A 72,089-nucleotide genomic window follows, 5' to 3' on the forward strand; every position below is an offset into this window, starting at 1 on the left:
TAAATATAAAGAAGTAAATGGTTTGCATGATCAGCAACTGCACGGGTTTACTACAGGAAGATCCTGTCAAACTAACTTCATTTATTTTTTTTGCCTGGGTAACCAAGATAGACCAGGGAGGAGCTGTTGATATCGTCTATCTAGATTTTAGTAAGGCATTCGACACTGTCCTTCATAGAAAACCTATAAATAAATTGCAGTCTTTGGATGCCAGAATAGTTGAATGGAAAAGGCAATGGTTGAGTGATAGGAGGGAAAAGGTTGTATTTAATGTTATATATTCTGAGGAAGGACTTGTTACTAGTGGTGTACCTCAGGGATCAGTATTGGGACTTGTGCTTTATAATATTTTTATTATTGATATTACAGTAGGTCATAATGGTATGGTATCTATTTTTGCAGGGTAGACCTTCAAGGTGGAACAACTCAAATGGCAAATTACTTAAGTAATTTAGAAGAATGGTCGAGGGTGTGGCAGCTGCAGTTTCATACTGCTAACTGTAACATAATGCACTTGGGGTATAAAAATCCCAAGGCACAATACAGCATTGTTGGCACTGTTCTGTCAGTGACAACGGAAGAAAGAGACTTTGGAGTAATTATTTCTGGTGACTTAAAGGTAAGCAGGCAATGCCATAAAGTATCTAAAAAAGCAAACAGGATGCTGGGTTGCATAGGGAGAGGCATTAGTAGCAGAAATAGGGAGAATAGGGCGTATAGTTCTGGAGACCCCATCTCCAGAAGGATATTTTGTTTCCACACAAATTGTATTTTACGTATAAATGTAGAGCTCCTGACATATGTCACTTCAAAACAACACCCCAATATGTGTTCAGCCACATCTCCTGAGTACGGTGATATCACCCATGCATGTGGGGTTATTTGGGGGCTAAAAGTCCACATTTGGGGCATGCACAATTCAGTTTTTTGGTACTTCTGCCCTCATGTCCTATTTGGAACATCTTTGATGGCAGCCGATTCAATTTACCCCAATCAAACCATATATTTTGAAAACTTGACACCCCATTGTATTTCAAATAGTGGTATTTTAACATTTCCTGTGCGCTAATTCTACCCCCATCCTTTCTCAAGGTTTGTAGTATTCTTTTTCTGTGTTTTTTTTATTTAACTCACATTGTACTTCAGGTATGAATTTATAGCTCTTGGTATATGTCACTGTCAAACAATACCCCAATATGTGTTCAGCTAAATCCCCTGAGTACCGTGATACCAACAATGCATGACTTTGTCAGGTTGTTTGAGGGCTGAAAGGCCACATTTGGGAGGTGTGCATTTCTCAGTTTAGAACTTTCAATTTGGTCATCCTGCCCCCGTAGCCTGTTTGGGACATCTTTGAACCATACATTTTTTTTTTTAAAGAAATCACCCCGTGAATTTATGAAAAAAAGAAAAAGCCTGAATATAAGACGACGGGAACTCTGACAGCCGGAGAAGGTCTGCGCGATGGACGCAGACAACCCCAGAAGTTGTGTACGCGAATCGCGTAGAGCTCTACACGCTGCCCGGACTAAGCACCGGGGACTCAGAAGTACCGGTAAGTGTGTGTGGGGGTTGCTTAGTCCGGGCAGAATCGAAGGTCTGCGCGATGGACGCAGACAACCCCCGCTGCTAGCCGCACCTCCACCCGGCTGCAGCGGATGTTGTGTACGAGAACCGCGCAGAGCTCTACACGCTGCCTGGACTAAGCACCAGGGACTCAGAAGTACCGGTAAGTGTGCGTGGGGGGGTTACTTAGTCCGGGCAGAATCGAAGGTCTGCGCGATGGATGCAGACAACCCCCGGCTGCAGCGGAAGTTGTGTACGAGAATCGCGCAGAGCTCTACACGCTGCCTGGACTAAGCACCGGGGACTCAGAAGTACCGGTAAGTGTGTGTGTGGGGGGGAGACAGCAGAATCCAGGTCCCCTGCATCGCTGCTGGGGATCTCGATCTTAGTCTCATAGTCAGACCTAGTTGAGGTCTGATTATAAGACGACCCCGATTTATAAGACGAGGGGTACTTTTCAGAGCATTTGCTCTGGAAAAAACCTTGTCTTATAATCGAGCAAATACGGTATATTTATTTGTGACCATTTTTATTTTTTCTATTTTTTTTACTAATCCATTGACTTGCATGGTTAAATTCTTTCAGCCCTTATTTGACATGCAGGGAGAGTCCAGTGTTCTCAGAAGGGTCTGGAGAGATTTATTATTATTATTATATTTAAAGAGCACTGCTATCTTGCAAGAGGCAAAATCTATTGCAGTGGTGCTTGTGACCACTCTCCGGAACAATCACTGTGGGTGGGTGCTTGTCACTGAATGCCTCACTATCTAAGCTTATTTAATACTCTCACGTGCCAGGCGCGTCAGTGGTCATTAACTGACCGTGTTTTCGTAACATGTCTGGAACCTCTACTGTGTCTCAAATGAGACATGGTCCAGTAAAGTGTCAAATTTGAAAAAAGAAATGTGCATGATCCAATTTTGACCCCACAACATCTGAGAAATATAACTTACCCATGCATGTGGGGTATTTCTGTACCAACAGGGTATTTCTGAATACAAATCAAGATTTTTTAGTTTTTTCCACATGTGAAAAAGTCTGTCTTTTTATGTAACCAACTTTGAAAGGTGCTGGTGGGGAGTCAGCTCCATAGGACATGATAATATGCCTCAAACTGGATTCCCTGAGCTTTGAAAATATATAAATTGAAATATGGTTGTATTTTTTTTATACTAAATGATGATTTATGAATATAATTATTATTTCTAAGACAATATAATTTTACCTTCAGTGAGCTGTGAATCTGGTGTCGATTAGCTATTTACCTGCTTCAGAAAAGGGAGTAGCATGTTGGAAGTATGTATTTTTAAGCGGTGTCTGTGGGAAACAATGATTAGTGTATTTCCAGTATAATGCACCTGTTTTGTTTTTCAGTTTTGTGTTTCAGAACATTAATTTTGACATACTTCAGTGATCTGTCAGCTTTTTGATGTAATGTGTCAAGGTAAATGTGAAAACCAGTGCTTGTTTGGTCGTGAAAGGTATAGAAAAAAAGGTACTTCCCTTCTTGCCAGATATACAGCTGCAACCCTGTACAACACTCTCCAGGTGTTGAAATTTTATAAACCGGTCAAAAAATATATATAAAATAAAACACAAAGAAAAACTTGATAGTGTAAAAGTCAATTTAACACCTTGTATCTGATCAAAAAAGCTCACGTGTCTGTGATGTTCTGAACCTTCAACAGAATTCTTGGGGTCTGTATGTAACTTGCATTTAAAAAGCACAAACACAGAAAATGAACACCATGGGATGGTTACTTCACAAAAAGGAAAAAGAGGAGGTGAGATGCAATACAATTAAGTGGACATACTGAACAAGTATGTAAATCGAATGGGTGTTCAGGTGTGGTTGCTGTTCGCTATATCTCTGCAGCCCCACGGTCTTATTCTCCTGGGTCCTTTGGCTGGTTCCTCTGATGTTTTCCAATGTGTCCAGATGGGATGTAGCATTTATAGGTAAGTGTAAAGTGCAGGTGCAGTGGGGGGTTTTGGTGGAAGTCTTATTAAACCACTGAAACCCTCTCCTCAAAGAGTTAATCCGTGACACAATTTATTGTGGGACCAAGCCCGATATATAAATAACTTAGTATGTTTATAAGGGGCAATCTATGTACATGATTATAAATAAATATTCCGAACAAATAAATATTTCAAAATATGTATCCCAGTCCCAAAATTATTAAAAAATAGATAAAATGTAGTTACTTAAAAAGATAAATAAATACTGATAAAAAAGTTCCTCAATTCCTCAACGCGTTTCGCCACCGTGGCTTCCTCAGGAGTGTGTCATTCTGATGATTCGCTCGTCTTTTATGTGTAGGGCTCCATCTTCCGTCTTTCCATGTGGGGGTTCTAATGTCTGCTTCTTTTTTGTGTGTATTCTTCTTTATGTGTATATGTCTCCTGGCATTTGGAGGTAAGTAAAGGGCTGATGTAGATATTAATGGATTTTAGGTCACCTAAGGGCTACACTTATGGATAGGACTTACAACTAGGACGGAAAAACGTTTTGATGTAAGAAAGGTCCTCATTTACACATAGGAATGAAAAGGCATTGTGTTGCATACATAAAGGATGAAAGTAATAAAGATATATAAAGTATCGAAGTGTGAAATAAGGTTAACTCTATCAACACTGACAAGGTTCTCCAGCAATAAGAGGTAATATGGCTGTGTACAGTCATGTGAAAGAAAGTGCACCCTCTTAGAATTCTAAGACTGTAGGCGGCGGACGCCCGTTTTAAAAGAGTTTAAACTTCAATGGTCACGAGGCATTTAGTGACACTGAACACTCACCCTAGGATGCACTGTGACCGTTCCGGAGAGCGGTCACAACCATGTCCTGTGAAAAAAAACAAAGTTGGAAAAGTTCGCTAGAGGGTCTCCAGACCCTCAAGAGAACTCTAGCTCCACTTGCAGGTTGAATACAGGTACTGCATTCAACCAAGCAAGTCAATGGAGCCCAGCTTTCTAATCACAATGTGATTAGTAAAATATTTAAAAATTAATGGGGAAAACAATCTTTAAAAAAGTGGTAACATTTAAACATAATTATGCATCAGAGGAACCATCCAGTTCCAGCAAAATGTAAAAAAAGTCCAAAAATTATAAAAGTATAAAATTAATAAAAAAAATTTAAAAAGTTTATTATTTTGAGCAAGTGCTAAAATTAGCGCTGTATCTTCCCAAAAATCAAAAAAGCCAAATACCCAAGGGGTGTCTAATTTAAAAAAAAAAATGAATGGTTTGATGGTGTAAATTGGAGTGGCCGGGCTCAAAAATAGGGCATAGACACAAACTGACCAAAATGGGGGAAAGAAGCACACTTCCCAAATGTGGCCTTTTAACCCTCAAACACCAAACTCATGCATGTATCACTGTACTCGGGAGATGTTGCTGAACGTACATTGGGGTGTTGTTTGATTGGCCCCGCCCATTTCCTATACCGTCAACATGGCTCAAGAACTCATCTAACTGGTGAGTATAAAATTAATATTTGGGCTGCTGAAAGTTAGGGGCAGTTATAGTTAATGAGGTGTTTAGGGTTAATTTAGGGGCAGTTATAGTTAGTGGGGTGTTTAGGGTTAATTTAGGGGCAGTTATAGTAAGTGGGGTGATTAGGGTTAATTTAGGGGCAGTTATAGTTAGTGGGGTGTTTAGGGTTAATTTAGGGGCAGTTATAGTTAGTGGGGTGTTTAGGGTTAATTTAGGGGCAGTTATAGTTAGTGCGGTGTTTAGGGTTAATTGTGGTTGATGGGGTCTTCAGGGTTAATTTAGGGGCAGTTGTGGTTGATGGGGTGTTTAGGGTTAATTTAGGGGCAGTTGTGGTTGGTGGGGTGTTCTGGGTTAATTTAGGGGCAGTTGTGATTGGTGGGGTCTTCAGGATTAATTTAGGGGCAGTTATGGTTAATGGGGTCTTCTCTTCAGGGTTCATTTAATGCTGAGGACTGAGGGTTAATTGAATTAATTTAATAAGGTTAAGTTAAGGTGCAGTTAGAGGTAAAGGGGGGCAAACTGAGGGGAATCTAAATCCTGGGGGCAATGAAGATTAACCCTGTATTTATTTATAAAAGTATTGTGTATGTGAACAAGTCTGCAAACCTATGAGTGCACTATGGCATATCAGGGGGGTATACGGCATACCTGGGGAGGACGGAGTGACATATCAGGGGGTATAAGGCATATAGGGTTATAAGGCATATGTGGGGAGGGCAGCGTGGCATGTCTGGGAGGCAGCGTGGCAAGCCTGGGCTCAAATGTGCATAACTGGCGGGGTGGCAGGTAGGGAAATAAAAACAAGAAATGCATTTTTATCAAAGTTTTTTTATTCTGCTGTTTGTTTTTTACATCCTACGTTACTTTATTAAATTATTTTAAATAAATGAAAAATTTACATTTTTTATCCGATTAATCGATTAGTCGAAAAAATAATCGACCAACTAATCGATTATGAAAATAATCGTTAGTTGCAGCCCTAGTGATGTATACCTGGAGCTATAAATTTATACCCGAAGTACAATTTGTGTGAAAAAAATACAAAATTACTACCACACACTTTGGCAAACGCTGGTGGTAGAATCTCATGCATGGAAAGGGTTAAAATACTACCTTTTGAAATACCTTGGGGTGTCTAGTTTTCAAAAATATATGGTTTGATGGGGTAAATTGCATTTGCCGGCTTCAAAGATACCCGAAATAGCCCATGGGGGTAAGAATTACCAGATTTGGAAAAAATGGGGTTGAAATAGCAAAACGCTACTTGTACTTATCGCCCAATAACTTGCAGAAAAACAAAAGCAAAAATACATAAAAACATTTAGGTATTTCTAAACTCAGGACAAATAGTAGAATCTATTTAGCAGGTTTTTTCATTACTTTTTTTGGATGAGTAAAAGATTTTTCCGGTAAAAGTCAGAAAACCTGTTTTTTCATCATATTTTTATGGGAAATTAGATAATATGATCAAAACAAATGGTATCTGAAGAAAGCCCTTCTTGTCCTGAGAAAAATCAATATATAACTTGTGTGGGTACCCTAAATGAGTGAGGAGAAAATTACATCTAAACAGCCTCAGTCCCAAAGGGTACAAAAGGTAAAAAAACCATCATGGTCCGTAAGGGGTTAAGGTCCACAGCAATTCAATCTGGTTGAGGTCTTCAGTGTGATTGGGCCATTGATTCTTTTTGTTCACTCATTCTCTTGTAGATTTGCTGGTGTGCTTGGCATCAGTTTCATCCAAGCTTTAGCTGTCGGATAGATGGCCTCACATTTCACTCTAGAATACTTTGGAATACAAATAAGTTCATGGTCAACTCAATGACTGCAAAGTTGTTAGGTCATGTGGCTGCAAGACAAGCCCAAATCATCACCCCTCCACCACCGCGCTTGACAGTTGGTATGAGGTGTTTGTGTTGATATATTGTGTTTGGTTTAAGCCAAACGTATTGCAGTGCATTATGGGCCAACATCTCCACTTTCGTCTCATCTGTCCAAAGGACATTATTCTTGAAGTTTTGTGGTTTGTTCATATGCAAGTTTGCAAACCTAAGCCCTGCTGTAATGTTCTTTGTAGAGAGAAGAGGCTTTCTCCTGGCAACCCTTCAAACAAACCATACGTGTTCAGTCTTTTTCTAATTGCACTGTAAAGTCTGAGATGCAACTCTTGTTTTTTTATTTGCAATTTCTCTGTGCATTGCACAATCTGACCTTGGGGTGAATTTGCTGGGATGTCTACCCATGGAAAGATTGACACCTTTCTTGAATGTTTTCCACTTTTGAATAATCTTTCTCACAGTAGAATGATGGACTTTAAAGTGTTTGGAAATGGCCTTATAACCCTTCCCAGATTGATGGACATCAACAATTGCTTCTCTAAGATCATTGCTGATGTCTTTCCTCCTTGGCATTGTTTTAACATGCACCTGAATGTTCCAGACCAGCATTTTGCTAAAACGTTGGCTTTTATAGAGGTGGTCACACTTGCTGATGATCATTTAATCAAGGGCCTTTGATTAGCAGCATCTGTCTGCTACTTAACATCTTAATTCCTATGAAAGCTGTAAGGGTATACTTAGTTTTTCACACATGGCTTCTCCATTTTTATTTTTGTTGAATAAATAAGTTATTAAACGCACCCTTTTGCTAGTGCTGAATTCATCTCTATTTGTTTGTCCGATTTTGTTATATATGATTCTCGTTTTCTAAATTATTTAAAATATAGTCCCTAAATCTCTCCATTATCTAATTTACTGCTGATTTTCATTGTTTTTTTTCTTCTAATAAATAAAGCCCCATGTTAAAAGTCTACTACATGTCGGTACAATACATAAACTGCTGTAGAGCCACTGAGTGATGCCATGGCAGGGTTGTGGTGATCTGAGATGAAGTCACCATAAAGTATGCAACAGCCTTGTGCTGACATCATCACACATTTCCTGCTGGTTGCTGCTGCTGGACCCATTAGCTACAAAATGGGCCCAAAGTATATATGAACATAGCTCCATGCAAAGCCAGGTATCATTTTTCCATATCTTGGTTCAAACATTAGCCCCAGAATTGTTCTAATTTTGCTTGTAGTGTGCCCATTTCTTGATGCTTACTGTGGCACCAGTTCTTTTTCTATTCTGCATTAATTAACCTACTACAGACACCAGGATATTAGAACATTTGTTATAACTTTTTATTAGGAGGACCCATGCTAAGAGAGCCATGATTCACAGGGAATGATATAGCTCTGGAAAAAATAATGCCATTATAGAGTCCATGGGTGATAGTCTTTTGAATGAAATTGCTGGCGTTAATCTCCATTCCTCCTGTTACTTAATTTATATTCTCTTCCGCTTCCTTCTATCTGCTAATGCAGTTCAGGCATTCCACAATATTACTTCCTTCATATGGGTTCCAGATGCATCATGGTAGAACAGCATGTGTACATGTTTTTGACTAAAACATATTTTCTTCTTTCTTCCCTGATATAGATATGTCTCTGATATAGATATGTCTAATATGCTATAAATTAATGAAAGCAAGCTTTATATTTCCTTTGTAACATTGTAAATGACAGAAATGCTTAGACAATGTGGAAATTTTTCAGTAAGTAGATTTCAGTGTGTATGGGTATAATATATCGAAAGATAAGATTGTTGTGGTATTGTTTTTAACTAGTTAATCATTGTATCTTTCCTCTATATGACTCAGAATTTTTGTAATTTTTATATTTGGATTGACTAGGCAAGTGTGTGCACTGTATATATATATATATATATATATATATATATATATATATATATATACTTGATATGTGAATTGTACATACTGTCATATTCTCACTTGTAAGAGTCAAAAAAAGGCCATTACAACTCTTAGCTGATTTTAAAAAGCTGGTCTGGCTGCCCTAACAGTATGGTATTGAATAAATCAACCCTTGTAATAACAGTTCTCAGTTTGCAAAATGCACAGTATTAATGTACATGAGAGGAGCCCAAGATATAGATAATTTTCATATGAATTTCTCCTAAAGGTCATGTGTGGATAAGAAATATTATCAGGTATTCCATCTCAGTAAGCACCCTTTATACTGTAGTGCAAAGCAAATATTTAAATACATTCCCATACCCGGATACCAAAGCTCCCTAGCGGGATGCGGGTAGGGGATCCCACTGACGTTGGTGGACAGTCCTGCTACCCGGAGTTTCCCTGCAGTGACCAGGAGAAGCGGGGCTCCATTCGGAGTCTCTGGATGAAACCCTGAGAGTTCCCAGGTATCGTTATTGCATTTGTTGTGAGGACCTCATTTAAACCTTAGAGCACAGACATGTCTGTTTTCCGAAATAGCCATCGGACCATTGAGAATGTAACTGTACTCCTCACTCCAGGAAGAAAAAAGAGGAAATAATATACAGATGGAAATAGTTTCTGCCTGATGGTTTGGCATGATAATCTAATGTAAAAGGAGGTGGTGGACAGGCCTGGACTGGTCATGTGGCAGATTGGGCAAATACGTATCCAACCAGTGGCCGCATGTATGTGATTTAACAGCCACTGGCCCTAAAGTGCCAGGGTTGCTTTTCATTCCCACTCCTGCCCTGGTGGTGGGTAATGGTTTCCTCATCCGTATCATCCCATTATGGTGCAAATAATAAGGTGTTGGGGACCAGTTTTTTAAGGTAAAGACTTAAGGTACTGACTATTTTTGCCTGGTGCATGGATTAATTAGTGCTTAGTGCATATATACAGACTACTTACAAGAGAGATTTATGAACGCTACAATTTTTTTTACCCATGGGCTTCATAAAAGTTCTGTGCATCTAGGTCAGACTTGAATATCAAGATATGTGTCCTCATTTTATAAATAATAGACACTGACAGAAATGATGCCAGCACGCCACCCAAGTGTTCCTTGTGAGGAACCACCTGTATTCAAATGTTAATTGTTAACATGTCTCAGGCATGACTGGTGCAAAGTAAATAATATATTAAAATAAAGAAAGAGACACATAGGCATTGAGATACAAGCCACAGTGTATTGAACATTATGGCATTTTTTTAAGACTGTAATAAAACATAGAAATTTACCAGCACTGATCCTAACCTGAAATACAGAAGAAGGAGGGAAACAAATGCTTGCGGCAGATTTTTCCAAAGAGGTCTGAACACCGTGAAACTCTACCTTTTATCCACCTCTCATGACCCTCCCCTTTTCTAAGTTTAATTTCTTCTACCCAATTCACAATGACCTGAACCATGGGCACTATATACATGAATGATATTGCATGCCCAATAAAGCAGGCCCTTAATTCTGAATCATGAGCTGTAATCCAAACTCTAGATCCCAACATCCCTATGCTGAACCTGGGAACCTTTGTTACTGTTCAACAGAATACCCAGCAAGTTCTAGCTACCCTGGAATGTTACATTTACCAGGAAATTACTAAAATAGAGTGGGCAGCCAATTTAATGCTGCTTGCAGGCCCGTTCTAAGCTCAGACTACCTAGCTGTTCGCTACACTGTCTATCCTGCTGCGCTCCAAATACCTTTTTCTTGAAGCCAACCTAAAACGCTACACTGTAATGTCTATTGCCCCAAAACTATAACCAGCTACATATATTTAATACAAATAATATATTTAATACACCATCATAAATTCTTAATTCCAGGGCTGTTCTTCATCAAAATACCAAACATTAAGGAGAAAATTTGCACATTCAGCCTCAGGAATATCTACTTGAATTCTGCAGGAATAAGACTACCGTTGTTTTGTTTGTTACATATATTTGTTTTGCATTATCATTTACTTTTAAAAATTATTACAGTTTTACATATAACCAATAATAATCAAAACGTTCAATGTAAAAACCCACAACAATACTTAATATAGGCACCTATGCAATGTGATTGTGTAATGTAAAATACTATAGACCCTTTTACTATGATATTTAGTATTACATATTTCTTAAAACAAAGTTAAAATGTGAATCTGGAATTAGTTTTTTGGGGTAGTATCAACTTAGAACACACTACTGTTTCACAGTTCATCATATTAATCCCCCAAAGCGCCACTCATTCTTCCCCTCACCCATCTGATGGCTACCCTGACTATGAATAGCATGTACATTTGTGCATCTAATCAGTATGTGATCATTCAGAGTTCCATTATGAGTAAATGCTCATATGACTGTTCTTGACAACAACCCAACTATATTTGTATGTGCCTTTAAACCTCTGACTGCCAAGTACTAATACATAGTTTCCTTCTGGTACTCGCAGACTTTACCTGCCATTACATACACGTTTTATATCATCCAGCTATAGGGGTATACTCACTAAACTGGGAGTTTGCATGAATATTGGATAGTTCAAATCCCTGATACTAGAATTCTTCATAAATGATTAACCTTGGTGAACAAGATACTGTAGGCCACGTGGCACTTCATTATGATTAGGTTCTGTAATCAGGTATAATACCAAAAGTCTTGGGGGGCAACTTGGATATTTCCCAGGTATGATGACAAGTCAGGGAGCTGACATGTTGAGCTCCCGATTTGGTGAATATACAGGTAGATGCTCTTCTCAGCTAATCTTTCAAGAAAATACATTTCATGCATGTTTTTTTTTTTTTAAATAGATTTTCACATGGACTTGCTCCTACTTCATAAGGTCTGTATAAAACATTTGTATTTCTTTATAAATATGTTCACCACAGCTTCACTACTTTGGTTGTGCCCATACAAAGGGTTTATTCCTGCATTGAACATAAAAAATGCTTTTCAGTAAAGACCTGATATTTTAAAAAATATTTTTTAATACTTCTGAGTGCATAAATTAAAACAATAGAGATCACTACAATACAATGCATATTTAAAACAAGCAGAGACAGTGCAAAGCAAAAAATAGACTATCAGGTCTATTAATAATATTAACTCTTCTAAAATCTAAATATATCTTGATTTCCAAAAAATAAACCCCAGCTCATATTATAACATAAATGCGTTTACATAAAACTGCCTCACAAAAGAGTTTGTGTGATTGGTTCCACTCCATATTTACAACTTACAATATATAACACAGATTTAAAAAAACAAGTCACTAAAACTAATGGTCAGTGGTTTATAGGAGCCCTGAGTTCAATGGGCCCGTTTGCACTGCGACCTGGGTACCTGGTGGTCTAGTATGACCTCTGATTTCATTTCTTCTGATCCATGACAAGAGATTACTCAGAATGGGCCCTAGTAGACAAATGACTGTGTGTGGACATTTAAACACCTCACACCTCTGCTTATTTGTTATCAAGGGACCTGGTGGAGCCCGGCTCATGCACCTATTGATTTTTTGGTGCTGCTGACCACTTCTACAATCTGCATCTATGTAACAGTAGAAGCCCATTGAATGCAAGAACTGTATGTGCATTTATTAATTGTACAAATATGTCAATTAAAGAGAGTGTAGAACTAGTTTGCATTTGTTCTTAATAATGTCATAAAGGTGTATACTCAAACCAGTAGCTGCTACTTTTTTGGGACACCATTGAATGTCTAAGTTCTCTTAACCCAAAGGTTCCCAGAGGTTCTCTCTGAAAAAAATACAAGCATATCATATACAAAAGAAAGAGCTAGAAATCTACTGGGTTTCACCCAGAGACTCGACTCCTTCTCAGTGGCTCCAGGTGAGTGTACTTCAGGTGTTTGGTCATCTCCACTCCCCGCACAAGCTCTGCTCACTCAATTCTAATGAGGTTAGCATCTCTGTATATGGCTAGCCTTGATGCTTATCATGGTTACATCTCTATCCTGTCTCCTATAATGAACGGGAGAGGGAAAGCTTTGGAGGTTCCCAGATGTGCAAATGGGTTTCCTTATTAGCGCAGACCATAGGAGAAATCTCAATTTATTGAAGATCATGTAAATAAGCTTTTTATGATCTTATGAGCACAGATATTTGTTTCATTAGCACAGGGTATCTGTTAAATGTGTTGTTCCACTTAAGTGAAACATTTAAAAGTGAATATACTTATGCACTGCAGTGAAATACTTAAATCACACGAACTGCACAGTATTGTTTAAAATAGCTGTAGGTTGTCTGCATTTTTTTTTATCTGAGAGTGCTCTTCTTGATCTATTCTATTATAAATTACATGATTTCATCCAGTCAATATTCAGAACAGACTAGACATACAGGTAATACTGTGAGATTTAGCCATCTCATTCTAGGGCTTGTTTTGAAGCTAAGGAGAGGAGGTCTGAGGAGGAAACCCTTCTGAAAGAGCCCAGATCAACTGCATTCCTTCATTATCTGTAAACAAAAGACTCATTAACATATTAACACCAGATATATATATATATATATATATATATATATATATTTATATATATATATATATACTGTAACTGGAGTAGTTTTCAGTTCAATCACTTGTGGGAACCTGTTTTAACTCACTTCCTTAGGGCAATGCATTGTTCAGAGTGAGATGATAATATTACATAGCCAAGACCTTGAGTAGTTGTTGGGCTTGTTCAAAGTGGCCAAATGTCTATTTCACTTTCTGGTCTTTTTATGATGCCTGTCACAACAATTATCATACACTCATTTCTAGACAAATGTTAGAGGATAAATATTAAATTCAAGACTCTTGTAGCATTAAAAGGTTCATAAATATACGGTTTTGCTCAGAATTAATTTAGTATGGTCTCCAGACAGGGTCATCCATCCTTCCACTTGTGGTCATAGTTGTAGGAGAATTGCTATGGCTGCCATCAGCATCTACTCCATCAGCTTGGTTGGCCAGGTTGTGGTTCATCAAATTGTTCCCAGCTGCCACACTGGTGCAAGAAGATAGCATTCTTGATGGAGAGCGCTCTCCTGCCACCATTGAAAACTGATACGAGCCAGATGATGTACCATAGTATAAATGGTAGGGGGAAGCGTTTGTTTGAAATGGTCCACTTTGGTTTTGAGAAGATCCAGGGTATGGGGGTGGAAGGTAAGTGTGATGAAAACGTGTGGCTGTTGGCATGCCAGTCATGCTAATGCCTCCAATTCCAGTTGTTGTGGGTGAAGCAGTGTATGAAAATGCAGAAGACATGGCTGCAGGGTAATGCATGCGTGCATCTGAAAACCTGGACTCAGTAAGTGATGGAAGAGCAGAGAACGAACGATCAAACTGTCGTGGATCTGAGAAAGGGCTGAGATCGGTTGCTGAAAATGAAAGAAAATATATTTCAAGTAAATTCCAATAAATAATGTTTATTCCCACAAGGAATTTAAGAATATCATAATTTTCATGCCACTAATGATACACTCATGCACTTGTGTCGCAAAGAGCCACATGAAATATGCTACAATACCTAACCATATGACTTAATAAATCAGCCTCTTACATTAGATAGCAGAGGTGTTAGTGTTAGACCACTGGAAACAGTCACTGATACAGTACAGACTACCGCATCAAGGTGGGCTGCCAAAACCACATTTCCATACTCGTTAGCACAGGTTGACACAAGGAATACACATTCTGTATTCCTAATGGTGGTTTTCTCAGTGGTATATCATAAGTGAGATACAGGAACGTTCATTCTGAATATCTTTCATAAGGACAATTACTAAAACCATTTGATTGCCAACCTTAACGACACATGACAATCGAGTTTTTGCAAATGTTGAAATCAAATTTGAAAAGCCATCTCATTCATACATTACCAGTTGTGTGTGTATATAAATTTATTGAGTATGTACATAATATTTTGATGTGAAATAAGCCTTTTGTTTAGTAATATAAGTTATGTGACCCAAACTCAGCACTTTTCACCTTGTGGAAGAATTCGCTTTAAAAACACATCAGATACAAAATACCTGCATGACTGTAATCTGAGTCTCTAAATGGTTTCTGTGAAAGTGATTACATAAATAGCTGCATTTGGTAAATAAAAGAATTCAACATACTTTCATTTCAAAATACATCAGTACATTGATTATAAATGGACGCCTCTCTGTAAAAATGTTCAATGTTCATCTTCAAATGTAAGAAGGGCAGATGCAAACACCACTTTGATTCAGAGAATTTAACCCTTGAGTTCTTGTGTATATAGTAAATTCTTGTTTGCTGGGTTAATTATGTGCATCTGCAATGTTTAAAGTAAAGAACTTCTATTGTATAAAAATACCTTACATGTGTAATTTCGTGGCTCGCTTATATAAATACTATAAATATACTATTATAATGTGCACAGCTATATATATATGTTACACATACATTAGTAGTATCGGTTACTAGATTGTGCTTTATTATTTTTTCTTGCAGCATGTCTGTATTATGTAATCAAAAGCTACAGTCAGTCAGGAGATGTGATAACTTTACTTACATACACATTGTACAGTAATATACATTGTCTTTTACAATACGTACATATAATGTGTATATTTATTTGTATGTGTTTTCTACATGGAAACATGGATGTGCGTGTATAAACATGTATACAATATATAGAAATTCACATTTTCTGTTCATGTATACTACACAAAATATATTAACTCCTCACTAACTCTGCACCATAAAGCCTGCTGGTTGGAGTGCTGAACTGCATCTCCTTTTCTTTGCCAATCAAAATATTTCAAGGAAATGTTTATTTTCTTCTGAAAATCGCACCAGCTGCTGCATCAAGTGAATGAGCCCATTTAGTCATAAGAATTTAGCCATTGTGAGCTTCAGCCCAGGGACCAAGAACTTTCAAATCTAACCTGATCTATGTACGGAAATGTCAATGTGTTGGGTTAGGAACAAGTTATAATGTGGTATGTATATAAATCAGGAGCCACACAGAGGTCAGTCATACTGTCTACGTGCCAGATATATCACTGCTATGACCTGGTATTTTAATTGTTGATAATTATCTTTACAAATATATTCAAACTGAAGAAGAGAAGAAGGAAACACAATAACTATAACTTATACATATATATATATATATATATATATATATAGTAATAAGAGAGGGACAAACACACCATGCTTCCAAGCATCATATTATAAGGCTAATGGAAAAGTGAGAAATTACCTTTTTTTCTTATTAACAGGCTGGCAGGCATATGGCAATACCCCTAACAAAACTTTATAGAAAAACAAGGAAAGGGAATTCAAAGTTCTTGGTCTTTAGACTATGGAAAAAACAGCCACCAATGACAGTAAAAGACTGCAGAGATAGGGGGCCATAAGTTTTAGAATTTTTATAATTAACAACCACTTAAAACTCTGCTCATAGTTCTGCTCATATTGATGAACAATAATTATATCAGGACGTGGTAGAAACTGAGCAATCAACATGAAAACAAATGAAATGTAGGAAGGGGTCGGACTTCTCAGAGATCTGAATTTGTTACCTATTTAAATGAATGATTCTTTGGAGAGCATTAACTTTTTTGGCATTTTTGTTGTCTATTAAACCAGGCCAGAGTTTGAATCCAGGATGTGTTTGAAAGTTGAAACATGTTTCTTCACTTACCACTGGGTTTCACTTACTAAGGTTATAATATATAATCTTTATCTCTTATTTGCCTTAATTTTGAATTACATTCTTTATCAAGTGTTGAGTTTATAACTAGTGCAGGAACAAGACTTCTCGTCTACCATGATGACCCTACCATATAGGCAAACATGGAGGCTGAATACAGAGAGGACATGGTAGTTGGTGCTAGATTCTTTCCAATGTTCAAGCAAGGGCACTGGAAACATAGTTTAACTAGTAAGCTATAATCTCTAGGACCAGCTATGCCTGTCTGTCACTAGCTACTGTTTTTCTTTATGGTCACTGTCTCAGTGCTCTATCATGCTGCAATATTACTTACGTAGCAGCTCTTTATTTATGTAAGCCAAGGTATGTAATACATAGCCACAGCACAGGGAGCATGTGTTGGCGCCCTCAGCCAGTTCCTGCTTTGTAGCTGGGTTTAACAAACGTAGTCATACAACATCCACATGTCAATATAACAGCATAAAAATTAAAATGTACAATATATGATTAGAAAATATAGCCATATCAAAAGTAGGGTCTCTCCAGCTACACCTCAAATAATAACTTCTTCCAAATGCAGTCAGCTACACGATTCTTACATATACAGTAATTATAAGAGTAATTCCAGTTTTCATTTAAAGCATGTCTTTTAATCAGGAAAATATTAGTTATTAGAGTTTTAGGGATATATTCATAGCTTCAGCTAGTATAGATCCTCAAAGCTTGAGGGGTTAAATATTTTAATAATGTGAGATGTCGGCAGACTGTTATTGTAACACTGTGTTTATTTTCTGTACCCTTTCAAACCTCTGGAGGAAAAGAAATATTGAAGAATTTAAGTTCTCCCATTCAGCTGGATAGTAACCAAAGCCTGGTCTCGCCTTGTTGTGGTCCCAGAATGCTTTGCTGAATGGCAGAATGGATGGAATTAATTAACATGTTCAATGCCGGTGACAAATGCTAATTCATTACGTATGGCAGGATTGGTAACAAAGTGGTTAAAGATTCAACAATACAATCATACAAAATATATTGATTTTCATATGGTTAATATATTAACTACTGGAAGCTCTCACGGATGCTGATACAGACAGACACATTTGTGTATATAGTCTAAACATTTAATATTCACCGACTTTCTGGTAATGTCTGGATTTTATATATATTTTTACTTTTTACCATCCATTTGTACTTCCAACCCATCTTTGGGGTCTAAGACATTTATTAAGCAAATAATATCCAAGCCCTTGAAACTGAAATCTTTTGTTTTATATATTTATTTCTAACCATGAATTTAGATTCAGGACACTGGAAATTTCCAGCCCTTACTGACACCAGATATCAGTGCTAAAATAACGGCACGCATTGTGTCTGAAGTTGTTAGATTTTTGTGGGTAAGTGGAAATTCCTACGTTTGCTACTAGATGTCAGACACAATTACTGTACAGAGGCTGTATACTGTTCAGCCGTCCTTTATTCAGAAAGAACAAGGATTTGCATGTCTCCACAAAACTTGTCTCATGTAAATACATTTAAAATATTGCATAGCTGGCAGTAATGTTTAAGTGTTATTTTATAAAGACTGGTCTATATTTGAATATCCTGAGTTTCAGGAATGGCTTGACCAACTGTCACAGTGGAAGAAAAATAAACTTACCTGGGAACTACTGGGCTCTGGCTACCTGGAGCCTGCCCTTGTGGGACACAGCAGGACTGCCCACTGACATCAGTAGGCGCTCCCGCTGACGTCAGTGGGAATGCCTGCTGACGTCAGGGGCGTTCCCATTGATCGCGGGGAACACCCCCATTTACAGGGGAAAAAGGGGGGCCTGTCCCATGACCTGGATGATTCATGTGTTGACCTGGAGAATCAGTGCTTCTCCTGAAGTTCTCCAGGTCAAACCCGGAGACTATCCACATATTTTAATAAGGTATAGGAAATCGCACACGTATGAAATAAATATTAGCTAAGTTATAAGAAGAGTACAAAAGAAAAATAAAATATATAACAGATATTTATATATATATATATATATATATATACACCAATCAGCCATAACATTATAACCACCTGCCTAATATTGTGTAGGACCCCCTTTTGCCATCAAAACAGCCCTGACCCGTCGAGGCATGGACTCCACCAGACCTCTGAAGGTATGCTGTGGTATCTCACACCAAGACGTTAGCAGCAGATCCTTTGAGTCCTGTAAATTGTGAGGTGGTGCAAGTCTTATGCTCACATGTCCATTGTAGGTGCTTTGGACAGGGTCGAGCATGGGCACCCTGACTGGTCTGCAGCTACATAGCCCCATACGCAATAAACTGCGATGCACTGTGTGTTCTGACAACTTTCTATCAGGACCAGCATTAACGTTTCAGTAATTTGAGCCACAGTAGCTCGTCTGTTGGATTTGACCACATGGGTTGGCCTTCGCCCTCCAATGAGCCTTGGCCGTCCATGACCCTGTCGCCGGTTCATTGCTTTTCCTTCCTTCGACCACTTTTGATAGGTGCTGACCAGTGCAGGCCAGGAACACCCCAGAAGAGCTGCAGTTTTAAAGATGCCTTGACCTGTCTTCTAGCCATCACAATTTGGCCCTTGTCAAAGTCATTCAGACTTTCCCTACTTCTAACATATCAACTTTGAGGACAAAATGTTAATTTTCTGCCTAATATATCCCACCCACTGACAGGTTCCATGATAATAAGATTATCAGTGGTATTAACTTCACCTGTCATAATGTTATGGCTAACCTGTATATATATATATATATATATATATATATATATATATATATATATATCAGAAAATGCCCTAAGTATTTGGTACTGGATTAACGCTATTGCAGAAAATCTCTACAAATTGTATTCAAGCATCTTTTAGGGTTTACATAGACTACTTAGGTAGGACAGGACAAAAAACACAGATATATTACCATACCAAATATCTTCGTCCATAACTACAGTGTTCAATCTTTTAGATGGTTAACATTAATGTACAATATATAAATGTCTATTCGGATCATTTATGTAAACTAAAAGTGAACAGTTGCTCCTCAGGGGAACAACCTATCAATATAATAAATTGATGATGCCATTTTGATTTTTCAAGTAATGTAATACATATCAAGGACATTATGGAAAACATTTATCAAACTACAGTATTTGCTGCCGCTCTAACGATGACCACATTTTTAGACTATCTACACGCATTCACGTGCTTAGTTTTCCAGTGATAATGTTGGCTTTGTAATGAAAACTCAGTAGTATTCTATTGATTACATGCCAAATAACTTTTGCTTAGGGGTATTTCCCATGAAGATGAAAAAAACCCTTTGTTTATAATTACAAACTGCTGTTAATGTCTCAACTGATAGAGTAACAAAAAGTTATTTTTAGTCAGTGTGGAAATGCTGGAACGGGGGGTTTGGGGACTGAAATGGGGCACGGTGTTATCTGACTGGCTAAAATTTGGCTGGTATCAAAACTATTTGTGTGGTGATAAGTTTTCTCATTGATCCACGAAGTAATGCATTTCCTGATAAAATATTCTGGTGCATGATTATTTCAATTCAATTTATACAACAAAATGTTTCAATAATAAAGATTATGCATTTGACTCTGGACAACATGTTTCACGTACTTCCTCTCACTTTATTCACATGTTCTTTCCTTACCTTGTATTTGAGTCTGAGTCTGGTTGCTGAAGTGGTTTGGGTTTGTTAGAGTGGGCCGAGGATTTGGGTTAGACTGGACCCTGAGAGTTTGTCGGCGCATAAGCTCCAGTTCACCAAACCGGTCAGGGAAGACTTTGCTTTGCTCTTCAAGCTTTTGGCGGTGCCCTGGAACTCACAGAAGACCCATAGATTAATATGAATATATACCTTGTAAATATTTATTGCTAATAGCTGAATGAATCATTGCAAAGGGCTCAAAACCTATTCTTTATAATGGAGACTTCAATAAGCTCAAGTAGTAAGATAAATAGTGCCACAGTAACAAATATGGAAATGTTTAAGAGGGGACTTTAATTCCACCATAGATAGCAAAATGGTATACTGACAATGCCAAGTCATCAACCTCTGCATAACTATTCGGTATATATTTTATATTTGTAGAAATTAGGTAATACTGGAATACTGTAACAGAGTAAATGCAATATAGAGTCATTTTATACAGTTTAGTCCATAGTATTGTATTATCTGCTACTATTTGCTGTATGTCCTCTTCTGTCTTGTGCAATATTATGAATTAAAAAAAAAGTGTATATGCATGGGAACAATGACACAAAATCAGAATGAGTTCTTTATGGTTTCTCTATTTCCCTAAATTGAAAGCATTTAGATGTCTAAAATTAGAACAGTTACATAACTGGATTATCAAATGTATTGTAGTCACAGTGCATCTGGTATGCATATGGGAACAAATCATAATTCTGATGGTGCTCATGGTAAACTGAGTTTATATTAAAATTTAATGATCTACTCTTCTTACACTAAAGGCACAACAACATGCACATATAACAGAATCTTCTTAAACTTGACAACTGGCACCCAAGGGCTTAAAGGGACACTTGTGGAAAAAAGTGTTATGTTTGTGCACACTAAGAATTATAAAACAGAGTAACACTGGTTGATGTAGCAAAAATGTTTTTTTTTGTATGTGCTTACATTATGCTGTCAAATTGTGCATATACTTTACAATTATTAAGGTCAAAATATACTGGAGTGAAAACAAGATACTGTCTCCGCTTTTTAAAATTTGGTTAAAGGCATCATTAGGGATAGCCTGGGTTTATGTCTTAGCTCTTGCATTTATGTCAATGCTGATGTCACAGTGAAATCCTGCATTATTTAGAAGTCTCATTGAGTTCTATCATGACCTCATTAAATATTTTAACTTTTTTAGATGCTGATCTAAGACAGGGCCAAAAGGCAGGAACTCACTCTGCTCTTGTCCAAATGGTTCCCTTGGGATCAAATCAGTAGTACCATCGTCTCTCACTCCATTTCACGTTGAGAGAATAACGACCTCAGAAGTGCCAAGTGATAAGACGTATTGAATTGAATCATTTTAGATGAATTACATGCCCTGCATCAACCTTATTTGCATTTTTAATAAAGCTACAAGAGAATTATCAATTCTTCTTCAAAGCACATATGAACATGGACGTGGTTCAAACCAAGTTGGCAGGAACCACGGAACTTAATCCAGAGACCCAGACCATGGCAGACCATGTACCTTCTGGTCTCGCCACCAAGAGGCTCTGCAGTCCCTGAGATATCTGTCTCCCCGATGTCCCTGTCCAGGTGTCACTTGTTCCTGACATACCTGAGGCCTGTCAGGCAATCATCTGCCTTTATATAACAGCGGTGCTCCCAGGCTCCCTTGCTGGAGTAGTGTACTTCCTTACCCCGGCAGTTCTGTCAGTATCTTGCTTGTTTGGTGTATTTTAGGCTTGACCCCTGGAGTCTGACTACGTTCCTGTGTTTGCTCTTTGTACCTCATCTGATTGGGATTATCTGAATTTTGACCTTTGCTTGGATTGTGATTATTTTCTCGATTATTTTCTCGTCCCGTGCAATTCCATCTGTGTAAGACCTTGGTTTACCTGACCTTGTTTGCCAGTTCCCCAGTCTGTGTGCTGCCATCTGCCAGTCCCCCCATACTCACTCCGCTGCCATCTGCTAATCCCCAAGACTCACTCTACAGCTGTCTGCCAGTCTCCTTAGACTCACCTCGCTGTCAGCCTCCTATCCTCTGCAAGTTCCCCACTCTAGGCCTGCTGATGGCTCACAAGAAGAAGGCCAAGGCTGTAGCAAACAGCCATCTGCAAGCAGTCACTTCTACACATGCCTACACCCATCCTGAGTCATAAGCCTGAACCTGTCCTGCACAGAGAACCGTCATATCAGGGCTCTTCCTACTCTATTCTATACTCTTGGACAAAACTATTTATAGAAACCTTTGTGACCCACAGGTATATAGATGGAGTTCCTTTCCTGGAAACTGTTTTTTCCAGAAACCAGAAGATATCCTAGTTAAAATTACTTCACATACCATTTTTTTAAAATAATGATCTCTATTGAAATATATCCCTGACAAAAATGTTTTGTGTTGCTTGATATAAAAGCCTCACTGTTTACATTATATAAGTAGTAAAAATTATTAGGTTACAATACAATACTAAATCAATATCAGGACATTGTTCACGTGGCATGAGTGACAAGAAAGTCAATAAAGCAGAAAATGAAGCGTGAATTTTGGTTTATGTTCCTGGAATTACAAGGGTGAAATTCTGTATTGCACAAGAAATCTGAGATGGTATAGGCTGGTTTTGTACTTGAAAGCTTCTAAGTAACAATGTCTGATTAAAAAGAGCTTATCGCAAGTCCTACTTTTTAATATACTATTTTTGGAGAATCAACAAACTGCATTAAGGCTTCTGCATTATGGCTTCTGTAGTATGTCTTTCCTGTGGTACTTTTCTGTAAAGAATAATGCTATAGGTTCTTAGTCAGCTTCATCGCCTACAGACAGATCATTATTCCCACCTTTGAAGTGGGAAAACTTATGACAAGAGGGTGAAATGAGTTGGTCACACCAAATTATTTTTCTCATGTGGATGCTACAGTGGAAACATTTCCCTCTAGCAAATGGGCCATTTACACCAACTAAGAATAAGCCTCCATAAAGGAGAAAATGTAAATAATGTTATTTAGCAAAACAGTCAATACACATTGTATTTAATTCATGATGTAAGGCAATTCCAGAACTGAGATTTTATCTATATTGTTTTATATTACAATATCCCAATCAGAATTTTCGAAGAGTAGCTCTTAAGGGGATAGATTACCTCCTCTGACAGCGCCACTAAGGAAGTGTGCAAAAGGGACAACATGAAAAGGGACGATGCAGCTGGAGTGTCCATTTAAATTGTAGTTATTATTGGTATTGCGAGCTACAATTAAATCATCTTCTCCCAATCAGTTGCTAAACTTCTTTCCCATTCCATCCCATTCAATAATGCGTTATGAAGGCCCATCTCTGGCTAATTTCTTTTAAAAGGGGGGCTAATCTGGCCTTGTATAATACATAGTTCAGTCTGTGATTTAAAGAAATCTCACTAATTTAAATACGTTCTATACAACGCTGCTTTACAGCAGAAGCTCACTGACTTTGGCCCTCCATAATATATTGTGGCATTAGTGTCGCTTCCACTTTAGTGAATGAATTCCTAGGAACCAATGACTATATTGCTTGTGTTGAGGTTAGAAGATGCTAAAACATTTGTTATTGAGCTCTGAGGACCGCAACTGGGAACCACAGGTGTGATGAAGGATGGTATTTAAATGTAAACAAAGAGGTGGGTATTTCTTTCATTAGCATTTACTAGTTTGTGCAAAAAATCATTCCCCTCATATATACCGTACATGTGGCGTAATGAGCTATTCTACATCACCACATACAGAATAACAAAGATTTAGTTATAACAACAGTATAATATTTTTTAGGTCAAAACAACATTGCCCAGTTTGCTGAGAGAGCTTTAGTGAAATAATGTGAAGGGAAACTTTTCTGACGTTAAGGCACATCCAGTGAATGAATAAAAAAAAACAAACAACCTTAAATGGTTGCACAGTCAGCAAACCCGAGCTTCCTTTTTTCGTTATGCTAATTTAAGTCTAGAACACAGATTGTCACAAGAATGTCTCAATTAAATTCAACAAGGAGCCAGTTAAGTAAAGTCCCCCAATGTTCGGCAGATTACTGCTCTGGACTTTGGTGGTAAAACATCTCAGGTCTCTTTATACAGCATCATGTATTATGATGGTGCTATAAAAGTCAATAATAATAATAATTTATTAAAACATGATGTTAAAGAATTGAAACCATACTTTTTAAATAATAGTTAATGTCTCTAGCAGATTTTTTGGGGGAAAATATGAAAACAGAATAAAAACTAAAATTGGTAATTTTATCTTCACATAAGGTTTGCTAAAACATGTTTTTGTAAAGTATATAATAACCATTTTTGACAGGCAATGAACACTGGATTGATATGAATACAAGGATACAAAAAATGAAAATGTTTTTCCAAGTAAGAGTCTGCTTTTTAAACCATAAAGGGCTGCCTGTTAACAGAGGGCAAATTGACATTTAACCAGGGCCAAGCAAATCTTAAGGGTTCATGATTTCCTACAATGGTCACCTAAGTGACCTTTCAAACTGTACTCTATAAACACTCCAGCGGGTACAAGACAAATTGTGAGAAAAGAATGGTCTACACATTAGTGAATACAAGCAATTTGAAGCTGAGTTCAATTAATAAAACAGGGCTCCTAAATTATTTTGTATTGTAAGCATTCAGTGTATTTAAATGTACATTTATGTATGTAGTGGCACCATATGAAAGAGGTTTATCAACGACAACATAATAATTTAAGATTAGCCAGAGGACATGATACAGTCATGTATGAACAAGGGATCAGTCCCTTCTCTGATGAAGCCAAAGAGAACAAACACGATTATGCATTGCGAAATTAGGGTTAATCTTTATTCCTCAAATTCATTCAAGACTAGAATATGGAGGTGACTGTTATTTCTCTTTTTGTCAGTGTATAACACTGAAAAGTGAATACCCAAAGCTTTAACATACTGTAGATTTTTATGGAAGTCCACATTAATCTATAATAATATGTAAGATGCTAGACATTTTTTAAAACCAATGTGTTTTATTTAGGTCCTTAAATTCCCACATAGTTTTCTTTGACGACTTCTAATTTCTCAAGCTGTTTGGCAAAGATAATATTTTAAGATTCAGAAAGCCAGTCATTCCAAATGAAGACCAGCAATTCAATTTTCTTTTCACAGGAAATTCACATTTTTTATTTCTTCCTGTTTGCTCAAGTATGTCAACACTTTATACCAATATGTGAAAACATATTTTCATATTCTTATTTTTCCATCAATGTGACTGTGTGTGGCTTCACAAATTTAAAACCTTTAAAAAAAGGTGTGTTTATGACATTAAATGTCTAAATGTTACGCCTGTAAATAATTATCAAGTCTAATTATTTTTATTCACAAAGTTTTTAAATAGAAATATAAGTAAGATATACTGCGCATTTTTCTCTATTCATAACATGAAACCATAAGCCTAACCTCATTTTCTACTGTTTTTATTTTATTAACCCTTTGTATAACAGAGTGGACATTTACTGAAAGCTCTCTTGACAGCAAAATTAAAATATTGTTTTACATTTCTTTTTTTTTAACCCAATAATAAAGTAATAATCATTTTTAAGCAAAGGCAAACAATATTTTTCTAGTGCCCTATTTGAACAATCTTTCGATGTTCCATACATGTTTTAATATAGATTTCGCTTTGTATAAAATATTTCGATACAGTGTGTCATTTGCTGTATGTATTGTTTGTGTTTAGTAAATTTTTCAGTAAATTAAAGAAAACCTCTGTGTATTCTAATACATTCCTAAAGAATATTTTAGACAATTTTTTTGATTCTTTATAAACATTTCAGAAGACATACATTGTATGTGACATCTATGCTAACATGAATAAAAAGATGTTTGTTATTCCCTAAAGCAAGAGAATGTTTCAGTTTCAACTCACCTACCTAACTGCAACGCTCCAATCAAACTTCCACCAACTTAGTTTGGTGAGATTATACAGCTAACATGTAGCTGCTATTTAGCTAACATGCACATACAAAATGTTTTATAACCCAAGATAAATTTAGTATATGGTATTATTAAATACACAAACTTTTCTCATGTCAGTGTCCCTTTAAGTTGTAGTTCTGAGATATTATGGAAAATATGGAAAAGCCATTTCTAAAAACGAAAAAAAAAACTGGTACAGAAAGCACAAAAAAGCAGAGAGCAATACACTTAATACTATTGATGTTTTTTCTTTTAGAAATAAAAAACCTCCACTTTATTCTAAGATTTTTCCAGGTTTCTCGAAAAAGGATAAAAGCCTAGTTGCACAGCTGAGACTACAAAGAAGTATTGCTAGAAAAATTGTAAAACTTACTTCTAGGTTCTCGTGGTCCATCTACCGTGACTTTGATGGCTCTGTGGTACGTAGCGACTTGTGTTGGGCTTGTGAAAACTGTAATTGTCAACGTAAAACTTTTGCCTGAGAAGTAAGGAAGATCATATCTATTAGTCTTTAGTATCTATCTATAACTTTAATTCAAGGCCATCATAACAAAAACCCTGTATGGTAATAAATTGTAATATACATCCAATAAATATGCTCGTACACAGTCATGGTTTTATCCTAGTTCTGGACTGTTGCCAACGTCCATGTTCATTTCATCTACGCATGTGCTGAGGCTTATTGTATTATTAATCACCCCTGTGCATTTGACCAACAGAACAGAGCTGATGGAGGTTGTACCAATATTTTGTACAGAGATCTTTGAGTATGGACTTAGGATCAAATGTCTTTCACAACACACACATTTTAGGGCAGCACCACAAAAAATATAAAATTAAATTGTGTTCGAGTTTTGGGATAGTGGCCAATTTGAGATAGAAAGGTGCTAACAGTGTACTCCATTGCCATAATTAGCAGTGTATTCTGGTCTAAGCTGCCTATACCTAGGACACCAAGTTTGAGGAAAAGCAGACCCTGCCTCGCTTTACCATGGCAAGATCACAATATTGTGTAATTGGGCTTCCTAGTGGTGGTCTGGTGGGTCTATTGGGCTGGGTTAAAGTAGCTGATTTGGCCAGGCCTAGGGTAAAGCTTCTCATAAACAGATCACTGGTCATAATATTGCAGCAAATTTATGTTTTTTGACTTTTAAAAGAACAGGAACTTGCATCAAATGTACTGTACTTCAAAGAACCAGACTTGTAATTGTACAGCTTTCCGGTTTGAATTTTTTTTTTGAAAGCATGAAAAAATCTAACAGCATAATTAAGTGCAGAAATAGAAGCTTAATTCATAAAAGGAGACATTTTCCATTTGTCAATATGCAAATGTGTCCAAAAAAAGAAAATATGCATCTCTGAGAAAACAAGCAAGACAATAGAAATTTTAAAAAATATTAAAGATTCTTTTTCAAACATAATAATTAAACAGTGAGCAGCTATAAACAAAAATATCTAGCTAGCAATTTGAAATCAGTGTTATACTATAGATTGTGGTAAAATATTTAAAAAAAAACCCTTTTTTCTGTAAATCATAAAACAACATAATTGTTGCTAATATTGGGAACAGTTACTCCCCATGTTGATATTGACCAACACATCTGACGATTCTTATTAATATTATTTTATCAATAGGAAGCCTCCGAAATGTTATTCCTTTTCAGGTCGTGTACCCTTTCATTAAGTTTTTTCACATGTGGTTTTAATTATACACCAACATATAATCTAGCTTTATTCAAATGATTTCAACAGCAACAAGGAGGCATATAACTTACATCCAACCATTCTGTTAGATTTTGGAGTATAAATTTAAACTGCAAGGATCCAACCACGCATCTTGTGCTCAGCCGGCTCCCATGCACACACTGGCTTGTGCACTGAAGACCAGGAGCAAGACAGCAAGACAGGAGGTAGAAGTGGCCACCAGCAAGTTTTTCTTCTATACCGTTAAGGAAGTTATTCTGTGATTGTTACTTTTGATGTTTAGGTTTGGGTAATCCTTTTTTAAGACTTATGACAAATAGTTTGATACCATAATAATATTTCCTGCTGTTCCCTTAAATTATATTAGTTCTTCCTATCTTCCCCTTGCTCTGCATAGTGTTTCTACATGAAAACTCATCAGTATGAGTAGCTAGTATAACGAAGCATGGAAATTAATTACAAAAACCATTCAGGTTTAAGGTAAAGTGTTAAATGAGGAGCTATGATACAACATTCAATATGTTTCTATGGTTATTGTGTAACTTTTAGCACATGGAAGTAAGTTTTCAAAATTTCACTTGATGAATGTTGAGCATGATCAGTGTAGCACACGAAAAAGCACAAAGATACATCATTCTATACCAGTGTTCTTGCACAGAAGGCCATAAATGTACGCTACAAGTCACAGTTTATAAACACCCTGGATGTTAAGCGCGTCCAACTCCACACATGAGCACAGGTGATGACAGTAACTTCTGTAAAGTGCTAATGGTCAGGTAGAGATGACTGCATAGGATACAATAACAGGAAGATCCTGGCTACCAAAAGACTATTATTAAATTTAAGTATTGTCTTCAAAAAAGACATATGTTCAGGTGCATCAAGTATAAAGTGGATCTGTTGCCTTCCTAGTTTTTAATACAACTAAATGAATCCATTAAAACTGTAGCTTGTGCTTTCTGTTTGGCCGTCAGTGCAATTGTGGAGAAATTTAGTTTAAAGGTTCGTCTGATCGAAGCTGAGAGCAGCAGCAGGCTGTGGCAGGGCAAGCATTATCTAATCAATTTCCTGACCAGGCTTGGCCTGACTGTCGGGCAAAAGCCCTGTGTTCATTGTACCTATCATTATCTCAGCTGATTTTAAAATTCTATATATATTCAACTAACAAACTACCTTCGCTGATTAAAGAATTTTACCTACCCCTTCCACTTCTCCCAACAAATCGTAGGTCATTGAATCGAGCCACTTGATTCTTCATAACAGCTGAGGCATTGCGAAGCTCAGCTGAATAGTTTTCATCATTTCCAGCCATGACAGTGACCACTGTGCCATCAGGAACATCTCCTAAAGCTACAACCTGGAGATAAACATGATACAATCAATGTATTGTAGCCATTTTTAAAGTGCGTTGAATCGGATTCCCTTCTATGCGATGAAGGAACATTGCATAAAGAACCTAAAATAGGAAACAATGTAAGGATTCCTTTAGGACTACATACAGTTTAATGTAGACAGAAAAACTATTGCATTGTCTACATATATTAGTATAATGAATTTTACATCTCAACATTCCATGTGTCTATAAGAGAAATGACTTGGCCACCCTGTAACCCTCTGAATGTATTTATATCAACTTTATAAATAAAATATTTTTTGTCACTAATAGCATAATCTGCCTAAGTCTTGACTTCTGTCTTTAATTAAACCTATTACTTATTTGTACTCTTTCTTTTCCTATTCCTATTTATATAGTTTTCCTCTTATATTTTTACTTATGTATTATGAGTAATCCTTAATTGTGTTTTCCATCTTCCTTTTAGAAATCACTATTCCCCCCTTGAACATTTCGTCTTTGTTTCTTTATAAAAGATGCACTAATAACAGCATTCTTTAGCATACCTGGGATAAATTTAACAGTAGTAGTTGGCCACCAATTTTCTTACTAAATATTACAGAAAAATGCAAATGAAAAACAGTGATAATCTTTATCTCTTAATTTGATCTGTCCCCTTAATGCATTATTAAATTAACAAAAATTGGAAGAAAAAGCCATATTAACACAGTTAAGAAAGTTGTCTTCTGTGCCATTACTAAGTTCCTACTTAACTTTGACTGCTTCTGCATATATATATATACATGTTTATATGACATCTGCAGCTATAACTCCTACACATTATGTAACTGTAGAATTAATTATTTGCATCTTGTCCTAGAGTATTTTGTCATAATCTAACGTCACATCATACAGAAAATATTATGACCACAATATGTTCTTTTCTTTTTTACATGTAGCTTGTTAAATGCCATTTGTAAGATGTTGCGTCGTAGCATGAATGAAAATAATAATGCTATAGTATAAGCCTAACGTATATTAAATATAAAAACATTGTATGTGCCATATGTAATTAACATTATGCGCACATGTAATATTTACCAGAACATATAAATATATTTGTTGTGAAAATTCTATAAATTTAACTTAGTAAATAGTTTGTACAGCTGGTATAAAATAGAACTTAATGTAAACCGCTAATATAATATACCGGTATGTCTGAAAAGATAAACCGTACCAATAAATACGGGTTTTTTTAAGTATTCAAAATGTTACGTTATTTACATTAGTTCTTGATAATCAAAACATCTGAAAGGACTATATAATTTATTACACATTCCAAAATTAAGAACGGATATACATTATTGGATATATTTTATAATGCCAAAATAATCATCCCAGGTATTCTGCATATAATGCAGAACGTCTACCTGTGTTGCAGTTCAATAATAAAATTGTGATGCCAGATATAGTTAAAATTATAATTGAAAGGGCTCATTGTTAAGACTGACACTGATATTATTCTACTTTGAAGTGGGGTATGATTTTTTAGAACTCTCCCTAGTTTCTGACCTCAGATCTGCTAGTTTAACAAACTACATGTGTTAATACACATTTTTGGTTTGTAATTCTTTATTTATATATAAGTCACCTATTCTCACCTGCATAATAAAGATAGAAACAACAAAGATGCCTACTTCACAATATATATATATATTTTAGTATATAATAAAATATGGTTAACCGCCTGTTGAAAATGCTGCATAATCTACTAATGTTTTGTAAATAATTATAATTATAATAATGATACAATAATTAGCTTATTTTGAATTTTTGATACATTTAAGATAAGGTTATTTTGGTTTGGATGGGTGGTAAGGACTGAAATTACACCCACTTTCCTGAAATACTGAATATTTGGTGGTGAAAGATTTATGGTTAAAATCTATTCTTTTTCTGATGAATGCACATGGTAATTTTAGGAAGGGAAGGAGGAGTGACCTTGGTGGTTAAACTACTGGTCTCTGAAGTGGTATACCAAATACACCAAAACCATATAATCATACCAACTAACTGGCTATGTTGCATTTTTTATTATATTTTGATAAACAGTTTAGAATTTCATGTATCTGCTTTTTGTAATAATTATTTAACTATATGTGTTAACTATATCAATTGAATAATCTGGATTCTAATTTAGAGGCATGTTATAATTTGGGATTTTTGCCGTTAGTGAAGATGCTAAAGTATTGTTATTGTAATTGCAAAAATGCTGCTTTTTATGCCAATTCGTGACTGTAATAAAATAATCATCTCATAGAATTACATTTAAGTTTGTCTTGTCATTTAAAAACATTTTTCCAATATAACAGAAATGGTGATGCATTACAGTTATTTTAAGGCTGTGTTATATATGTGTTAAATGGGCAGTACAATCTGTCTGTTCATAATCAATTCTATTTGCCTAATATCCATACGTATATAGAAAGTGACTTCATCAACCACTTTCACCAAACCCCATCCCAGCTTACCTTGAAGGCAACGGGAAGGGTTTTGTTGCACCTCCAGTGAGAAGGCAGGACAGAGCACAAGAAGTTCGGGCTGTCAGTCCTGACCAGTTCTCCTGCGTGATCCGCTAGAACATCCACCACTGTCCGGATCTCTGACCTTGCCCTGCCCGAGCCAGAAGAGCTGATGGTCCCATTGCTGTCTCCCATCTTTCCGCAGGAGAATGATGTTGACGGTGGGGTGAAGCGCCTGCTGGTGCTGGGGTCTACGGGAATACGCATTACAACAGTAGACGGGTTAGTGAAGAAGAAGCCTCCGGGGGTCGGGTCTATAAGGGGACAAGGGACAGGCTTTCTATGAATTTAGCACTGGTTGAACTTCTTCTCAAGTCCTATCAAAAGCAACGAAAGCAAGCGATGAGCAGTTCTCCGTGTAGAGGCTTTTCTCAATGTGCTTAGTTTATCACTAATCTGTTCTCAAAAAAACAGTCGTGCGAAAGATCAGAGGCTCAGGAAGTCTGCTATGAGAATTGCAGGGGTGGTGGTGAAGGGTGGGGGTTGAGCGCATGAAAAGAAGAAACTGCGTCCTATGTTGTCTTCTGAGGTTTCTGCACCCTTCTCAACACCAAGAACGAGAGAGAAAACCACATACATACGACACGGTTTAAAAAGTTCACACCACTGTGTAGATGGCAAGAACTCAGGATCCTGAGACGTTTCAATTGCACATAGCACAGTCTTTTGCAAATGAGACAGCAGTGCAGTGGTTCCTGTTGGTGCACACAACCAGCTGCTCCCTTGAGTCAATGGATTCTAGAATCAGATCTGGTTATATTGAAGGCAAGCGACCAGGCAATATGTATTTCAAACACATCCAAGTAAAACAAAGATCTGCATTCACTAAATACTATCCCCTATAAACAATCAGATACACTACTGCAGCTAGAAAGTAGGAGAAGTTTCCACACATCTGCATTTATCTTCGTGCCGTTCGCTGGAGTTGCAGTGTCAGCTTAAAATCGTCAAAAGGGAGTGGAGCTGGTTGGGTTTTTTTGCATCTGTGCTGTAAAGTTATGGGCAATCCAAGAGATGTGTTCTAGCTCAAGGTCCTCAACAGTTAAGTAACCCACAGGAGAACCGGTGCCACCAATGTCTGCTACAAAACTCTACTACTTTTGATATCCCTCTGATAGATCTTGTGATGGAAGATGAAGACGTTCCAGAGGCTTGAAGCCTACTGTACAAGCTATGAGAAAAGTGCAAGGACAAGCACTGTCACACACACTATTTACACTACAGCTGTCACTGGGAGGGGGCGGATAAGGGTGTGTGATTGGCACATGCGATGTCCAATCCTCACTCGCTTCCCTAATTTACAGTCCAATAGCTATATGGGGGCGGGTAAGGGTGTCTGATAGCCCCCACCCCTACCATTGGCAACCCTGAACCACTTGCAGATCATATTGGTGGTCAGCAGCATCCAGTAATTATCTACCACAGTTAATCACAAACCCAACTACTTCTCAAGGACCAGGAAATTAATAAAACCCCATAATGACGTTACCCAGCCTCGGTTTCCCTGATTTTTGAAGGGTTATCATTGATTGCGTGTGGGGTTCTTGAGGTTATGGGCTATAACCACCTCTGTATCAAATATCCACTAGAGTCTAGTGACCAGACCTCTCCCCACAACTGTAACAAGAGACACTCTAAAGTGACAGCACTCGTATCAGGAGACAGTAACCTGCTCAAGAAGACACATACAGATCCTTAGTATTCAGGAGAAGGTGTCTTTATTACTTATCCTGCAGACATATAATAGTAATATATCTACCGGTGAGTAATAATAATAATAACACACAGACTGAAGGCAGACACTCGCAGTTTCATGGTTTCTATGAGACACAGACATGCAATAAATACATACAAATAAATGAAAAAATAGCACTTAGCTTTTATTAATTTAAAAGTGATTTTCAACCTGTTTTTTAACTATTTATGTTTGTTCGTAATATGAGAATGCATTTATCTGGTTATCTATTAATTTATTCTATTAGTAATACGGAGTTGATTGCAGTAATAACTATATTCATCATAACAGGCATAGTGTGCAAAGGGTTGATTGTATTATGGAATTAAATACAAAATAATTTTAAAAAAACACCTTCAATATAATTATATTAAATAAGACAGTTGTCTTTTCTAGCATGCAGGCTATAGTTTGCAGATAGCCGAATAATGTATAATTATGTATGGTTTGTAAATTGTTTCTCTTGTTTAAAGCTTCATTAACAGCTACCAAGTAATTTACTGTGTTATCTATTGGTTTTAAACATTCTGAATATAATATCCCAATATTCTAATCTAAAAATCAGCTTCAAGTTATCACATCTTAACAAATAGTTAAAAGCTGTTCTTTGTCATTAAAACAATGCAAACATTAACTTTGAATATAATACTTTTTATTTTTGTAACATTGTTAGAAATCCAGTTTTATTTTTTACATGATTTGTTACTGATATATTTAATGTGTGCTACATATTAAGTCATAATGTATATAAGCTAATATGTTATATTTAGATTTAGAAATGCTTTCTATGGATAGACAAATTGTGTGGGAACCCATAAAACTTTCAGTGAAGCAAAAAATATATATTTATATTCTTTGAATAACCTGTTTATATATATATTTAATAAATAAACATGCTATTAGAAAATTCTAATAACATTCTATTTTTTTATCCAGATGCGAGTCAAACGATTTTCCTGATTATTTTAATTCAATTTATAGAGGGGATTAGGTATATATATATATATATACATATATATATATATATATATATATATATATATATATATATGTATGTACATATACATTATTAATATGTATTCATCTTATCTCGCAGAAATTGTTACATATAAATGCTTTAAATGTTGCATTGTTTTCAGTCTTAGTCGTATTTTCTCCATGTGCGGATGTTTCCATTCTCACAGGGTTGTCTTTTTATGTGCACAGATGTCCTAATGCACAATAACTCCTTCTCAACCGTAAGACGCGTCTTTTCTCTAAAACTCGGATATACAGAAGTCTCTTGATTATTTATACAAGAACCCTAACTTTTCAGATTTATTATTCTGTTGAGTTGAAGAATAAATTTGTGGTCCCTGTAAAAAATGATGATCAAGAGACTTTTGAGGTTTTGGTAGATCTGTATACCCGAGGAAGTCTGTAACCAGTACCTATAAATCGTTTCCTTCAATCCAGAGGAGGCTACATAGCATAATTACGGGAATATTTTTGGTTAAAAAAATGAAAATTGATGTCTAAATAATATATTAGCTAATAAGCTAGTGTGTTTACTTTTATAGATCATGAGTATCATCTTCATATATATATATATATATATATATATATATATATATATACATATATACGTGTATATATATATATATATATATATATATATATATATATATATATATATATATATATATATATATATATATATATATATGCACACATACATACATACATACATATAGCTGCCCAATTCTTTATCGCATAGCTTTTCAGGCATCACAGGTCACATTATAAGATGCATAGAACTGTTAACGTCTCACACTTAATGGATTAAGAAGCTTCTGACCTTACAAACTCAAGTTTTATCTAATTTCATGGTGTAAGGATTTTTGGATATTAATATTACAGATAAAAATAACCACATATGCAATCGTAAAGATTATATACATACCACCTATTGTAAAGAACATTCTTTTAATGCTATCTTTTCTCTTCTAAAGAGGGTCACTCTTTTTTTTACATATTTCCACCAAAGACTAGTCTTGTATCTTTGATTAAGTTATATCTACACACTTTGTACATAACTTATTCCAATAATTAAAATACATTTTAAAATTTTTAAGGAATCTGGAATTCAAATAATTGAATTAATTCACATTTGTGATAAAGCAGTCCCAAAGTCCCTCCAAGGTGTCAGAAAACCAGGTGACTGTTTTACACACATAAAATAGCTTTGTAATAATATAAAGGGTAAATAACTGCATTTTGGACAATACTAAGTTGTGCCAGATATTATAATTTAACTTTAAAACTGGTCCTAAAGTTTAAAAAAATATAAAAGACCACATCTTTGTTTCATACACATAGGCATTACTCAGGTACTACCAGTGAACCCACAAGGCCACCACCAATAGGTTATCTATAGCTATCCAAAATGTCAGTATGAGACAGAGTATTGTATTACATTTTATTTGAATTTTTATCATTTTACGTACAAATTGATGATAATAGAGAAAAAGAAGGTCAAATTATTTTCCCACCTTAATCCACTCATAAATACATGCATAAATATTAACAATCAGTGGAATAAATTAAATAATACAGATGTTTATTTCTTTTTTATGTAAATAACGGTTCCATCTTAATATACTGGTGTTAATGCATCTATAATTCAGGAATCCAATGCTTTGCTTCAATTTCTGAACCAAACAACATGAGAGAATGAGAAATGTTGCACTGTGGTTAGTGCACAATTGATTCACCGAACCCATAAGTCTTACTGTTCCTTTAAATGCACCCATTAACCAGCACCTGTATTTTTACTCAGACACTGACATACAGAGATGACAAGCTCCTATACAAATGCAAGGAACTACATGAATGCTTACAATGACATTATATCACACAGACTCAGGCATATTTTCATGATTCACATAATCTGAGGCAGACAAGCACATCATACCTGATTCACATCCCTGTGTACCTGCTTTCTGTATGAAATTATCTTTCCACCCTTTGTAATCCACCTGCTAAAAAAATACTTTCACAATGAAGGAAATATATAATCATATAGTTGTCTAACTGAGTCCAAGTGAGATAGGAACACAACATGCCTCAGGTCAAACAGTATGGTATGTATGGTACTGAAACATACATAATCATACTCAAAGCAGATTACTATACACTAAAACTGCACTGACGATTTTCTGTGGGGAATTTAATTACCAATTCTGACCACTAGTTGTCACTGCAACCATATTGAACCAATGGTAAAAAATGTCCATAATACACTTCTAGTTTGTTGTATAATATGTTCAGTAAACAAAACTCTTGAGTGCTAGTGTCATATCATACAGTGTGATAATAAATATAAATACCGACGTTTTTGATTTAAACAAGGATAATAAAGGCATAGCACTTTAAATTAATTTGCACATTTGTGCAATTAAAAATTATACTACACAGTTTTAATAATATAATTTATAGTTTGGCACATAGCTTACGTATTGAATTGTAACATGTTAGCCATGAAAAGGAAAGGGACAAATTTGGTAAACGTAATACCTTTATTGGCTAACTTAATTGCAGTCAATTAGGGAAGCTTGCAAGCTAATGGGATTCACTTATCCAATAAAGGCATTGTCTTTATATAATTTGTTCATTTAGGAATCAAGTCTTTATGGAAGATGAGATTGATATGCTAAACTATGAGTTTGTCAGTCAGTTGCAGAAAGATGAAACACTAAACATGATAGGTCAATCTTGGTAAGCATCTTCTTTAAAAAAAAAAAAAAAAAAAAAAGCCATCAGGTTTCTTAAATGCAGTCACATGAATCTAACATGATGGAAGATTTACTTTTTCTACTTGAAAGGAAATGTCGATGGGTTTTGCCAAGTTTGGGAGCAGAGATGCGTCATTCATGTCAACTTAATGTCTTGGTGAAAAAAACCCACAGATTTTTCCACCTTGATTTCAGAAAATGTTTTTTCCTTGGTCTGTGTTTCTCTTCCCTCCTGAATAAGCAAAATAGATACAGTATATACTGTAGATTTAATATACTAGAAAAAATGTAGAATCCCTAAATTCTACAGAATCCCTGAAACCTAAAGACCTAAAGAGTTCACATACCCTTTAAAGGTATTCAGGGCTTTATTTACATGTATTTTGTTCCACTTCATGTTATTGTTGGCATTTCACTAGGTACAATTATCACTGTATACCTCATGTATATTGTTGTGGAATACCAACTGGTTTTTACCGAACTTTTGGTAGATAACATATATATCCTTAATTTAAATAATTACAATAAAAAATATATATTTATAAAAATATAAAAAATACAAACATAAACGATAACAAGAAGTATAACAAATTTACAATAACATTACATGTCTACAGTACCAATAATATTCTCCCTGTGTGTGCCAGCTGGGTACATCTTTTTCTATATTCAACAGCATAGGCATTCCAATTTTGAATTTATATTGTATCTGTAGTATTTTGAGTTTTCCTGACTCAAAACTCTGGTTATATAATTTAAATTAATTTAAAAAAGACAATATTTATGGATTTAGCCACTGAGTTCAAGTAGGTATATTATTGAAATGTTGTCTGTACTGACCTCTAGATTTTTTTAATAAACAGTGACCTAAATACATATTAATTATAATAATTGTCAGGGTTGTCCAAATAGAGCTTCAATTAATCATTGTCCTCATTTTAGGATTTATTTTACATGACTTTCTTAGTTATATTACCAACTCCTAATTAGTGAAATGCAGATTAAGAGCAAAATTAATAAAACATTTATGTAACATTATCTGAAACTTAAAGAAATGGACTTATCCGCTTTATATGTCATCGCATGAACACTTATGTTAGAGGCACTCCGAAGTGAAGGATACTTTGCCAAATATCACATGCTATAGAGCTGTTGAGAAAAATAAATAAAATCTTGGATTGGTCTTAACAATAACACAAACAATAGTTTTATTAATTTAGTTTGCTTAGTGAAAACAGAATACCTGAATAGTGTTAAATCTAATTATCTATCCGTAGTGCAATTATCATTCATGATATGTACTTAATTCCCTATATGGCACCAATAAACATTTAGCATAATTCATCTTATTTTATGTTTCCCACTATGTATAAAAAACAATATTCACATGCTGTGGAATGACCTTTCATTTCCTATATGGTTTTAGTTTCTATGGACATTGCCTTAAAAGGGGTGCATTTTGTTTGTCATACCCTGTAATCGTTTTGTTATTATTTAGTTAAAAAGTTCATCAAGTAGAAAATGATCATTAAGTATATATTGTTCATGTTAAAATGTATTGTATATGTTTTATTTAGTGCATATAACTGTAAAATAGTAGCTCCATTTTCACCACTTTATGCTAATTTCAAGTAATTTGTTGCTATAAAGTGCCGTAAAACATGTTTGTGCTTTATTATTATATTTCAATAATTTGCAGTACCTCACCTAAGCTATTGGAATAGTTAACATTGAATATATATATATATATATATATATATATATATATATATATATATTGTATATATGTCCATAATATTTTGTCTATACTATGATAATTTACCATATTTTTGTCAGGAATGTATGTCTTGTATTAATAATTCACAGTACCACTTAAATTGTGGGGTTCATGCCCTCTAATGCATAATTGATATAATTATCCCTTTAAAATGACACTGCCTTGCTAAACATCTGAACCCATTTTAAATGGTCAAAACTGTTCAAACACACATAAATAAATATTAAACATACTTATCTAAATTTTTAATTTCATCACAGTTACAAGTAGGAAACAAAAATGACAAATAAAGGAAACAGGAACATTGTGTGACACCCATTTGATATGTAACACACACACACACACACACATATATATATATATATATATATATATATATATATATATATATATATATATATATATATATATATATAAAGCACTTTCAAAAGATGGTCAGCACTCCAGGTCTTTAAATTAACAATTTCTCTTTATTCAAAGTCAAGTCGACGTTTCAGTCATTGCTGACTTTCCTCAGGACATGATATATATATATATATATAGTCTATGAAGGATGGTATTCTCTTTATATAGCGAAAAGAGGAAGACGTTTAAATACTGCATCGATACACTGAAATTAATATACATAAAATCTAGGTAACCAAAGGAAAATTTAAAGAAAGAAACTTGTCCGATTTATTAAGGATAACTAAACCTACCTACTTGGTTTTATGTAACCAAGATTCACTACTGCTTAGTTAATAAAACAAAATAGATTTCACAAAATAACACTTGCACTGCAGATTTGTTTGAGGTGGAGTGTTTTGAAGTCTTTATCACTTATCACCATGTAGTTACCCCCCATAAATGTAAAGAAAAAAATTCCTTTCTTTTTCAGCGTAAATAACAGATTTTCCATTTAGCCCTGTTCTACAGCTGTACCCAACAGATGTGGTTGCTTCTTTCTCTGAAACCCTACAAACCACACTTTTTTGAACCCTAAATGATGGGAACATAAACAAATATGTATGAAATTATATAGCGTTTATCAACCGCCAAATCCTATGACACCTGTGGTAAATGTACATGTTGAAATAATAACTTCTCTACTGAACTAGCATTAGTGTATTAAGCCTTGTGCTAATTTACAAATTATTCTTTACAACATGCTCCTATATGAGTATGGGGGCATATGAAGAGGCAGATGTATAAATTACAAAATTCTTGTTTATAACATATACATTTTTGGTTAGGCTGATGGCTACAACAATATAGCATGGAACCAAAGGATTGGGATCTCATCCTTGTAAGTATGGCTGGATGAGTCAATGTCTCAAGACAAATGCTTGGAAGTAGTGTTAGGACCATGAGCATAAGCCACAGCTGAGCTGAAACCTTGACCAATTTGCTTAGTTCAGCTTTTCATTCCCGCAAATATTAACTATAATATAAATCACATAGGTTTGCCTAGGCCCTACATTCTACTCCAACACCTATAGTAGTTACTAGGTCTGCCTCTTTAGAGAATTTTAAGCAGTGTGTTAATGTTCAGAGGACATTAACCATTGGGGACCTGTGAAAAATCTGCTGTGGGGCAGACTTTCTGTAAAAGTAACTGTAAGCTCTTTAAAGCAGACTGTGGGATCTAAAACCACTTACAGTTTGCATATATTCATATATTCATATATTCAATGTCTAACCTAAAGAGCTTGCAATCTTTTTTTTATTTAGACATTCTTCCCTATTTTGTACTCACACACATATTCATAGGATAGCTAAAAACTAGGCTAAAGTGGCCATTCTACACCACTTAGTGGATTAGTTGGTCCCTAGACATTTGCCTGTGGAAAAGACAATATGTACTGTGAGTGTAGTGCATGCTTATTTGTTATCTTTATGAAGAGGTAACACAAATAGAATCACATTCCTGCAGACATCACAAGACATCACAGCACCTGCTGGGAACTGCCATTTTGGAATTTATTACAGTGGATTTGCTTTCCTGTCAGAGGAATCATCAAACCTGTTGAACCGTCCCAACAAACAAGGCATATAGTTTCCTTTATGTATAGCTAAAGTGGTGGTATGACAACCCCTCTGCCGCATTATTGGTTCCAAATCATCCTACTGGGCAATCAGGCTGCTTGGTGCACCATTTTCTGATTGGGTTGGTTGGGAAGTTTAAGAATCTCCCTTGTAACCAACCCATTTGCACTACTGAGGTCTGTATCAACTCAGCTACCATAGTGCTGCTTCCTGTGCTGCCCTAGCTAGCAGGCCAGGTCTAGTGCTTCCACCCCCTTAAATCCACCAATGACCATCCCCCTAAAATATAGGCAGTGTCTACATAAAAGAATCCAGACTCTGGAATCTGGGACACCAGCAGGGCATTACAATGCTGTAATTGAACCAATAATATTTATTTGTTATTCTGGTTATTTGCAGATCTACTAAATGATCCATAATCTCACACAAGAGATATCAACTGAAATGTCATGCATAATGAATAACGAACAGTTACGGGAAACTGTTAAGTTCACTATTCAAAGCATATCTATAATAGGTTTTTCCATTCATATCTGTCTCGGTATATTTAGCTCACTTCCGTCACCATTTACACAGGTAAGTGGAGACCCTTTATACATATCAATTATATATCTGAGATTAAGATGTTCTTATTACCATTCCATATAGCAGAAGTAAGCAAACTGTGAACATCTAGATACAGATGAACTTGACAGCTATGACGAAGATAGGAAAATATTTTACAAATGCTACTTATACTTTTTCCCTTTAAATGGTTTAGTTTTAAAATGCACAAAATGCCTTCTTTAATGTGGGGCAAATAGGTAAGCCATCCTAGTCAAGGCCCACAAAATTTCCTACAGCAGTCGCCATTGTCTGCAGGTGGATGCGTATGCAGCTCCAGGGTATGGCTAAAAATCCTAGCGCCTAGCAGCTGACCGCATAAACACTGTGAAGGAAGAAGTGGAAACACACAATTGGGCTTAAGGCCGCATACAGGGGGAAGATTTGCCCCACGTCCTATTATCTTTAAATATGGCTCTGTTTACTGTTGTCCAGCATAGCAATGTGCTGCTCAGTTCACTGGTGAACAAAGATTAAAGTGCACAATATTAGAAGGTAACCACCAGACAGCAGGGATATTCAATCACCTTTCCAGACATCTGTTGTATGGCACATTGTGTACATAGTACATAGTACATAGTTATATAGGCTGAAAAAAGACATGCATCCATCAAGTTCAGCCTTTCCTATTTCTGTTAACATTTTGCTGTTAAAAGAAGGCAAAAAACCCCATTTTCACTACTTCCAATTCTGCACTAACCAGGGAAAAAATTCCTTCTTGACCCCAAAATGGCAGTCAGATTTCTCCTTGGATCAATAAGCTGTTTCCCCATAATTAAAGATTATATCCCTGAATATTATGGTTTTCCAAGTATTCATCCAGTTGCTGTTTAAACGTCTGTACAGACTCCGATAAAACTACCTCTGCAGGCAGAGAATTCCACATCCTTATTGTCCTAACTGTAAAAAACCCTTTCCTCTGCCTTAGACTAAATCTCCTTTCTTCCAGTCTAAACGCATGACCACGTGTCCTATGCATAGTCCTGTTTATGAAGAGATTTCCACACAATGGTTTGTATTGGCCCCGAATATATTTATATAATGCTATCGTATCCCCTCTGAGGCGCCGTTTTTCTAAACTAAACAGATTTAAATTTGTTAACCTTTCTTCATAACTATAGTGCTCCATTCCTTTTATTATTTTTGTAGCCCGCCTCTGCACCCTTTCTAGTGCTATGATATCCTTCTTTAGAATAGGTGCCCAAAATTGCACAGCATTTTCAAGGTGTGGCTTTACCATTGATTTATACAGAGGCAAAATTATATTTTTATCCCGCAAATTGATGCCCCTTTTTATACACGACAATACCTTACTGGGCTTAGCAACTGCTGACTTACATTGCACATTGTTGCCTAGTTTGTTATCTGTAACAATTCCCAAACCGTGTAGGGTGTAGGTTGCTTGTGCATTCCCCACCCCGAAATGCATAACTTTACATTTATCTACATTGAATTTCCTCTGCCATTCCCCAAGTCTATCTAGATCCCTCTGCAGCACTGTAATATCCTGCTCCCACTGTATTACCTTACCTAGTTTAGTGTCATCCTCAAACACAGAAACATGGCTTTCAACGCCTATTGCCAGGTCATTTATAAATATGTTGAATAAAATTGATCCCAGAACAGAACACTGAGGGACACCACTTAACACTTTTGCCCAGCTTGAAAATGTACCATTCATAACAACTCTCTGTTCTCTATCTCTAAGCCAATGTTCTACCCAAGAACAAGAATTTGCATCTAGACCAATTTCCTTCAGTTTGAATACTAACCTATTGTGTGGAACCGTGTCAAACGCCTTGGCAAAATCCAAGTAGATTACATCCACTGCAACACCCTGATCGACACCTCTACTTACTTCTTCATAGAATGCAATTAAATTAGTTTGACAGGACCTATGTTTCATAAAACCATGCTGATTTATGCTAATAATACTGTTCTTCCCAATTAATTCCTGAATATTATCCCTTAATAAGCCTTCAAATACTTTCCCAACCACAGAAGTTAAGCTCACAGGTCTATAATGTCCGGGCACAGAGTTTGAACCCTTTTTGAATATAGGAACCACATCTGCCTTCCTCCAATCCTCTGGTACAATTCCTGAAAGAAAAGAATCCCGGAAGATTAGAAACAGAGCTTCACTTATTTCCTGACTCAGCTCCTTAAGTACTCGTGGGTGAATACCGTCAGGCCCCAGGGCTTTGTTGACATTAATTTTCTTTAGTTGCTGCAGCACCTTGTCCTGAGCCATCCAATCACAGTTTGACTGCAAATAATTTTCAGTAGTCATATGTATATCTATGCCCATAGGTTCCTCCTTAATTTATACTGAGGAAAAATAGTTATTTCAAGTTTCTGATTTTACTGGTTCTCCTTAACCAACACTCCCATCTCTGTTTTTAATGAACCAACACTTTCATTTTTTTTTTTTTTTTAGAATTGATGTACTTAAATACATTTTTGGGGTTCGTTTTGCTTTCATTTTCTAATATGGCCCACCTAATCACCTTTTTGCATGCTTTATTGGCTTCCTTACAGGACCGGACTGGCCCGGTGGGCCGGGCCGGATTGACTTAGGGGCTGATGGAGCTGCAGCTCCAGGCCCCTACCTTAAAATAGGCCCAGTCAGGACCGAACTGACTGGGCCTATGCGGCCTCTACGGTCGCATTAACGCAGGGCATAAGGGGAACCTGCCCCTTAAGCCCGCCGCAACTGCGACCGGGTCCGCCACTCTAAGGGGTCGGGAAGTCCCCACCAGGGCCGGCCTTACGGGTGTGCGGCCGCACAGGGTTTAAATTAAAACATTGGGTTTTTGTTTTTTTTTACTTTATTTAACATCCGCCATGTTAAATAAAGTTTTTGTTAACTTTATTTAACATGGAGGATGTTAAATAAAGTTAAACCCCCCCGATGTTTTAATGTAAGCCCTGTGCGGCTGCAGACCCGTAAGGCCGGCCCTGGTGGGGGCTTCCTGACCCCTTAGAGTGGCGGACCCGGTCGCAGTTGCGGCGGGCTTAAGGGGCAGGTGCCCCTTATGCCCTGCGTTAATGCAGCCGTAGAGGCCGCATAGGCCCAGTCAGTCCGGTCCTGCCGCGGGCCCGGCCGCAGTTGCTGCTTGCTCCGGCAACAAGGTAAGTAGGGTGAGGGAGGGGGGTGCAGTGAGAAGGGGCAGAGGGGGGTTAGATAGTGAGAAATGGGGAGAGGGGATAGATAGTGAGAGGGGGTACATAGTGAAAAGGGGGAACAGTGAGAAGGGGCAGATAAGATGGGCAGAGGGGGTAGTGTGAATGCGTATGAGAATGAATGAATGAATAAATGTGTGGATGAATTGTGTGAATGCGTATGACAATTAATGAATTCATGTGTGGATGAATTGCTTGAATGATTTGTGAGACTGCATTAATAAATGTGTTAATGATTTGTGTGAATGAGTAAATGCAAAGATGGTACATGAAGTGTGGGCTTTAACAATAAATAAATAAATAAATATGGGCTGCTCGGGCTTAAATGCCCGGGCCTATTTTTTGTCCCAGTCCGGGCCTGCTTCCTTATATCTTATATAGGATGCCTCTGATCCCTATTTAAAATTTTCTGGTTAACTTCCCCACTAAGCCACATTGATTTCAATTTGTTTCTTTTATATTTATTACCTAGTGGTACATACTGAGAAGTGTATCTTGCTAATATGTGTTTGAAAATACTCCATTTTCCCTCAGTGTTGTATCCAGAACACACTAGAACCAATAAATCACGTAACAGTCTTACGTTCATAGCATAAAAGTGCTTTAAACAATGGTGTATGTATTTTTAAATACATACACAACATTACAAATAACAGGCCAACATTATTGCTTATCACCATACAGGCATGTGAATGACAAAAGAACAGCAGAAAATGCTGCAATACTATGAACCAATGAGACCTGCGATACCTCATATGTTTTTACTATAGAAGCCTTTGTCAAGCAGAGTATTTGAGGATACATCTGTTTCTTTGAGGATAAATTTGAGGATATATCTGTTTCTTTCCTTCACCACTAATGCAGATACAGTCAGTATTTGTTTGAAATGTTTTTCTTTGCTAATACAGTAGGTTCTACCCAGATGCATTTACTTTTTATATGTATGAATGCAATTTTTGGACAAATAAAACATGCATATAACAGGACTGTGTGACTGGTTTTCTGTCTGCATATCATTTTCATTACTGAATAGCTGTTCTGTGTTCTAAAAAGGTTATGTTTGTCATGGTGATTGAATAGAAACTTTTGGGTTGATTAACCTGACACTAATTCAGTTTATATTCCAAGCTCACTTAAACCTGGTCTAAACCAATCCAGAATTAATTCGTCTTGACTTTTAATTTCATCATCATCCTCATTATTTGTTGTTAAGATCAAAGTTTGATCACAGTCCACAACACCATAAATTATATCATACAAACCAAAGTTACCATGGTAGCCCAAACATAGGTATCATAGAATTAGGTGTTCTTGATACACTTATTTTTTTTTAAATAATGGTTACTAGCTAAACAAATGTTTGATGATATCCAGTCAAAACTTAAATCCTGGTGCTATGTGATATTCTTAAAGTATCACAATCCCTCAGCATTGATTGGGTTTCTGTTTCAGCAACAAACTATATTGGCAAGAAAAAGTAAGTGAACCCTTTGGAGTTACCAGCATTTATGTATAAATTTGTCTTCAGGTTTGACTCGGAGTCTCCAACTGAAGCCTTGCTTCCCTGGGCCTTCAGTTCAGTTTCTTCTTTCTCCAACTCCCAAACCATAAAGGTTGTCAGAGGCTAGGCTCACCCACACATTTAGCTTGCCCTGCCTATTTTTCAAAAACAATCCCACCCACTCCCATAGAAAATGGATAGCTCCAGGTAGCCTCCCAGGTTTGGAAATGACCCCACTTAAAGACAACACGCATGAAGTGGGCTTGGCCATACCTTTGGCTAAGTCATTTTTGTGGTTCCTGCAGAACTTACACTAATAAACGTGAGGAATTCTGTATGTTGATACAGATGTATAAATAATGTTAAAAGAGATAGGTTTGTACAATAGATAGAAAGATAGATAGATAAATAGATAGATAACCTGCATAACGAATACAGCACTCAAAATGATGCTTCTTTTCCACTAAAATCACTTTAGAGAACTTAAAATCCTGGCTGTCCAACCACCATTCAATTAATAAAAAAACATCTAGGATTTTGTTGGCTGCATGTTTTCTGAAACTGAACCCAGGTTTGGCATAACATAAACCCCAAATTATGTAGTAGCTCGGATGTATTTGTTGATTTGGTCTGGTTGGATTTCATGGGCTGCTTCAAATATTTTACAGTCGGAAGCATGTGGAAACCTTTTCATGTGCCCGTTAGATCTGTATGACTCATTGTCATGGATTGATTAGTGGAACATTGGAAAATAGAAATAGTGGCATGGTTTAAGTTATTGTTATAGCTTGCATTAAGAGGAACAAAGAGCATCTTGGGAGTTGTGTCAACAGCTCTGACATCTGATTAACTATACTAAGTTTTGTAAACAGCCAACAACAATCCTTTTGGTGCATGTTTTTTTAGGAGAGTTGCTTTAAAGGGACTCTTTTATAAACGTCAAAGCATATGTTTTAACATTAATTTTGCAATGTGTTATTTTCGGTTTTATATAACAATGGTGCTCTGGATGAACTCTTTCCCATCATGCTTACCAGACACATTTTAGTAAATTCCATTACTCATTCCTGTTTGATTATATATTTGCCCAACATGTGATAGAGCTATGGAATATGCGGGCACTTTATAAATAAATTTATATTTATTTTATATTCTGAGATATTTATGAAGTAACTAGACTAGGTTCAACTATCAATTTCACTTTATAGCCTTTCTTACATAAAACCATCACTTTTACGGCTAGAGTGTACCAATCACCTATAGGTCAACAGAAATCTACAGTTTATTGGACCCCAAATATTCTGTAATTTGTTTTATTCTTGCCAATTGCCCCTTGAAGACTTGCCACACCAATCAATCCACATTATCCTCTATTATCGTCTGGACAAGAGCATTCTCATCATTTCAAATAACCAAGAAACTTTTGTGTTCCAGAATTAGAGAAAATATGACAATAATTTCATTACTGGTGAATACAATCTATACCTACAGTACGCTGCTTACTCAATGCACTGGATCAGATCTTCTCATAAATGATGTATCACTTTAGAAATAAACATTACTCAAGGTCCTCACACAATCTGCCAAGTAAATTATTTGCACTGTAATTCAGTGTTAATAACAAGTACTGATTTGCACATGGGAGATGCAGATCCTAGTGAAAAAGAGGGAAATTGATCCCACCGATACCCATAAAAAGCAAAAAAAGAGAAGGCACATGTCACGCACAGTGTATGGTAGAACCTGTAATCAGGTAGAACAGTGTGCGCAAGTCCAATAGACAGATCACCAGAGTCCAGTACAGAATAGCCGATGAGCAAGCCAAGGTCAGGAAGCCAGAAGTCAGGGTGCCGCTCATCAGGGGGGTGCCAACTAGCCGGCACCCGGCACCCCTCCAGAGAGGGGCAGTAATGTCCACCGCTGGAGGAGCAGGCTCGCAAGGGAGCGGTATCGGAGGTCTTTAACAGACCTCCGGCTCCCTTGAGTGATTTTAAGCCGGGTTCAACCCTTGAACCCGGCTTAAAATCACTCAAGGGAGCTGGAGGTCTGTTAAAGACCTCCGATATCGCTCCCTTGCGATCCGCACGGCAACAGCTGCTGTGCGCCAGGATTTGTTGTCAGATCCCGGCGCACAACACTGAAGCCGCGCCCACTGAACCGGAAGAAGACAGAAAAACTGAAGAAGAGGCGCGAAGAGGAGGAAAAGAAGCTGTAAGGAGAAAAGAGGAAAGGTAGGAAAGCATTCAGTGAGTGAGAGTGGATTGGTATATGTGTGGATTGGTATGTGTGGATTGGTATGTGTGGATTGGTATGTGTGGATTAGTATATGTGTGGATTAGTATGTGTGGATTGGTATTTGTGTGGATTGGTATGTGTGGATTGGTGTATGTGTGGATTGGTATGTGTGGATTGGTATGTGTGGATTGGTATGTGTGGATTAGTATATGTGTGGATTGGTATGTGTGGATTGGTATATGTGTGGATTGGTATATGTGTGGATTGGTATATGTGTGGATTGGTATGTGTGGATTAGTATATGTGTGGATTAGTATGTGTGGATTGGTATTTGTGTGGATTGGTATGTGTGGATTGGTGTATGTGTGGATTGGTATGTGTGGATTGGTATGTGTGGATTGGTATGTGTGGATTGGTATGTGTGGATTGGTATGTGTGGATTAGTATATGTGTGGATTGGTATGTGTGGATTGGTATATGTGTGGATTGGTATATGTGTGGATTGGTATATATGTGGATTGGTATGTGTGGATTGGTATGTGTGGATAAGTATATGTGTGGATTGGTATATGTCTGGATTGGTATATGTCTGGATTGGTATGTGTGTGGATTGGTATGTGTGTGGATTGGTATGTGTGTGGATTGGTATGTGTGTGGATTGGTATGTGTGTGGAATGGTATGTGTGGATTAGTATGTGTGGATCGGTATATGTGTGGATTGGTATATGTGTGGATTGGTGTATGTGTGGATTGGTGTATGTGTGGATCGGTGTGTGTGTGGATTGGTGTGTGTGTGGATTGGTATGTGTGTGGATTGGTATATGTGTGGATTGGTAAGTGTGCGAGAGTGATGGGTGTTATGCTGTACCATTTCCAATGTATTTTTCATTATATAATTATGCTCTAGTACATCATAACTCCCATCACTCTATACTGTTCCATATAGTGGCAGAGCTGGGAGACAGAGGCCTTGCACCCCCACCGTAGGACTCCTGAAAGGTAAGTGAACTTCAAAGGGGGAGAGGGTAGATAGTTAGGAGGGGGTAGATAGGGAGAAGGGAGTGAGACGGGGGCATAGGGGGTAGATAGGGAGGAGGGAGTGAGAAGGGGTAGGTAGGACAAAAGGGAGTGAGAAGGGGTAGATAGGGCAATCATACTCCTATCATGCCAAGTCTGCGAGTACATCCTGGAATCTGTGTATGCCTGGGCATGATAGGAATGTGATTGCTGTTAACAATCATATATATATATATATTAATATTGTTATTTAATAGTTTTGTCCTATTTTGGTGTGTTACTTTAAATAAAAGTGTTAGATTTTTTTTTTTTATGGTGTTGGGGGGGGGTCATATTCGGTTTCGGCCAGGTAAATGCTGCATTTTCGGTTTCAGTCCAGAATTCGTTTCGGTGCATCCCTACTACTAATGAAGTGGTAGGCCTACACCACATCAATGTTTGGCTTAGTATATAGTGATAGGAGTTATGCTGCACTATTGTCAATGTCTGGATCAATGTATAGTGATAGGGATTACGCTGTACCACCGTCAATGTGTGCCACAGTATATAGTGATAGGTGTTATGTTGTACCACCGTCATTGTCTGCCTCAGTATATAGCGGTAGGTGTTATGCTGTACAACCGTCAATGTCTGCCTCAGTATATAGTGATAGGTGTTATGCTGTACCACCGTCAATGTCTGCTTCAGTATATAATGATAACAGTAAGTGTTATGCTGTACCACCTTCAGTGTCTGCGCCGGTATATAACGGTAGAAGCTATGGAGTTTTAAAGTCTGTGTGGGGGGGGGTGCCACATACAGGATCCGCCCCAGGTGCCAAATACTCTAGGTATGCCCCTGCTGCTACCATGCCTACAGCTGTGTCAGAATACTATCAGCATGCTACCAGCTGAGCTATTCTGGTCAGCACGCTAGAAAACGGTATCTGATCTCTGCTAACGTTTGAATGTCTATTTTTCTAAAAAAAATCAATAAACTGAAGCAAGCGTACTATTTTACAAATTACAATAAAAACAGTATTTCTTTTTTTTATTAAAGATCTTTTCCCTTCTCTGAAAAATAATCCTCTTGTGCCTTTACATCTTTACCATGGTTTAAAGATGCAGAGCAAATATTTGAAAGGGGTTATCTGGAGACAAGTGCCATGTCATATCAAAGGTAAGTACTTCACAGCATGACAAAATACATATTCTCGATATGACATGGTGTCTGCATCAGGAAGCCCGCCTCCCTTCCAATTATTTGCTCTGTATAATTAGAGTTTTACCGCATCCTTCAGTTATGGTTATTTGAAACCACAAACACCAGAGAAAAGGTGACCTCACAGAAACAAATCTGTGGAAATAACTGAGATGCTAACTTCTTGATCCTGCCATTTCTTTCCAGAATCGACTGATAATGCTTTCATCATAACATTGACAGAACTTAGCAAAGAGGACCCTACTTCGCTCTTGAAAGCAGGCATAAAGGTTATTAGAGCCATGAAGAATTATTTGAATGGTTCTTGAACATGATCAGAGCCGGCCTTAGGTGTTCTGGTGCCCTGTGCGGACTACTCCTCTGGCGCCCCCCCATCCCATAAAAAGAAAGGAAAAAAAATCTTGTCACAAAACTCCCCTTTCTCACTATCTATCCCCTCTCCCCCTTCTCACTGCCTTCCCCCCCTCTGTCCTTTCTCACTATCTACCACCTCTGCCCCTTCTCACTGCCCCCCTCTGTCCCATCTCACTGCCTCCCCCTGCCCCTTTTCACTGCCCCCTGCCCCTTCTCACTTGAGATCCCTTAGTCTTCTTTTAGGGTGTCATCCTTACCCTGTATCAAATTAATCTTTAAGCTATTTCTTATCTTAGCAAGTTATATTGAATTGTTAAAGTCCTTGAAGTGCAAAGAGATGTGCCACCATACGACATTTAAAAGAACTGTTTTTGGGGGGCATGTCCGGCTGCCAGGGAAGATGGCCTCTGACCTCTTTGCTAAGATACTTGCCAATCATATGAAACCACTTTTACCTTCATTGATACATCCTAACCAGATGGATTTCGTCCCGGCCCGTGAGGCCCGTGATGGTACCATCCGTGCCCTTGGTCTGTTACACTACGCAAAGCACACCTCTACTCCGTCCATCTTTCTATCCACAGACACAGGGAAGACTACCCTCCGGCACATGGGATTTGGCTCGGGTTTTCTGACCTGGGTACATTCCTCAGCAAGGCTCCGTATTAATGGCTCCCTCTCCGAACCTTTCTGTTCTGAGGGATCTCACTAAATTTGAAGCCTTGTGCGCTTCCGTTACACCTCCTGCTCATGGTTTTTCCCTACTGTATGGCCTGCTTCTATCCATCCTGAATCCCATACCTCCGACTTACATGTGAGATGCAAGTGTGAGATGTCGCTGCAGGTCGCCCTCACGGAGGAGCAGTGGGAGTTCTGTGTACTGACGCACTGCTGTTCTCTAAGTAATCAGGACCAAGAAATGTCATACAAATTGTTGGCTTTATGGTATAGACCCCCCACTACGGCAGTGTGTTACAGTCCCAATGTGTTGGATAAGTGCTGGAGGTGTTCTGCTTCGCAGTGCTCAATCTTTCACTTATCGTGGAATTGCCCACGCATAGTCCCTTTTTGGAAGTTCATTCATACACATGTTCAGACCTTCACTGATAAGTCTATCCCCTTCACACCCGAATTCTTTCTCCTTCAACATATGCCCTTTTCAATCTCCTGGTACAAGTCCTCGGTGGTACGCCACTTAGTGACGGCTGCTAAGGCGCTAATCCTTTTGCATTGGGTTAGTTGACCCCCCCTACGGTTCGGGAGTGGATCCTGAGGGTTGAGCAGAAGCAATCTCTTGAGGAGATGATACATTCAGCTATTGATGCTGTTAGTAAACACCACAGAACTTGGTTCCATTGGATGGATTTTTTTCGCTGATCCGCAGATTTGCCCCTTCCTCGATGTGACAGCACCTGACGGGTGCCCTGGGGATCTCCCTCGGTACTTTTGCTATTATCTCTTCTATTTCTCCCCCCTTTTTTTCTTCCCCCTTCTTTCCTTCCCTTTCCCCATCTTCCCTACTTCTACTACTTTTTTTTCCTCTCTTTCTACCCCCCAATAGCTACTCTGCCAAAGGGTTATCATGCCATGCAATAATTTGTTACCCTGTTATTTTGTACTGTTACAAGTGGCTATCGTGATTGCTTTGTGTCTGCTCTATATGTAACACTACCTGTTTTGAAGGTCATCTTGGCGTACTACGCTTGGTACCTTTTAAATCTATGTCTCACTTTGATTGGATGCTCTTTTTTTCCTTCAGTATCCCTCATTTTCTCTGAATACTCAATAAACATTGATTTACCCTAAAACAACAGTTTTAATTAGATCAATTATTTTTCAGAGACTTCAACCAGCCCTGCACATCCCTTTTTCCCTCAAACTCTTAAAGGTGCTGTTCCATATAGGTGTATTCACAATACACTCAGAACCAGGGTGATCTCTAATATGGGGCAAAAGGGGCAGCTGACCTGTATCCAATGACTCCTGGGGGCCCAGAATATGTGACACAGTGGGTCCATATGATCCAGGTACCACTTTGACAGGGCTGGCAACCAGTGGTCAGCAAGGTGTCTGTACAAAGACACAGGTATCTGCCGCCACAATTTGAGGTATCTGCAACCCTGCCAGCTCTCTCCGGAGGTGGACTGCAAGGCGCTGGAGAAGCAGGGCTGTTGAGGAGTTCTTGGATCTCCCTATAACCGGCCCAAAATCAAGGGAATGCAAGGTCTGATGTTAATACTACTGTTCTATTAACAGTTGTAGTCCTTTATGTCATGCTTAACCAGAAAAGCATCCAGACCTTTCTTAAAAATATCCGCGGAGTTAGATAATACAACATCCTTAGGCAGAGAATTCTATATTCTTATAGTCATAGACATAGGTATCCTAAAGAAAGAAAAGGGGGGACTTTCCCCCCTCAAGGATCTGTTGTATCCACAAATTTCAAAATACGGAGAAGCAATCAGGTTCATGTGTAGGTTTAAGAAATTAGGTGCTTTGCAATAAAAGGAGCTCCTGCTCCTTCAATGGTAGGGAAATGGGAGGAAGTATCAAGTCAGAAGAGGCTGAAAAACCAAGGGATTGGCCAATAACAACATGCCAGAGAAAAAAATTGGGCTTGGGACCAAAACAGTAGTTTGTACAGAAATGGAGCTGTACATGCTGTGCATATGTAAAAAGGATGAGGTTTGGTGCAAACAGAGGAAAGGGTAGTCCCTGGCAAGAATGGGTGATATATGTCAAGTACCCTCAACACAACTATGGTAAGACCTATTTTGCTTTCCTGAAAGTAGGCCACATCTACATGGCTCCATATAGCTGTACAGATCAGTCTGTGACAAGATTGTACCATTAAAATACACCAGGTATACAAATAGGTTATAATCTATCAACACAACAAGAGAACAAAAGTGGGGTGTCCTGAAACTGTTTTAAGTTATTTTGATGCTCATATTTTTAATGACATGTCTGATTTGTATCATGTCTTAAAATACATCAACATATACTGAAATCATGCCAAATAACTAGTACTGAACAAGCAGTGTGGTCTGGCTCAAAGAATGAGCATTTTGAAGAATCAGCACATATGTACACTAGGTACATGCTTTATTTTCTTAGCAAAATATACAAAAGAAGGCTTCTGTATACACATGATTGTCTAAAAATGTATGTTTATTTCAGTTTAAGGTATATTTGATATTGAAAACAATGCAGTACAACCAATGTCTGCCATGTCTATGCCAATCCCTGGTTAAAGTAAATGTTTGTGGGTGTTATTGTACAGGATTAAAATATGTGTGTGTCAGTATGCAGGGTTAGAATAAGCATGTGTCGGGGGGTGACAGTGAACAAGTTAAACTGTGCACATGTGTGTTATAGTTATGTATTAGAGCATGTGTCTATTGTGCTACAGTGAGTGTATGTGTGTTAGTGTACGATGTTAGAGTTTGTGGGGTATCACCATATGGTGTTGGAATGAACGTGTGTGTTGGTGTCAGTGTACAGTATTAAACAGTGTGTGTGTCATTGTAAAGTTTTTGGGGATTGTCAGTGTGTATTGTTAGACTGTGTATGGTCTTAGAGTATGTGGTTACCAGAAAATACCATTACCCAACTGTCAGCCTCACTCGAACCTCTCTTACCTTCCATTTTAACCCTTTCCTGCCCAGACACAGCAGCCTCTTTTTACAACAACACACTTGCTTCATCCCTCGACACCATAGCTCCAATTACTACAAGTTACCCCCGACAATTTAAACGCCAACCATGGCATACCAAAACCACACGGTATCTTCAGAAGTGCTGCCGCACAGCTGAGCGCTACTTCAGAAAATCAAAATCCAGCGAAGACTTTACTCATTATAAATTCATGCTTCACACCTACAACTCTGCCCTCTCTCTCGCCAAACAGCTCTACTTCTCCACTCTCATATCCTCTCTTTCTTCCAACCCACGACGCCTTTTTTCTACTTTCAACTCCCTTCTCTGTCCCTCCACACCCACACCACAAACCTCTCTCACTGCCCAAGATCTTGCTACCTACTTCAAAGAGAAGATCGAGACTATTAGAAAAGACCTCTCTTCCTTACAACTCCCTCCTACACCACTCACCACCACCCTCTCTACTCCTACTATACTAACTGCCTTTTCCCCTACAACCAAAGAAGAGATAGCCACTCTTCTTTCTTCCTCTCACCCAACAACCTGTCCCCTTGACCCCATCCCTTCACACCTCACAAAGTCTCTATGTCCATCCCTTGGTCCATCACTTACCCACCTATTCAATCTTTCTCTATCATCTGGATCTGTACCATCTGCCTTCAAGCATGCGCTAATCACACCAATTCTAAAGAATCCTTCCTCAGACCCCGTCTGTTTGACTAACTACCGCCCTATCTCTCTGCTTCCTTTTACCTCTAAGCTGCTTGAACGGATTGTGTACAATCGCCTCACTAACTTCCTCTCCTCTAATTCCCTCCTTGACCCTCTACAGTCTGGTTTCAAACCTCTTCACTCTACTGAAACAGCTCTAACAAAAGTCTCCAATGACTTGCTCTCTGCCAAAGCTAAAGGTCACTACTCTATTCTAATTCTACTGGATCTCTCTGCTGCTTTTGATACTGTTGATCACCACCTTCTTCTTGACTCACTTGCTTCTATGGGCATTCGAGATACAGCTCTCTCCTGGATCTCCTCATATCTGTCTAACCGTTCCTTCTCTGTCAACTTCTCAGGCAACACATCTTCGCCCCTTCCACTTTCGGTTGGTGTCCCCCAAGGTTCAGTCCTTGGCCCTCTGCTGTTCTCTCTTTATACTTCCTCTCTTGGCAAACTAATCAACTCATTTGGCCTCCAGTATCATCTATATGCAGATGATACCCAAATCTACCTGTCTTCTCCTGATCTCTCTCCATCTCTCATGTCCCGGATCACCAGCTGCTTGTCTACTATTTCTTCATGGATGTCACAACACTACCTGAAACTTAATCTTTCTAAAACGGAACTCATTATCTTCCCTCCCTCCATCTCCACTCCACTACCTGAATTCTCTATCACCATTAACAACACAACAATCTCTCCTACTAACCAGGCCCGATGCCTTGGGGTCATCCTTGACTCAAACCTCTCCTTCATCCCTCACATTCAGTCCCTCGCCAGATCCTGCCGCCTGCACCTAAAAAACATCTCTCGTATCCGCCCATTCCTCACCCAAGAATCCACAAAAACTCTGGTTCATTCACTTATCATTTCCCGTCTTGACTACTGCAACACTCTTCTGGTTGGCATTCCACTGTCTCGACTCTCTCCACTACAGTCTATCCTTAATGCCGCTGCTAGGCTCATCTTCCTTGCATGTCGCTCCTCTTCTGCTTCCCCCCTCTGTGAAACCCTCCACTGGCTCCCAATTACCTTTAGAATTAAATTTAAGATCCTGGTACTGACATATAAGGCCATCCATAATACTGCTCCTCCGTACATTTCTGACCTCATTAGCAAATACTCTCCTACTCGATCCCTACGTTCCTCCCATGGGCTAAGGCTCTCCTCCTCACTCATCACCTCTTCCTTTTCCCGTCTACAAGATTTCACTCGAGCTGCCCCATATCTCTGGAATCTTCTCCCAAGGAACCTTCAGAATTCACCCTCCCTCCCGACATTCAAGAAACATCTAAAAACCCACTTCTTCAGAGAAGCATACCATCTTAGCTGCTAGAACATCCTTGTCATTGATACAACCCCCACAATACCTCTCACCCTTTCTCTATGCCTTATGTTTATCACCCCATTTTCCCTCTAGATTGTAAGCTTGCGAGCAGGGCTCTCTCCACCAAATGTATCGGTTTGTCTTAGTCTGTCAATTCTTGTCTTGTCATATCCCTTGAATTTATGTATTGTATTAAGCGCTGCGTAAACTGTTGGCGCTATATAAATAAAAGATAATAATAATAATAATAATAATAATAATATGTGGTGTATCAGTGTACAGTGTTAGACTGAGACGCTACTGTACAATGTGGTCTGTCAGCGTATGTGTTAGAGTAATGGGGTATGGGGAACACTGTATAGTGTAAGACTGCGTTGAGAGTACAACAATGTTAGAGTGTGTTTGTTAGTGTACAGTGTTTGAGTGTCAGTGTATGGTGTTAGCGTGAGTCTGTATTTGCATATAGTGTTAGAGAAGGTGGTGCACAGAGTAACATGCAGGGATCAGAGCACTGAGCAGTGAAGAAGCTGTACAGAGTAGGGGCAGAGCAATTATTTCCTGTGCCTGGGTGTGATGTGCCCTCCCTACCTGGGTCAGCTGCCCCTGCATAAGAAATAATTGCTCTATACCCTACTATGTACTACTTCTTCACTGATCAATCCCGCTAGGCTTAAAAATGCAAGAGAATATTCTTGGCAACTAGGACTGTCCCTGAGTCTGTGAGCAGCATTAATGTATTGTATTCTGTAAACAGCATTACAATGCTAGAATAAAACCTTATTAGTAATTGGACCCTTTTATGTCTCAGGTTTTCAGGGCATCTTAATAATAGACAGTTGTTTAGATCTAAAAGAGGACACCAAAATCCTTGGAGCACCAGATATACAAACTATAAAGATTTAAAATATGAACCTGCTATAGTTTAACCTTTCACCTTTATTTCAGAGCCCATTTCTGCAATTTTGGCATTTTTTTACTTAATTCACTGACAATACAACCAGAAAATACGCTATATGCCAACATGTTCCATTAAAACGTATAATTTGCAACTCATTGCGGGTGGGAGAACTCCTAAATAGTAAGAGAACCATCTAATTTTCAAAAAATAAAAACATTCCTTTGTTAAACCAGTTCAGACTTTAAAAATCCAACATATATTTTCGAAAGCACACACACACTCCTGATTTTTTTTAAATACTTTTTGCAGGGATATACACAATATTAGGCTTTTGTCTACTAGAGTTTTTCTAGTCGTGCAAGGGTCAGCAGGAAAGACTTGATGACCTCAGTAGTTGTGTAAAAAAAACCAATTATGATGCAAAGCTGTAAAAATGAAGCAATCGCCATGGCAACTGTCCCCCAGGCCGCCCTGAATCCGGGCCGGCGGGCTGGCCGAATGGCCGGCAGACGAACATTCATGGCAGCCGCAAAGTTAAAAACTAAGCGGCTGCCACCGGGACTGTCCGCCGTGCACGCCTCCAAAAACAATGCGCGCGGCAACTGTGGCTGTGCGTCGGGACTTGATGTCAAATCCCGGCGCACAACACTGAAGCCACGCCCACCATCTTCCGCGCTCTCTGCACCGGAAGGACGGGACACAGAAGAGGAAGAATGAAGAGGAGGAAGAAAAGTGACAGTGCCAGAGGAAAGGTAGGAAAATATTAGTAAGTGTGTGAGAGTGATGGGTGTTATGCTATAGTTTATGATGAATGTTTGTGAATGAGGGTTTGAGATTGTATGGAAGTGTGGGGGGATAGCATGGCATAGGGAGGCTGTCTAGGCATGATAGGAGTGTGATTGCTGTTATCAATTTTTTTTTGTCCTACTGTGGTGTGTTAACAACACTTTTATTAAAAGTAAATTACATACCAAAATTGGACAGAAAAATTCAATAACAGTATTAATATATATATATGATTGCAAACAGCAATCACACGCCTATCATGCTAAGTCAGCCAGTGATTGTGATTGCTGTTAATTATATATATGTATATATATATACATATATATATATATATATTAATATTGTTATTGATTATTTTTTTTTGTCTAATTTTGGTGTGTTACTTTTAATAAAGTATTTTAAAAGTTGTTTTTTTTTTCGGTTTTGGCCAAATGAATGCAGAATTTTCAGTTTCGGTCCAGAATTTTCATTTAGGTGCATCCCTACTATGTACTAAGCCAGTCACTGAAGTGTTAGGCCTACACCACATCAATGTTTGGCTTAGTATATAGTGATAGGGGTTGTACTGCAGTATTGTCAGTGTCTGGCTTAAAGTATAGGCACACATTGACAGTGGTACAGCGTAATCCCTAAGTATATAATGTTAGCAGTTATGCTGTACCACCGTCAATGTGTGCCTCAGTATATAATGATAGCAGTTATGCTGTACCCCTGTCAATGTTTGCCTAACCATAGAAACTATGCAGTTTTAAAGTGTGTGTGTGTGTGTGCCACATACAGGATCTGCCACAGGTGCCAAATACTCTAGGTACGCCCTTGCGTCGTGCGGCAGTCAGGCCCAATGGCCATTCCTCAGCTCTTCGTCCCACGTCTAAAAAGGGGTGGGATGAAGAGCTGAGGCACAGCTATTGGGCGGCGCGGTGCGTGCACGCCGGCCGCTTTAATTTCATTAGGCGCCGGTGGAGTGACTGCCGCACGGCGGCCGCTTTCAATGTCGCTGGCAGCTGCTTTGGTGGCGCAATGGGCCACTTGACTAGACTTGCCCCCCAGGCCTTAGGCTGCCAGCCCTCCCCTGATCGCAATAATAACCTAAAAAACTGTAAATAATTCAGTGAAGCATTGGCCTTAAAAACTAGTTTGTGACCTTTCAGCACGTAATTGTACTACCTCTTAAACAATATTGCAGAAAAGTGGGACATTGGGCTTTTGCTTAGTTATTTTGAAAGATTATATCTAAAATAGCTGGACAGTGCCTATAAAAGCCCTGTCTGTAAAAGATCCAAATTACCTGTTCCATTCTTTGGAGTTAAAGGGAAGGTTTGCAGTATGTAAAATTGTTAAATCGTTTTACATTGAATTGAGTTTCATGGCTCGTAAGGACATTCTACAAAGCAAATAATAATCTAAATTTGCCTTGTTAACGTTATTCTGTTTGGCAGATGGAAGCTGGACTAAACTGCTATATTAGTCTAAGGACTTCTATATGTTATTTACTAGTAAATTACCCATATTGTTCCAAATAAAAAAGATCAGTTATTCGCTTTTACTATGTAGCTATATTTATTTCATATTTACTCGTGTTATTCTCTTAACAAGACTTTACTCTTTCTGCATAGTTTTTTTCCGTGGCAACTGGAAACTGCTTCCAGAATATTATAATTAAGTAATACATGATGTGTACAGAGTGACCAACTGCATGGCTACTGGACAGGCTTTTGCTTGGAGGGCTTTTTCCATAAACCACCCTGCATTTAAGTTGCATAGACGTTATTACATACAATCATTATTTTAGTAGGAGCTGGACTTCAGACATGAAAGTAAAAAGCATATCCCAAGAAGGAAAAAGGCAGCAAACTGTTCACAGATAAATCAATACGGTGGGATATGAGTTTCCTCACTAGGTTTGATAATTAGGATTTAGTCTAATGGTGCCCACGGGGCCAGAATGAGCCAGAGTGGAACTTGCCTGGGATGCCAAATAGGGCTAGGCCTGACGGCATATTTTTTACTTTTGAGGGTGCGGTTTTCGGGAGGTTATATAAGGGCAGGTGTCATTAGGTTAGGGGTCATATTGTGTGTCACCCTACCTCGTGTAGTTTGGCCTACTCTTCATCCCTATTGTGTGTGATGTTGGTTGGGCAGTTAATTTCGTCACAGTGAGGGTCATAGCAGGGCTGGTGCAAGGATTTTTGCCACCCTAGGCAAAAAATAATTTTGCCATCCTGGCTCCAGCCCCACAAGCCCCTCCCCTTTTGCCACTTACTGAATGACGCGGCTGCCTGCCTCCCATCAAGTGACCGCGGGCCGCGCTTCTAATAATTGACCGCGGCCAGCGGTTCACTCCAGCCCTGGGAAGAAGCTTACTAGGCATCTAGGGGGGAAATGCTCTAGGGGAGAGCATTTGGTGGCATTTCAGTGGGAGGTTCCTTGCTGATGGTTTAGACATACAGGTATGTCCTCCCTGTGTTGGTGGTACCTGGATAGCCTGGTAAGATTAGGGGTGCTTTTCGGTTGTTATTTATTCATGTTTATTATTTATGTTACTTATGTTATTTATTGTGTTCAGTTTGGTAGTCATTGCCCAGTTAACGCAGCTAGTTTTTGTTAAGTTGCTTGGCAATAGCTTGATTAAATAAATAAATCGTCTCTGACCTTTTCAACCCCACTCTTGGTTTCGTGTTAATTATCGGGTCGTTAAATTGGTTGATTGGGCCTGGCCCAGACATCGAGGGTACATCCGTCAGACACTTTGCATGTAAATTAGTTAATGGGAATATACAGCACTAACCATCATGTGATTGCTATGATGAAAGACTTGAAACATAAAATAATAAAAATACATTTTGTGGGTAGACAGGAGAGTCCGCTTTATGTCTATAGCTTTGCAAAACTATAGACCAGACGGTAATATCTCGTCATCTGGAGAATGCAATATAGCTGTAGACTTAAGGCCAAAGGAAATGCAGAACTCGACCAGACAAAACGAGAGTGGTTTGCAGCCTTGCGTGTCAAGCTCAAAACTGTGGTGAATTGTATTGTGTTTATCTGCACCAAGCAGATTTCAGCGCTTCCCTTTTTCAAAGACATACGTTTATCTGTCTGCAATTGGTTGTCTGGACCTTACTATGCAAGAGCGATGTTGTGGTTACTTCTGAGAACAGCTTGGTGTTCACTGTTCCTAAATGGACAACAGTAAATCTTTTATCTGATGGCTGAATACACCTTACATTGTCTAAACCCACTTCCGCTGGTGGAAACATTGGATCTGACTGCACTCTACTATAGAATCTTCTCTTCCTAAATTAGTAATTTCCCCCCAGCTGTAACACTTCCTACTGGGGTGTTTTTGGGAAACTTCTTTTGTATTCTACATTCGTCTGAGTTCTGTCCCAAATATTTTAGAATTCTTGATTTGCATAAAGACTAAGCTTACATTATTTATTGCAGACCTGAACTATAACAGTTGCGATACAGTAATGTGCTTTAGTGTATTTTAGTGTAAACATATTTTATCATGATAAGATATGAAAGTCACACAGCTGAATATACATCATTTTATATTCAATACAATTGTGAAAAACATCTGATTTTGTTAAATTACCATTTTCTTTAGATTTGGGCACCAGGGGGCTCTTCGTGTTCGTCTTCGTGCTCGTCTTCGGGAAAAAAAAAATCTTCGTATTCTGCGTTCACGAATTTCCACTTCCGTGAACTGCCGCGATGCCAAGGTAAGTTAGAAGGGGAAGGGACTGGGGAGAGTGGTAGACAAAGACGAAGACGATCACGAAGATCTTCGTGGTGTGTGTCTTCGTCTTCGCCTACGTTTTACCACCGCTGTCTTCTCTTCGGCGTGTCTTCGGAACGAACACGAAAACGCACTCTTCGTGTTTGTTTTCATGTTCGCCCGAAGACGAATGCACAAGTCTAATTTTCTTAGTAATTGTTCTAGCATCTCAATGGCCAAACCACCTTTTTTATAACATGAACATTTTATATAGCATGTTTAAACTACGTTTGCTCTAAGCCTCTGACAATGAATGCAAAGTATACATGAGATTATTTGGTTCCTTACATCAGATTCTATGTATTGTATACATCAGGACAGACCAGATGGGCCAAATGGTTCTTATCTTCAGTAAAATCCTATCTATCTTAGGACACAGTGCAGTATACAATCAGTTAATATATTGGCAACAAATCAGATTATTTAAAATGTGTAGTAACATAGCAGAAGTCTATATGTTTTTATAGCATTCCTTTAGTCATTTGCATTGGATGGTTTCAATTTGTTCGGTTTCTTTAGGTAACAATTATTGTTTTTTGGTTCTTTTTTTAAAAGGAACCATTTGAAGTCATTAGAAAGTCAGACACATTCAATGCAAGAACGTTATATTCTAGAACTGTTTTGCTATTTTATATTTTAATCTGATATTTTAAGCGCTGGCATCACATGACCTTCCGGTGATCCACCATAGAAGCTCCGGTGGAAGTGCCGGCAGCAGTGGAGGTTGTCTGTGCGCATCCCGTAGCCGGTGAACATTTGCGGGATGCCCACAGACAACCTCCTATGCTGCCGGCACTTCTGCCGGGGCTTCTGTGGTGGAGCACCGAGGTTATGGTCGACTGGTGGTTAGCATTGGTTTTGGGACTTTGTTATTTGGTTGTTTATTGTGTGTTTATGTTAAGGGTCCCTAAACCCATCAAAAAACAATGCATTCCAATCTCGCACATGCACGGGCCTTGTCACCAAGGGGTTAAGGCAAACACAGTTTTGTTGTGCCCCTTGGCTGCTAAGCCATTTCCCACCCTGGTGCTAAGATGGTTTTCGACATTTTGGTGCATCTCACGTTTAAACGCGTTTAGAAGTAAATTTCTTGGGGATAAACTATACAAATCATATATTGTTTTTTTCAGCACACCCAGCAGATTCCAAATATACCATTTTGATATGTGTATGTCTCATTAGGTTTGCAAAATAAAGCCAAAAATGGGAAAAAAGTGTAAATTTTCACTTCCGACTCAATAAAAACTAGTTCGTAATGTTATTTTTCTAAACTCTAATATCAAAAGCTGTGTTGCTAAATATTTGTAGAAGGTAACCAGTCTAAAATAAACAGAAATTGAGAACAGTAGACTGTGTTTTTCTAATATTTTATAGCTAAAAGTTAAATTTATTAGACTATCACAAAAGACATCTTTAAATTTAATGCATGGCTGGCGTCAATTAAACAGCTCTAGCTGCCCGGTATGTTAAAATATGCCAACAAAACTATATGTTTTTAGAAACTACACCCCCAGCTGCAGCAAATGAGGTCTTAGTTGTATTTGTATCACAAATCTGACGTGCACAACAAATAAGTGAATATCACACTTCTAAAAAAAAAAAAAAAATTTAATTAAAAGCAACAAGTTCATTTATGTCTTGCGCACTCCAGTCTTGTGCTACGAATACATGCAGCCCCTCATTTGATGCGCCAAGGGGTGTAGTTTCTGAAAATATATACTTTATGTACCATAATTTAACTTTCCAGCTGTCTAGAGCTGTCTAAATGCAGGCATCACCCCTAAATGTTTTAAGACAATTTTTTAACAAGATTCTCCAATCTGCCATATCTGACGTTAAAGTGGTCTAGACATTTGGGAAGTTAAATTAGCGTACATAAACTACATATTTCAAGAAACTACACCCCTTGGAGCGGAGCTTCAAATGAGGGGTTACATGTATTTCTAGGACAAAACTTGAGTGCACAAATAATGATGGAATATGTCGCTTTGGCTAGAAAATATGTTTTTTCTAACCATAGCGACAGGTTCATTTGTGTCTTGCGCACTCCAGGTTTGTACTAGAAACACACGCAGCCCCTCATTTGATGCGCCAAGGGGTGTAGTTTTTTCAAATATGTACTTTTTGTGCCATAATTTAACTTCTTACGTGAGCAGTAATGCCACATCAAGGCTTCAACCCTAATTACTGACCATTCACACATCTTTCATATCTCCATTCACTCGCAGAACCACACACCATACTTTCCATACATTCACTCACAGAAGCACACACCATTCTTTCCCCTTAGAATCCCAAAGAAATTATGGTAAAGGGAGAAAACAAAATCACTTTTACAGCAAAAATAAGTTTTGCAGTAAAAATGCAAGGCGCTCCAGCGATGAGATGGTTACTCACGTACCGCACAGGCTAAATGGGTGATTTTAATAATATTTGCAGTTCATCAGGATTTCAAAAATTGCCTTCCTCTACCATTGGCTAAATTTAACCCCATGATCCCTTTGATCATGATCCCTTTAAAATTTTGTATCGGCCATTTTTAAAAAGGGAATGTGACTTTTTCATAGCTATATGATCACTGTGGTAACATTGGCTACCACAGTGATCATTTAGCTAGAATACTTAAACTTTTTTATTTTTTTTAAAGTTAAACTAGTTTATGTTTAGATATTTTAATTTGGGTGTCTTTAGGCAATTTTGATCTTTATTTATCTGCCTTTAGAGACCCCCAACTCCATTTTTTTTACTTTTTTGTACATTTTTATTTTTTTTACTTAATATTTTCTATTCTTTTTTCAGTGAGGCGATTACCTTTCCAACGGTATATGTTGGGGGTCTGTAGCTGCTTAGATGCCTGAGATACAGGCATCTAAGCAGCATGCCCCCATACCTCTTTAACTGACAATTGTCAGTTTTCAATAAAGTTGCGCGATGACGTCATCGCGTCATTACCAGCCGGATCGGGTGGTCCCAGTGATGCCCTTCAATATGAGGGGCAGATCGCCGGGGTAGGTGGTGATGGGGGTCCACAGACCTCCATCCAGGTAGGGTAGTGACTGGGACTGCTAGCGACGGCACCATGCCCTCGTTAGCAGTCAAGGGGTTAATAAAGTGTGCTGTGGCCTGTTTTATCCAATTCAGTCTCAGTGTCCTTATTTGGTGGGTCTTGATGGTAGTTTGATGTCAGAGCGTGGTACACACTACCTACATACAAGTGCTGTGTATATCCTTATGATGTATAGATGACACACAATTGGCATTCAGAATTTAAATGAGACCATACTGTCATACCTGAAGACCAGTTGCTGAGTCTTTCTGAAGGACTTATAATGACTTTTAAAACATGTCATATTGGTAACATAACCTGCAATGAGGCAGTGAAATAAATAAAAAAATTACCCCAACAAAACCTTTCAGCAAAGTCAGGCCCGATTCAGGCTGCGGAGCTGCTTATCTCTAGTTTTCCCTGCCTCGCTACCGTTCCCCTGCCACGCTACCTTTCCCCTGCCTTGCTACCGTTCCCCTGCCACGCTACCTTTCCCCTGCCTTGCTACCGTTCCCCCTTTGCTGTAATCCATTCCTGGATTTCCCTTTGCTCAGCTGTTTCCTATATATTTATCTCAAAGAAATGCATCATGATTTTACCCAATAATTTTGCAATGTGTATTTTCTAAACTGTCAGATTTGCCTTCAGTTTTTATGGCTTTTATGCTTTTTAGATTGTGCGCTCCTCTATTTTTGTATATTTTTTTGTGCCAGGTATATTTAAATAAACATTCATGGTAGCGTGTAAAGATGCATTGTCAATGTCCCAACCCCCCCCCTCAGATTTTGCTGAAACTGAGTCAGACGGATAAAGGAAATGATGCACTGAGCAATGGGAAATCCATTAAAATTCTGAGAACAGCTACTTACATACAACATACATTGAAGGTTTCTATATTATTCACAGGTTTTGTATTGCGTCTCTACAGAGCACAGAATCTATGTAAAACAAAGGATAAGTAACCCCATTTATATCTACAAAAATATTTAACATTTTAACTCTTTTTTTATATCTAGCATATAAAGATCTTAAAAAATAATTTAAAAATGTTACTATAAAAGAGCTTTAAAAATCACGAGTTATAAATGCCTTTAACAAATTTATCACTACTTTGTTGCAAATTATTCTAACTGAAGTTACTGAATATCCTCTGAAAAATGACAGAAGTGTACCTGTGGGCATTTCCCCCCCGTGTTTTTGTATGTTTCGAGTCTGTTTTCAGATTATTTAATATAGTAAATATTATCTTTAATCGTTACTCTGCATTGATAGACTAAGTAATATAATTACTTTTTCCTGTCCATACAATACACAAAACCATACATTAATATTTTTTTTTCACAACTACTTTTGCATTCATGACTGACCGTGTACCATGTAGCAGTACCTTCTCACATACCATATTTGCTCGATTATAAGATGACCCCTCCCAAATGTGAATATTTATTTATAAAACAAAAGAAAATGCCTGAATATAAGACTACCATTTAGGAAAAATAGTTTTACTAGTAAATAATTCACATGTAAACTATTTTTTCATATTTAACAAAAACTATGCATTTCTTGGTTATATTTCCTTTCATTTGCCAACCTGCCCTCAGTTATGCACATTTGACCCCAGTTATGCACATCTGCCCCAAGCTTGCCACTCTGCCCCCAGATATGTCACTCTGCCCCCCCAGGCTTACCAATGCATCCCCAGACTTGGCCCTCGTGCTCCAGATTCCCTGGTGTCTAGTGGGTGTAGCCAGTGGATGTCTGCGAGATGCACGTACACAACATCTGCTGCTTCCCGGCACTTCCACCAGGGCTTTGTCATGCATGCAGACAACCGCTGCTGCTACCCGGGACTTCCGCTGGGGCTTCTATGACTGAGCACCGGAAGGTCACGTCATGCCAGTGCTCCATCATAGAAGCCTAGTGGAAATGTCGGGCAGCAGCGGAGGTTGTCTGTGTGCATCGCGCAGAAGTCCACCGGCTGCCAGAGAGGAGGATCCAGGTCCCCTGCAGCACTGTGGGATATCTGGATCTTAGTCTTATAGTCAGACCTCTATTAAAACCTTGTCTTATATTTGAGCAAATACGGTATCTACCAGGGTTTCTGTCCTCAGACTTTTGTAAATCTGCTATTACTGTGAGTTTAACTAAAAATTATATTAGAGAGAAGGTACACAATGACAGAACTGTGCAAGGGAAGGTATTCCTGAATATATAAGGTCAGTATCAGAAATTGCAAATTTAGTACATTTATTCAAAGAAGAATTAGAAAACAGCTGTTTTTCATGGAAAAAAAGTTCCGGTGGAGGCCTGAAGTGGCCCATAAATATAGCCGAACAAAGCACACCTGCCTCAAAGCCTTGCCCAACACATATTCACTAAAAGAGACTGCACAATAAACAGATAACGGGGATACATAACTAATCCCTTCACAATCTCAATTGTGCTTTAAGTTAGATTCATTAGACACACTGTTGGCTGCTTGTGGAATTGCAAGTTCAAAACTCAACAAAATCAAGGTTATGGTGGTGGAACAGAATCTTAAAAACAGTATCCCAGGGTTAAAACGAGTTACTCCCAAAGATGGATCTTCAGGATTTCAGTTATTATTCATGCTGCTTGGATCTTTTTACCCATCACTCATCACAAATTATGCATTAGATTTGGATAGATCTTTTTCCTTTCCAATAACCTGAATAACCTTTTGCATCACCTCTGTCTTGTAGTGTAATGGCTAATATTAAGCCAAAGTGTCTTTATTTATTTTTTTTGTTCTTTTAAATCAAACTTTTGTTAATTTAAAAAAAATTATGTGTGCATATTTCATGATTTCAGTAAAATATGCACAGAAGAACATAGCTAATGACAGCATTACTTGATATAAATTTTTATAATATTAAGAGCAAACTTAGGAAACCTAAATTCTATTACCACCAAAATATACATTTCATAGGCCACTCCAACATTCTTGATTGTGCTATTCATTTCAAATCCGCTTGTTTTCTTTGGTAATTATGCTCCATTGTTAATAATATTTAATGTATTTGTTTGTAGAAGATTACACAAATTGCCTTTGGGTTTCCCCTAATAATAAGGGTTAGGAGAATCAGTGACACCTCTATTGAATGTGCTGAGTATGTGTATATGCGAATATCAGTATATCAAAATGACCAAAGTACAATACTCTGGGTTATCTACTTTTCAGAATCGTATAGTTTTGTGTCACTATTTAGAGCTATTGGAATTATAGAAAACATTACAATATCCAAACACATATGCACACCTTTTAGTATATGACCTATAACTGCCAAAATAATGAACATCCTATGAGGTGTATCCAAAAACATTTGGACTAGCTGTGTACAATTTGTAACAGATAAAACTGTAAAACATGATGTTTTTTTGCAAAATGTTTCACTTTTTAAATATTTTTTCATTCTAACTGGTGGATTAACTAGATTACCGTATTGGCTCGGATATAGGCTGCCCCCGTATATAGGCCACACCCTAAAAGTTTGGTGCTTTTTTAAAGAAAAAGTTTTTTTCTTTAAAAAAGCACCAAAAAAACATGCTGCCACTCTGTCTCCCCCCCCTGAGATATGCTGCCACTCTCCCCCCCGAGATATGCTGCCACTGTCCTCCCCCCCCGAGATATGCTGCCACTGTCCTCCCCCCCGAGATATGCTGCCACTGTCCCCCCCCCGAGATATGCCGCCACTCTGCCCCCCTGACTTACCAGAGCAGACTCCCGGGTGTCTTGCGGGGTCGGCGGGGGACATCTACGCAATACGCGTATACAACTTCCGGTGCCGGCACATCCGCTGAAGTTGTATACGCGTATTGCGTAGATGGCCCCCGCCGGCCCCGTAAGACACCCGGGAGTCTGCTCTGGTAAGTCTTGGGGGCAGAGGTAAAACGCATTGTGCGGACGATCACCGGCTGCGGCGATCAGGGCCGGCCCGACAATGGAGCCGAGTGGGGCAACCGCTCCAGGCGGCACTTTTGAAGGGCGGCACTTTGCCGCCCCAAGCCCTTTTTTTTTTTTTTTAAAGCGAAAGAGAGAGAAAGGGGCGCCGAGTGTTTTTCGCTTACCAAGCTGTCAGTACCCGCTCGGCGCCCCTCTCTCTCTCCTCTGCGGCGAGTCTTCCTGTTCGGTCTCGGTGCCGGCTTGTAATGCTGAGTGCCGGGAGATTTCCGGCGCTCAGCATTACAAGCCGGCACCGAGATCGAACAGGGAGACTCACCGCAGGACTGCTGAAAGGTAAGTACAAGGGGGGGGTGGCAGGGACGGAGGGAGAGGAAGGGTAGATAATGGGGGGGCGGCAGGGACGGAGGGAGAGGAAGGGTAGATAGGTGGGGGGGGCAGCATTTTAAAATTCGCCCCAGGCGGCATTTTGCCTTGGGCCGGCCCTGGCGGCGATGCGGGTAAACAACCTCCGCAGCCAGTGACCGTCCGCACCATGCGCTTAGACAACCTCCCGTGCTGGCACCCCCCGTGGAAAGTGCTGGCAGGGGAGGCTGTCTGAGCGTATCAGAGAGTAGGATGCAGGTCCCCTGCACCGCTGTGGGGGATCTGTATCCTAACCCCGCTGCCTGCCTGGCGCCCGGTGGGGGGAAAAAGTGCGGCCTATATTTGAGCCAATACGGTAATATGATTTAAAAACAAAGCCCTTCTGAAAAAAGAATATATATCTGTACATGTGCTAAATACATAGAAGACATCTTTAAAACGCTGCCATCCACAAGTGTAAAATGTCTCAGGTCGGAAGGGCTTTTTATAAACAATTTTGAACCAGCGGGGTTATGTGACATCACATGATCCCAAAGTGAAACCGAGACTGTTTGCACAGGAGAAGACCGAAAGCTGCAGGTGTAGTAAGGAGGTACAGGTGGAAGGGAGGGGGTATGTATTAAGTTAAGTTATAAATTAAGATTTTTTTCATTTTAACAGATGGAAAAGGTATGAAAAAGCAGTAAGATAACCCTAGTACACCATGCACAAATAAGCTGAAGCCTTCTTGCTTGTGAGTCAGCACTACTACGAGCCACATGCAGCAGCCCCCCACCCCGACACACACACACAAAAAAAATAATAATGTTGGCAGGAATGTTTATTTCACACATTTTTAACTTAAATTAAATTATTAATTAAATTATTAATTTATATAAATAACATTTACTGAACAGATGAAGCATGGAATAAAACCACTACCACAGTGCCCACAGCAGAAGACATTGTGCTGCCTGGGTCCAAGAATGAAATGCTGCCCCTAACAAAACCATGCCCATCAAAACCACACCCACATCCACTATGTGACAACCGCATTAAAGCACACACACCCAGACACTCACACTAACACGCACACATGGCAGAATTCAAAGCAGCTTAATTAGGGTTTTTTTGCCTTCTTTTGGATCAAGAGTAGGAAGGTTAGGTAGAAGGATTTAACTTTTTTCAACCTTATGTACTATGTAACTATGTAACTGGTTGTGCTACTCTTGGCAGCATCAACTGCAGCAAACATTTGAGATAACTGGCAATGAGCCTTTTAGTAATCAAGATTTTTGTTGACAAAAATGAGATGAGCCTTTGGGTCGACAACTCCAGAGAAAATAATATTCAAAAAAAGTAAAGTCAACTAAGCAATATCTTTGGGTGTGAAACGTAAGGCGTTGACCTATGGGTTGACTGATCCCTCACAAACATTACTTTATATATTTATATATTCACAAACATCACTTTGTCTGAATATTATTTTCTCTGGAGATGTGGACCCAAATTCTGTTGTTTGATTTTGAAGCACGTTTAGCGGTTGAAGTCCCACTTCAACACTGAGGCTGCGGGTTACATGTGTTGTGAGCCGAGAAGCACGGATTTTAAAATGTTTACCACTCTTCCAAGTTTTCGCCTTTTGTAGATAATGGCTCTCACCATAGTTCACTGTAGTCCCAGAGCCATAGAAATGGCTTTGTTACCCTTTCCAGACTGATAAATGTTGATGATTTTGTTTCTTAAATGTTCTTGAATTTGTTTAGATTCTTACATCATGAGCTTCTTTTTTGAGATGCTTTAGCTTTGCAAGACAGGTTCCATTTAATTGATGATTAGATTCAACAGGGTTGTTTAGATTCAACAGGGTGGGCAGCGATTGTGCCTGATTGCCTAGTAAAATGAACCCGAATATTAATTACATTTGATTAATTTGTTGATTTTGTAACTGAGGGAGTAATTACTTTTTCACAAAGGACCATATAGAGTTTGATAATATTTGAAAAAAGATTGTATAATAAGTATTTACACAATCAACATATCTATACTTACCTTAATATGAATGAATCAAGCATGAATGAACTCATCGATAGATGCTAGCACACATAAGTTATAAGATTGTGTTCTGATTCATGCTCTAAAGTGTGTTGTGGATTCCACAGTAAAATATTTAAAAAACAGAATGATAATATTTAATGTAAGGTCAGGTGTTAGGACTTAACCAATGATGAAAACAGTCTACATTTCTAGATTTTTACCATATAACCAATTTACATAAAGTTTAACATAGGCAGCTGTGGTCTGTGGCTGAAATGACACGTCTGTTGTAT

The 72,089-nt window shown here is 38.1% G+C and overlaps 1 protein-coding gene across 2 annotated transcripts; it reads right to left on the bottom strand.

Annotated features, from left to right (window-relative positions):
- Positions 1-13,741: 13,741 nt before the first annotated feature.
- Positions 13,742-32,078, bottom strand: LOC149281405 (runt-related transcription factor 3-like). 2 transcript variants are annotated; one of them, XM_089499324.1, is made up of 6 exons: positions 31,821-32,078; positions 29,157-29,313; positions 26,626-26,730; positions 20,246-20,410; positions 20,212-20,214; positions 13,742-14,259 (listed from the first exon to the last, which is right to left on the bottom strand). In XM_089499324.1, exons 1-6 carry the CDS (start codon positions 32,076-32,078, stop codon positions 13,742-13,744), a joined length of 1,206 nt encoding a protein of 401 aa, XP_089355450.1. The 2 variants fall into 2 exon arrangements, with proteins under 2 accessions (XP_089355450.1, XP_089355451.1); XM_089499325.1 differs by lacking the exon at positions 20,212-20,214.
- Positions 32,079-72,089: the final 40,011 nt, after the last annotated feature.

The sequence above is a fragment of the Sceloporus occidentalis genome, unplaced genomic scaffold (assembly GCF_023333645.1).
Source record: "Sceloporus occidentalis isolate IW3139 unplaced genomic scaffold, rSceOcc1.0.p SCAF_133, whole genome shotgun sequence".
Taxonomy (NCBI): Eukaryota; Metazoa; Chordata; class Lepidosauria; order Squamata; family Phrynosomatidae; genus Sceloporus; species Sceloporus occidentalis.

Coding starts and splice junctions, on each gene's coding strand:
- LOC149281405 (XM_089499324.1), bottom strand. CDS start 32,078: ATGCGTATTCCCGTAGACCCCAGCACCAGCAGGCGCTTCACCCCACCG. Junction 26,731..29,156: donor TGTTGGGAGAAGTGGAAGGG/GTAGGTAAAATT, acceptor CTTACTTCTCAG/GCAAAAGTTTTACGTTGACA. Junction 20,411..26,625: donor TGGACCACGAGAACCTAGAA/GTAAGTTTTACA, acceptor TGTGAGTTCCAG/GGCACCGCCAAAAGCTTGAA.